The sequence below is a fragment of the Nelusetta ayraudi genome, unplaced genomic scaffold (genome assembly GCF_046127955.1).
Source record: "Nelusetta ayraudi isolate G7.1 ecotype Tasmania unplaced genomic scaffold, CSIRO-AGI_Nayr_v1 ptg000135l, whole genome shotgun sequence".
NCBI classification, from domain to species: Eukaryota; Metazoa; Chordata; class Actinopteri; order Tetraodontiformes; family Monacanthidae; genus Nelusetta; species Nelusetta ayraudi.
In genome coordinates this window covers 7,383,820-7,455,908 of record NW_027466185.1, presented here as the reverse complement: position 1 = coordinate 7,455,908, position 72,089 = coordinate 7,383,820, and the positions used below count along the sequence as shown (strand labels likewise).

Below are 72,089 nucleotides of genomic sequence, written 5' to 3'. Positions count from 1 at the left end.
GGCAACGTTTTACGAGCCGGAGAGCTGACCTACCACTGCACTCTCCCTCTTCCGGTGCACTCGCGCTCTAGTGAAATCTGTACATTCAGATTAGCGGCGCTCGGGCAGGAGGTATGGAGGCTTACCTCTGATCTCCGCTGCATTAATTCATCCAGGCAGCTGATGGAGTCAGTTTGCACAAAACATATGTATATATATATATATTTTCCTCTATTACTAATTTGTTTTGTTAAAGAATTTATTTTATATTTATTTTATTCTGTTATTAGGATTTGGGATTCAGAAACAGCTGCAATTAGTAACGAAACAATAAGAATATTGCTGAAGAACGAAAACCAAAAGTACCAAGTTGCACCGACGACTTATGTTGTACGTGACAAAAGTGAAGTGAAGCAGTTGCAGAAGTTCTGCTTGATCTCAGCACAGATTTCTCTGCTGTTGATGCACTTCATTATTCCTTCATTCATTCAATTACTAACACCCAATCGGTGGCAGTCATGCGGACTAAAAGGACTGTCAATGTGGATTCCAAACATTTTTTTTAATCTGCATTTCCCACAACAGGTTTTTATTCACGGTATTTAATTACAGTAATAAGACCGTCTGCCTTTTGTGGTTCTGGTAGTAATTGTTACTTTTTTGTCGTGTGCGGCACGAGCCTGTGCTGCGCCAATTAAATCGCCGGAAGCCTCGGGGACTTCCGCCGTCATTACTGCCGTTACTGTATTAGCCTCTGTAGGAGGTGCAGCAATTAACCACGGCGTTATCTTCTCCCATTCCATAATACCGAGCCGCACTAGTGTGGCTTATGTCGTTTTGTTGTTTTCGCTGAAGGCGTTTTCAAAAGGAATGAAAAATGAGCGCAGTACAGTAGCGCACAACGCTAGTACTCGTCGTAGCATGCAGTATATTACATTCACATGTAGGAACGTTCCTACATGTGAATGTAATATACTGCAGATTACGGTTAACCGTAATCTGCACAACGCCGCGAGCACGCAGCGTTGTGTTCTCTTTAGATGAAGATGTATAACGTCTTTACTCGTTTTGAGAGAGCGAAGACGGCTCACGCTGGGCGTTTCCGTCCGCCGCAAAAATTAATGAATAAAAACACCCTGCGTGCGTTCGTCCTAATCACGACCGAAAGCACGCAGTTCGAAGCACATGTGACAGGTGGAGGTTGGTTTTCTCTTTGTTCATTTTTTTTTTTCAAACAGATGCAGCAGGATGAGACGCTGGCAGACGTTGCTCCATTACGAGCAGCGTGGCGTTGGTTATATGAGTTGTGCATGTGTGCGCTCAACCGTATGTGTGCGCGTGCGCGTTTTCACAAAGTGCACGTGTGCCGCCTTTTTGTAAGAGTAAGTGCCTTCCCCGAGACCACATAGGCACATCTGTACTTCTCAGGGTGCCATAAGTCAGAGTAATCCCCTTTTACCGCTTGTGTGGCTGTGCTCCTCTGTCATCCTACATTACCCATAATTACCCACAAGGAAGAGACAGCACTTATCCCCTCGGGACAGATGTGCCTCGCATATACAGCGCGCAAACAAAACAGCAAAGTCCGGGCAGGGGAGGGGAGGGGGTGAGGGGAAGGGAGGTAGGAGGGGATCCATGAACACACAGCCGGTGTTTTTCATTAATTAGCTCCTCTTGAGATGCGGCTGATGTGGCACGGTGGGGGGAAAAAAAACAGCAAATTGATAAAGGCCCGCCGCCGTCCAACTTTAGCCGCCGCTGGTCGGCATGCTAATCCGAAGCTGGTTGTCATAACATTATTTAGTGTGCGATGCTAGCAAGTCGCAGCGTGGGGCAGAATTCTTTTTTGCAACGTATTTGCATCCTTTGAATCTCCGAGTGCTTCATCGCCAGGCGGTAGCGCGGGGATAAGAGCGAGCGACGCGCACTGCCAAGTGCTTGTTGCCGGCCTTTGGTTAACTAGCTCGCTCAGCGATGTGGTATTTGGCCAATTGGTTTACAATCACATTGCCCGTGCATGATCAGATCAAAGGATTTTGAAATTTGTAAGACTTGAATCTTTTTATTTTGTTGCTTGTTTGGGGTGTTTTGGGGGTTATTTTTCTAAAAGGCCACAATGAGTGGAAATTGGTTTTAAGTAGGACGAGAGAAGTTATAAAAATGCAAAAGAGGACACTTTAGGAATAAATCACAATGAAAAAAAGGTCTTTTTAGAGATGCTGATGTAAAAACATTTTTTTTTTACTCCACTTTTATTTATTTATGTATAAGACGCTTCAATCGGTTTAACTGTTGAAATGTGGCTGCATTGTAGGGTTCTGGAAATCATTTTGAATTTCATCATTTTCAAAACTCTGACATGAAAAGCTTGGAACCAGAAAAATCTGATTTTGAATGAGATCTCTTCATTTGATACTAATCAGGTAAGTTTACTAACAACATGAGTGCTGTATATCCACCCAAATTCATTTTCTATTTTTTCTATTGCAAGTGAAATAATAGCAGGGATTTTTCCATCCCGACATCATCTGAATTTCTTGTCTGAGTTTCTGAGTTTGAAGCTATTTTTCCTGCTGCGCCCTCGAGCGACTTTCAAATACCTGGCACCTGTTTCTCTTTCTCCACCAACATTCTGCCCTGCGGTGTTCAGGCACGCAAAATTCATGACGGAATCCAAACGGATCGGGCCGGTGTTTGATGCGACGGGCCTGTTTGACTTGGCCCGCGGTTTGTTTGGCTGCTGATAAATCAGGGAGCAAACGTGGCGGACGTCTGTACCAGTCGGTTCCAGCGAGGGTGGGGCTCCGCCCATGGACAGAGAGCTGGATGGGCGCGCGGTTCGTTAGCTTCCACTCAGAGGGTCCGTCAAATGGAAAGCGTTCACGTGCTTGGATGGCAACCGGCAACACGGACTCTTCTCCGCCGAGCCGATCTGGATTTTTCTTCTTTTTTTCAGATCTCTGGAAAGTCCGTCAAAAAGGCCCGATGGAGGCAGCAGCTCATTTTGGCCCATCAACTTGCCACATGGCGCCCGCCCCGTTCCGCCGCCTTTTGATGTGCGGTTCAAAGGTTCCGCTTTGCTGTCAGCGCCCGTCTTCGCGTGCATCGACCGCGATAAACTGCCGAATCCAAGAGCGAGGCGGAGCTCTCGACGCTTCCGCTTGGCCTGTTGCTGCTCTTCTTCTTCTTCTTCTTCTTCTTCTTCTTCTTCTTCGTCAGTGTGGTTGTAAAGAAAAAAACTCTTCTTCTTCTTCTTCTTCTTCTTCTTCTTCTTCTTCTTCTTCACACAATACCAAATAGGCCTATCAGAGCAGCAGACATCAGACAAGCAGGCGGCGGCGGAGCCCTCTGACGATCATAGGCCCTTTCGGAGAGGCTGTAAAATGGTCTGAGCGCTCAAGGTCTTGCGTGCGCGCACAGACAGACGGGTAAACAAACACAGAGAGATGGCAGAAGATGGATGGCCAGGTCAGGGTGGTATGGCTGTGCAACAGCTAAGGGAAGATAAGTGAGAGACAGACGAGCTTCGCCCCCTCTTCTTTTCTTTTCTTTTTTTTTTAACCAAGCAGCTGTTGTGAGCGAGGGTCTTCAGGAGGAAATGGTAGCATAGAGGATAAATGAAGGCAGGCGTTGAAGCAGGAGAGGTAATGAGGAAACATTGGCTCCCTGGGAAGCTAAGCTAGGCTAAGTGGTGTAGATGAGGTGCACCAACGTTTTATGGATATGGATCAGAACCGGGAAGGAGTGCATTAGAAGGATGTTAGCCATTGTTTGAAGGTAGAGGAAGACTGTGTCAGACTCCAGAGGAGGGATGGCAAACGTAGCAGTAGAAGGACGTTGAGGTGGGAAGCGGCCTCGGAGGAGGAGCCAAGAGATTTATAGATGGAGGACGTGAGGTCAGCTGGTGTGAGAGAAAATGATGTAGTGCATTAGAGGGTTAGATGGAGGCAGCTGATTGGTAGTGGTTACTATGAACGCGAAGACCGGAGCAAATCAGAAGCTTTTTTTCGCTGGTCACATTGACACCACGGCAGTCCAACAACTGGTGGAAACAGTTGGTAGCTTCTCCTCTTGTCGCCTTGAGAAAAACTTGTACATTTTTCATCTTGGTCTTCGTATTGGTCAGTCAATGTTCTGACCAACTGAGAACAACAGATTTAAAGTTAATGTTTACCCGATTCTAAAACCTTTATTTTGCATGCACGAATGGTTGCTGTTGTGCACCACCGGCACCAAACCATTGCCTCCGGGGTCATTTTGATCTCCTCCAGACTTTTGGAGTCTGGGCGCGGAAGAAAATAATTTTGCACGCTAGGCCACACACTTGGGGCTCCTTCACAACTCTGACTGGCTGGAGCTCGGTCTTCACAGACAGGTGGCAACTCTGTTCTGCAGCCTGTACCGTCCTCCACCCCGACGGAATACTGAACACGCCAACTAACTGCAGTGTTTTTTTGGTTGTTTTTTTCTCAACGTCTTTTGTAAGGCGCCCAGGCGGCATGCGCATCACCCCGGGGCCTTGGAAAAACACAGTGGCAGGATTTTCTCTCCTGGCGTATGCAACATTTTCTGTTTTGAAATGATTTTATTTTTCCCTGAACGCATTTCAATTTCAATATCTTCCCCCTTTGCTAAAGTCAGGCTACGGGCTAACGGAGGTGCTGACACCAGTTAAGGTGTAGTCATTGTGTTGGTGGCGCAAACCCGGCACTTTTTCTCTCTTTCTCTCTCTCTTTTCACTCTCCCGTAAGTGGAAGTGAAATTTTCGGAGTCAGCAGAAGAGTCAAAAAAAAAGAAAAAAATTGTTAACAAAACAGTGTGTTTACCGAACAGCTTTAAACACCCACACAGGTCAAAACTTAGCTTGAGGATTCCAAAAGAAACTGTATTTAGACCTTTATGACCTGCATACACACAGCCCACAGGTGCAAAATCTACCCATTAAATGCCGGCAAAACAGCCAAATAAACTCTCCCCTGGTTACTAACAAGCATAAAGTCAATCACAGCAAAAGTGTGAGCGTGGGATCAAGACTTAATTTGGTTCTAATTATCGCCCGAAAAAGAATTTTCTATTTATTTTTTTAATAAAGTTGCCTTACTGAGGTTTGTTTTGTTTTTCCAACCTTTGCCTTTCGTACGCTCTTTTTGTTCAACTCACACCAACCTCCAAGTGGAGCCAGTTTTTTTATTTATTTAATTTTTTTTTACCTGCTGAGCTCAGAGGTTGAGCGGAGAAAAAGCGAGATACACCCTTCAAGAAACACCACGGACCAAATCGGGGGAAGCGGTGATTGGAGCAGAAGTAGGTGGCAAATCTCTCCATCAGCTCCTTTATGTTGTGAGGAGGCGATGATTTGTGAACACGCCGGCCGTGGCGACGGAAGGCGCCAACGTTTTTGTGCAAGAAAAACCCTGCAAAACATCCACGTAGCGGGCGTTTCAAAAAAATAAATAGTGGGTTATGTTGTTGTGAAAGGCAAAGCTTTCAATTTCATCCCGCGGGATGTCCTGCGGGGCCCAGGATTTCATCATCCTGTGGGCAGCACAACCTGAGGAGTTCAGGGTTCATTGTGATTACGTACCACGCGAGAGATATTACATTATTGATCACCGCTGTATTTAAACACCGCCGCTCTTCTGGAGCCCAAACTCTATTGATTTTTCTGGGCGGCCGCTTTTGGACAAAGGCTGATGAATTCTATTGAACTCATTCACAAGGTGCGGCACTGAAATTTCTTCCTTTTAGCAGAAACATTCAATCTTTGTCCCCCCCCCACCCCTGTCTTACCACACAGGGGGCGGAAAAAAAATCCAACCAAGCCAGCCAAACATATTTTGCACCTGCCAAATGCCTTCCTTGCCTTGTGTGACAGAGATAATTATGCACATATAAAATTACATGGTCGGAATTTTATGGAGTTTCATTACGTGTCTGCCAAGACCACGACTAGCCAACCACTTGCAGGTGAACAGTGACGTCGGGAGATGTGTCGCTCGATCCCAGCCCATCCTTTACGTCACAATTGTACAGTGAAGTCGTCTCACACATTGAGCAGAAATGGTTACAACACAATCAAAAAAAAAAAAAACGTTTGTAATTCAAAATATTCTCTTAGCCATTCACGTAGGTGCCTTTTTTGTGGCCAAAGAATTGTTATTGTTATTATCTATCCATTAACTATTCCCTATCCCTTTAAATTCACATTATACATTTATGGGCCTTGCTAAAATCTGAATTGCAGCATTCTTCTTTCCCTTAATTGCCATTTCCCCAGGATTTTTTTTCCTCATTTCTTAATTTGAATTCATTTTTATGCAATCCACATCTGGATTTCATAAAATAAAAAATAAAAAAACATGAAAGAGAATCCTGCAACTTTTTTCTTTCTTTAGTCTCAAAAAGCAGAGGGAACATTAGAAAGAAAATGATAATTGCAAAACAAGCATGGCGCTTAAAGTGCGGCTGGTGACGCAATCTAATTAGTGGCAAAAGGCCCTGGGACCCCTAGTTAGTCATCTGAGAGGCCTGATAAAAGGCCCCCTCTCACCAAAGGACCCATTGCTCTTTGTCGTTTCCACGGAATTTCAGTACAAGCCGCTTTTAACGTTTGAGTTTCGGCATTAAACTCAAATTTGCCGGTGCTCCCCAGTTGTTACGGTCCCCCTGTTTGGGTCACTTAAATGTAAAATAGCGGCTATAAGGGGCGCCGCGGTGTTAAATGATAATACTTGCATCATCATTGACGCTGAAAAACTCACACTATAATCACCCGACAGTGAAGCAGCGGCGTAATGGGCTTTGCCGACTCTTAATTTGCACTAAAATGTTTCTTGGCTGTCTCGCGGGGCTCTTTTATTTTCCTCCGGGCGTCGTAATGGCTCGGCGCTATTGTGGCACCGAGTTTCTCTGGCGGAGATAAAATAGACGGAGGGATGTGAAGTTATCGCCGACCGTCAGGGAGGGTGACACATGAATGGACAATGGGAATGTCACAGTTTTGATTTAAACTAGATTAAATTGCCCTGCCAGTTAAGAGATGAGGGATCAGGAATGGGATGTGAATTATTTACTGGTTGTTTTTATCGCCTTCTGCCCGCCTGCCGGCTTTGCTCTCACTTCGAGGCGCCGTCGGCTCGCTGCCGGCCGATGCTCCTACCGCTTCGGCAGAGGCTCTTCCTTTGACTGCAAATCAACTGATCTGTCAGCATGGGGGCAAGTATGATTGGTTTAAGGGAGGGGTTCCTTGAATAAAATGCTTGAATAACCAGATTAATACGATATCCAGATCCTTTATTGAGCTGTTTGTCAAGAACTCTGTCTTTGTTTGTTCAATCTGAGAAGTTATCTGGAAGCTTTTTTTTTGCTGGGTTTATCGGATTTGAACTCAACCAGCCAGACTTTACAAGTGAAAGCCCTCACATTGGTGCAAGGTTTGAGAAAAGAAAAAAGAAGCCCTTAAATGATAACCAACCAAGACGCGAAAGGTTAGCAGTAGCACAGCTCACTACTGACCTCACTGAGTAAAATTTAAATTAAAAAAAATCATGGATGCTGATTATTAACATTCCAAGGAAAAAACAGTTGCATGGATACACAATTTAATTTCAGAAAAAACAATAACAAACAAAATGATGATTAAAGAAACATTCCAATTTCAGTTGTATGTTTATTCTGAGTAGTATGCCCTGACTTCACAAATGTGGTCATAGTAATCATGCAACCAAACCCATATTGGTCTTAATATTTTATCCATACTTTGAGTTTAAGTGATTCTTTACAATGAATTCATTTTGAGTTGATAGTTGGGTTGCGTGCCACCTTTTTTTCTCTCTTTGTCTTTCAGGAAAGTCACAGACTTCGCTGTCGTGAAGAAGAGCTCCGCACGCAGACCCGAGCTGCGAGCCTGTCCTGGAGCAACCCCGGCTAAAATCAATGCAACAAAAGGTCAGCACTATTCCAATCATAGCCGGCCCAGGCCTCTTCTTTGTTTGCTGCGCCGCGTCTCTGGAACAAAGCACAAACACTTATTCTTCTATTGTGGAAGCTTGTCGATGAGACTGGGGTCAAAGCACTGCCAGGGCTTGTGTATATGTTTATCGACTTTTTAACCAGTTATACAGGTGACCTGCGGTTGACCTGCCTCGCGCAACACAAATCCAGAATCTTCAAGGGAGCTTCATCCCATTTTGACGGGCTGCTGGATGCCCGTCAAATCCGAGCATGAGCTTCAACTTGATGATGGTCCAAGTTTTGGCTGGCGGTGATGGTGGCGGAGGTAAGAACATCTGCTCTGATGATCCACAGGTCCCAGAATTTCTATTTCTGCTCCTTGTCCCCTGTCCTCTCCCATCCTCTCGCATTACCCCCTTTAAACCTGCCGCTCCCCATGATGCAACTTCGCCTCTGAACCCGGCACGGCGCAGCGTGCCAATGGATGCACTGGGTGTCCGCCATCTGTGTGCGTGACCTGCCAACCGCAGCGGTGTCGGCACAGCATCAGTCTAGGCTGCGGCAGCCTCCGCCTGTGGAGGATGTTTATTGTTTTTCTTTGTTGAAATGCGGTTGAAAACGGTCTCAGTCCATTGGTGTTGGAAAATGTATTTGTTTTTTATCCCGATGACATGCCTCTTGACCTCTCTTCATTATTTAGGTGCCGTGGCATCGATTACGGCCTCATTCTCCTTCGGCTGACCTCATTAGCTTGAGCTGCGGGTCAACAGCAGCTTGGTTACCCAACATTCTATTTTCTGAGGTCTCATAGGAGTTATTTTGTTGTATTTGTTTATATGTTTCGTAAGCTGTTTTGTTTTTTGTTTTTTTAACTAAAGTAAAGTAAAGAAAAAAAAAAGTTTTGGATGATATTTTGACCAAAAAAACAACAAATAAAACACAAATACTTCAGTCTAACACATCCACAACCAAATGGCCCAATGAAATGGTGCACGTAATGTGTGTTTGTATGTTTATTCCATTGTAATGTTACAATGGAACAATGCAATAATAATATAAATAATAATAATAATAATAATAATAATAATAATGATGATAATAAAAAACAATACAGCATGATAGAAAAGTAACCTGGAAGACACAGAAATGCTTCAACTTTGATTCCAGACCAACTGTCTTTGCAATTCTCCAACACCTGTGCACGCTGCTATTTTAAGGCGCGTCGGAGAAATACGCGCTTTTGTGAAAGCGACTCGACCAGCGTTCATTCGTCCGTCTGTTGATGAAAGGTTTGCGGCTGCGCCTTTTGTCAGATGGCGGATCAGACGCAGACCTCATATCCTGCAGACTTTTTCAGCCTCTGCATGTTTTGTCCTCTTGCCTCTCAAGCTTGAAAAAAAAATGCAACAAAAAAAACAAAACACTGGACTCATATTCAGCGGCTCCCTGAACATGTTAGCTGAAGGGCTTGGCTGTTCCTCGGAGACTTATCGACAGCAGGCTGTGCTTAAAATACACATATATTTTTTGAAAATGCTCTTTCGGAGATAAAGAAAAAGACAGTGCACTGTGACTGGATCACTAAGATTCTGACTTCTTAGAAATCTCCTTCATCCGTCTTGCTAACCTCTAAAAGAAAGCAGCCTGAAAGTTTTTGTAGTGTCTTTGACCGTTTTTCGTCCTTTAAGATGGAAGATGAAGTTGAAAAGAGCTCCAAGTTGTTCTGCAAAAACCACAGAAGAACTGGGAGAAAAAAGGCGACTCTGAGGTGTAAACAACATAAAAGTAAGCACAGGGACCACCAGCCTACCAGAGTTTCACTTGATCCCCTTTCCCACTGGCCAAAAAACCTAATGTACACCCGCTATGAATCCGCATTTGGTGACAGTGGCAAAGGCAGACGTGCATCAACATTACATTTTTTACCTACTGCACGTGATGACGTTAAGCATTATGTGCACTAATTCATAATATGGTGCCAGTTGTGCATATATCATGTACCAAGTGGAGGCTGTGCAGCTTGCCGGCGGGGGTGAGACCCCACTGGGTTTGGTCAGTGGGAAAAGGGCCAAATGCCAGTTGATTGGGAGTCGACCCCCGTTCAAAAAACACAGTGTCAACCCCCTGAATTTCAGTGGGAAAGTGGCTTTGGCTCATGTCGCCAATCGCACCAACAGGAAACCTCAAGCCCAGCAGCAACAAATCGGATTGCTGTACTTACATACATGCAAGTTTCCTGCGAACTCCACCTGAGACTCGAAAAACGCTGCGTCCTCCGTGATGCCTCGCTTAATTAGAGCTGAACGAAGGCTCGTATCTCCTCATGTAATTCGCTGAACTTTAATAGTTTCTGGGAATTCAACCAGAGCGATCCCGACCTCCTGAACAACAACAACAACAACAAAACGTAAACAAAACAAGCAAACGTAATACGAAAACGCTGCAGGAATCATCATTAGTTACCCACACCGCACCGGCAATCTCATTAAACGTGTTTTATGCAAATCGCACCTGCTTCAAAGCACTGCGGGCTTTTTATGAAATAATAACTCTCCATTTCCCACTGACGTTTTTACATCGCTGCCAACGTTTAAGCGAGTTACTGCAGACGCGCGGCTCTGCCAGCCGGCGTCGGCGCAATTCAAAACTCATCTCCGAACAACTCCATCACCTCGTCTGCGTCCCGGCCCCCGTGATGAGGTACCTGGCCTTCCGGCTGTGTTATTCTATTATGGTGCAGCTCATGAAAAAAACAACTTCCTCTCTGCTCACCCGCCCCTCTCTCTCCCTTCCCAAAATAAGATTTCCATTGATTAAATGCCACCGTTGGCGGAGAGCATCATCGGATTTGACCAAAGTCTCTCCCGGCCTGCCGCTGCTCCAGATGCGTGGAGTTGCCAGAGTGAGTCCAGCAGTCCCGGAGATGAATGCGTAGAGATTGGGTGGAGGAATTGTGGGTCGGAGGAGTCGAGAATGGAGGAGAAATCGGAAGTGGAGGGGCTGACGGATTGGCGGCACAAGAGGTTTCTGCCTGATCTGTGGCATAATCATCCAGTGTGTCTCTGTCCGCCTGGGCTAAGACATCATTAAGGAGAACCTCGGGGTCGCCCGGGTTCACCGAGCAAGCCTCGCCTCAGCCCCGCGCTCCCCTCTGCGCCTTCCTGCCACTCAATTTGTATAATTCCGATTGCCGACACCCTGCCTGAGACGGCCCGTTTGACCTCCCGAAGTGAGGAGTCAAAAAAAAAAGTTGCATCTGAGTGAAACGGATGATTCACAGGCTTGGCCCCCGAGAGGGCGAACGGGATGGTGGACGCCGACAATGATTCCGGAAGATGGCTGCACTTTTGGGTTTTGTTTTTGTTTTTTTTGTCTTGGTATGCAGGAGGAGCGAGAGAGACGGCTGTGGCGGCAGGAGAGGAAATGAAATGAAATGAATGGAAAGTCAAAGTGTCGCCCTTCCCTGAGGTGATTTGTACAAGTGACCCCCGCCACCCCCAACCCCCACCAACCCGAGGACTGCGTCAGCCGCAGACGCTCTCTGCGGCATGCTAAGCGTCTTGACTGCATATATTCACTTCATCTGTCGTGATGAGGGTGCACTCTAAGGGATAGATGTGTGTGTGTGGGTGGGTGGGTTGAGGGGGCGGGGGGGGGGTTTGGGGGTTCAGAGGAGTGATTGCCCGGCGTGGGACTGAGGGACGGGAGCGGGTATTTTATTTTGTCAATTGGAGTGTGCAAATGGAAATGTCAGAGAGGCCGGAAAAACGAATGGATCTGATCGTGGAGATGCCACCTCTCCTGCCAAACGACTGATCAATTGCCATTGTCTCTCCCGGGCCACCATGCCTTTCTTTTCTTTTTATTCGTCTTTCTCTTTCGTTTCTTTTTTTCTCATTACCGTTGTTTTCTCCCGTCAGTTCCGCCGGCCAAGGATTTGGACGCTGAACTTTGAGCGGAGGAAATAAAGGAATTGATCGGAGGTGCATCGGTGCCTTCATCTGATACTTAGAAGTGTGGATGGGGGCAGGTGGGTCAGACACTGTAAAAAGCGATTTTTGGATTCAGGCTTAAGTCGGTTAGCAGAGTAAGCTCATACAAGGCAGTGCCGCTGCTGCCTTGGCCTGGGATCACAGCTAAAGAAACTTCCATTTATACTTGTTTATTTCCATTATGTGGCAGATGCACGCTGCTGATGAAGTTCCCTGGTGACAACTGCGGGGAGTCGTGATGGGGGGGAGTGGTCTCATTTCAATTTAGGGCGTTTACCCACTAGCCCTGTGCGGCTAGTGCCAGCCCTTCACGGTACGGGACAGCTCGGTTGAAAGGTATTTCCATAAGCCCGACTAGTACCTGAGCGTGGGCGGAGTCACGGTTGCAAGGCGAACCAAAGGTTTTTTTGTGCCTCCCGTGTCCCGGAAACCATAGGATTCACTTTTTGTATTAACCGTGGTTTCGTTTTGTTTTGTGCAAGACATTTTCATAGGGCTTAGAATGATTTGGTTTCATACTGTTGACTTGTATCAAAACACTGTCCTAGAAGAGAAAATGTAGACGCTGAAACGATCACCTGAGTCTCACAGTCGTTTATTATTGGACAAGAATATCCGCACAACTTAAGTCCACACAAAGCACAAAAAAGCAACAACTCTATTCGACCGGCGTTAACAAGCTAGCAGCGTTAAAATCGCTATAGGGAGTGAAACTTACGAAACTTGCGAGCCAAAATCGCCGCCTCTTAAGTTTCGCTGCCAGCGAACACAACACAAGCAGAGCACGGAGTTAGCGGTGGTGGCTAGCGGTTTATCGACACGATTCAACGGCTCTACTATGCAAATAGCCTTCAAACTAAAGTTGCTTGATGTTACAAAACACATTTACAGTCCTCATACATGTTTTCAAATAGTGTCATGGCCGACTATTCTCTCGTCGTCCACCGGCCGAGTCGAGCCCGTCTCACTCCCGTTGGCTACTGCGCCGGTGTTCCATCGCATCTGCATTAGGCTGAACAAACCTCCAACATTTTCTCTGTTCGTTCCACTCCGACTGTTGTAGTCCTTGGTGCTTCGGTAGTCGCTCTGCATTTTTTATTTATTCTCCAGACACTGTTTCACTGTACAGTGACGGCCACCGGCTGCGAAACCATGAAGGCTTTTCATTGCGTGTCGCTCCGTCCATCCAGCTCTCTCTTTGAGCTTTTTCTTCGGCTGAAGAAGAGAACAGAAACGTCTGTAGTTCTACGTTTGCCCATGGTACAGTTTCATAAGCTTTTCAGTTTTTAATACGTGAAACTGTAAAAATCCACACGCAGGGCATTTAGAAATGGCATTTTGGTTTTTCATGAAAGACTGCCTTTGGCTTTCGTCAAAACTCTTACCCAATCAATGCCCTGCACATTGCTATGTCACCCTTATGGTCTCAGCTCTGCTCGCTTTGAACCCTAATGGGGCAGGTACCAAAATCGTAACCCCTGGGAACATGCTGGCGCTCGTGGAAATGCCTGATTACCGACCCGTACTGTACCGAGATGTTACCGAGGGCGCCTAAGGAAAAAGGCCTTAAGTAAGCAACTTACTTAAGCCCCTAACCCCGGGGCATTTTCTTTTTTTGTTGTTTTGCACGCACGCATCAGTAACGCAAGTGACAGCTGTGCTTCGTTTAAATTTAGACCGACAATGATGCCACGCGCTCGCTTGGGAAGCAGTTTCTGTGTTTGCTTGATGAGCGCCGCAAAAGCCGGCATGGGGGATGAGAGGGGGGATTAAAAAAAATGCATTTGCACTATTGTATTTTCACACGGAGCCTAATTCTGCTCAGGGTCATCAATATTTCTGACACCTCGCCGCTTTGGAATAAATATAGAACGAGTGTCCCTTTGTTGCGCTCGGGGCGCGGCGCGTATCAGAGCGTCAACAAAACAATCTATTTGCTGGCTCACTCGGTCGGTTGACGAAAGTGACGGCCCGCGCTCCCTCGGGATGGGCTGTGGGCTTTCAGTATCATGAATCGTAAACAGTATCCAATTTGGATTGCTGGGAGGCCTTAACTGTTGGAGGGTGTGAGGGAAGGGGGGTCAAGAAATCAAACAGCTGGATGAGTATGAAGCAAATTCCCCATCAGAATTGAATTGTGCGACAGCCGCTTCTCCATGAAAGCACCAACCAAGATTAGACGGCTCTGGCCCCCCATTGTTGTCTTTGTTTCCACTGTTGCAGTGAGTCCCAGTACAGTCACATATTTGTCAGTGGTTGTCGAGGTAGGAGCATTTGTAGATATGTTTGACAAGGAATAATAAGCACAGTATGTAAGGTCTCATGGAATTGTGGACTGAAACATAAAAATGGTGATTAAAAAGGGAAACATGTGGTATTGTTGAGCTGTTGTTGAGAAAAACAAAGCTAATTAGGATAGGAAAGGATTTCACAGGGTCCTCAATCTGGTATTAGTAAGAGTTGTGTGATTTAAAATGTAATTTGAATGAAACATAGAAACTGTTACAACAATAATATGTACACATACAGTACATACATTTGTGATAACAACTCAGAAATTAGAAGTGGACTAAACAGATATCATATGTATCTTGCCAAACTTGTTTCAATGCTGTTGCCTTTCCAGTGCAGCAAATTGGTTTCTTTTACACCATAAAGCCCCTTGTCGTCTGTCAGATCTTTACAAAAAACAATTGCGGCCTCTCAGCCATGACAGGCAGGTCAAATAAAACAGTGCAGACACTTAACCAATTGTAACTCCTCACAGGTGAAGATCACCAACGGCTAAGGTTCTTGGTCTATTTATCCTACCGTACCATAGGTACAAATAGACCCCAGCCCTGAATTGAATGTAGAGCCTCATTACTGTGGGTTTTTTCCCCCCAAAAGCCTCCTGCTCCCAGAGTGGAACTGTTGTAGTTAAAAATGTGGACAAGTGGATGAGCAAAATCATTCTGCCATTGTTAGTAATGAAACTGGTATTGATTTACTTTGCTGCGTATCATTTTTTTTGCTGCTGTAGGCCACAGACCCGTCTGTTCCAGGGCCCCCTCACTCCTTTGATGGAATCCCTCTCATTAGCTCAGTTCCCGTTTCATTCAGATCAGGCGTCCGTGACCGCCTCTCACATTCCTTACCTTGACAATCCCTCGCCAGAGTCGCAAACGCCAACTCTGTGTTTGGTCTTTCAAAACCAGTGCCTCAAAGGCCGGCGAGGAGATATGTTTTTCTCGGTAGAGCAGGTGGTTCTCAGCTGCAAAGGAAAGGACAACGGAAAGAGACAGCAATAATAATAAATTCTTGGAGTCGAGGTGGCACGAACATCCTTTTCCGCTAATGGCTCGCGGGGCTCAAAGTGAGGAGCCGGGCCCTCGTTATCGCCCGTGTTGCCGCTGGACGTGTTTCAGAGGACCAAGGGAAGTGTTCTCTTCTGACAGCATTGAGACGGTGTGTACAAATGGCACAAATCTCCCAGTCGGCACAGAAACAGGAAGCTGCGGGGTTTTTTTGTCGCACTCCTCCAACCTTGGGCCTTCTTGTTGACCAACACTCCCTCTCTGGACTCAATCAATCCACTGGTAAGCCCGCTTTGGAAACTACGCAGCAGCTTTTTGCACCCCAGCGAGAGAAAAATGTTTCAACACGGCCTCCGAAAATGTGATAATTTGTTTTCGGGACAATAACGAATGGGATGATGATTCCACAGCCTGGTGCTAATTCCGGCATTAACGGGAGACGATTTAAAAGGGTGCTCCATTTCTTTGATTTCATTTACGCAGCAGCCCTCCATCGAATGTACGCCGCGTCCGCCGATGTTTCTTAATGTGGGGAGCAGATTGCCAGACTGTTAACTACCCCGCTTCTGCTCCGTTTCAGCCGCAAATAATCTCAATACATAATTAAGGAAAAGCTTGGTTATCATCAGTGCAGGGGGGTTGTGGTCCCAGCTGAGTGGCTGAATTTGTCTCAGCTGACGTTGCGAGACAAAGCCTTTATGTGCCAGATGGGTCACAAACAAATGGAGAAATACAAAATGTTCTGATGTGAATTGTTCGGCCGATGTCTCGGGAAATCAGATTTGCACGCCAAGTGCCTTGGAAGCCCTCACCAGCGAGTAAAGTAGAGGTAGAGATGAAGAGTTTCACCCTGTCACAGATGTACCTAAGGGTGTTCCTGCTAGTTTTATAGATGCTGGCACCTTATTTGAGAAGACAGAGCAGCAACAAGGTAACTGGCCTGTCTATTCGGATAGACTCTGCCGCTTGTTATCTGAAAAATCTTTCACACTAGTTTGCTTAATGACAAACCAAAAGTCCCTCTGCCGTTGTTATTGCTGTCGCTTTAGTGGTAGGCACTACGTTTGCTCCATCATTGCTGGAGGACTTGTTTGTTTGCAGTACGACCTGTGGAATAAGCGGGTAACCAGCCGCCATGAAAATATTCCTGCCCAATCAGCAAGTTGAAAAATATTTTCTCTGTGCGCGTTGTGCCGGGGATGTATAAGTACTTTCCACGGCGTGAAAGCCTTACACAAATTGAAAATGACGCAAGGAAAGAAAAGGGAATCCATCAATAAAAGCAACAGAGAGTAATGAAGATCACACACTATGCTTATTCTTATCCAGGGAAGCGTGTAATGAACTGAGGGAACGCGGCCGTTTTGTGGAAGATGCATGCTGTTTTTCCAGCACGCTGTAGGGGTGTTGGGTAATTTTTGTATTTTTTTATTTTTATTTTTTTAACGAACAACCTGAGCATTACCAGAAGACACAGGCAAACACTTCCAGCATTATCAGGGCTCGCGAGACAGACGGAAACTGATAATACACACCGCACCGTGCTCGGTCACGGACGCTCATTCCAAGCATACGGCAGAGACAAGCAGGGATACTTTATCTCCGCTGACGTGTTCCTCCCCCCTGAATGGCCCTCATAAGCCTCGACCCCCATCTAATCAAATCCATCGCTCTCCCCTCCCTGCCTCCGTCGTCGTCATTACATCAAAGAATATGGCCACGGCCGGGTGATGAAAGACGCGCCTCCTTCGCGCACACGGTGCAGGAAGATCTCCCGCTGCTCCGAAAAAACGGCCGTCCTATCCAAATGCATTTTCAGTTAAGTGACATTTTTGCATTTTTTCTTTTTCTAAGATGAACATTACCGTATTGCGAGAGGTTCCTTGTCCCCCCAAAAAAATGCAAAAAATGGCCCAATCCTTGCAGGAGAAAAATATTTTTAAAAAATCAGAGTGAGGGAAAAGATCATATCATTCATATTCATCGCCAGAATGCATGATTTCTTTTTTTCCCCATCATCTTTGGTGTGTGACGAGCCCCTCCGAAGCGCCATCAAGGCAGCGGAACAAGAATATGTGTCAATGTGGAAGCGCAGGGGGGGCCATGTGAATGTTTCTGCAATTCCAGTGAAAACCCAGCTTTAGCTAAATGCTGCCTCTGAGCAATTCACAACGAAAAATGCAACTTTTTGTTGATTGAAGCATTACCAAAGTGATCAATTGACTGATTTATAAATGTTCAGCCTGTTCCCCTGAGGAATATGTTCAAGCTGCTTCCGTATTTAAATAAAACAACAGAGGAAAGGCAATATTCAGATTATAATCATTAACTAGGTATAAACAGAAAGCGTCATGATTTTCATTCCCGTCAGTCACTCTGTGTTAACGTACACAGAGCAATCCAACCATTCCGACAGCCTGTTCTAATAACTCGGAAATCTACCTGCTCGAGCCAAGTGCTGAACAAAAAAATCAATTTAAAAGCACCAGCAAATGGACAACAATTGGTGTGAGGAAACATTTGCCAAGTACAGGACCGTTAAATGTGAATGCTGGCCCGTGGCGAGACTCACTGCGAGGAATCAGGCATTCGCACGTAAATACGGACGTTCACGAGCCCCCATCAAAGATTTCTACCTTGTAACCGAGCGTCGTTACTGCTTCAGAGCTTCTATCTGCCTAATGGAGTCTACAAGCAGCTCCATTTTTACTTTTTTTTTTTTTTTTTTTTACATTCTTGAGTGAATGAGGCTGCAGTTTTAAAAAAAAAAGAAGAAAAAACAGCATAGCTCCAGCTTCCGTTGCCACTGTAAACATAGGTGGCTCTTCCGCGATTATACAGCAGCGCTTTAATGCTCGCCGATGATGAATGTGGCCTGCCACAGATATCGATGGCCTCCGCGCCACTAATTATGCCGATGCCGCGTCCGTGCCGCGAGGGTGACAACACTTTGTAAAGCCAAACTGCGCGAACGGCCGTTCCTCTATGTCCCCCCCATGTTTGCTTGTTAGGCTCTGACTTTCTTTTTTTCTCTCTCTCGCTCCCAATATCAATCCATCACTAATGTGCGCACATGCATGCGAATAACTCATTAGTTTGCTCCTCTCGGCCATCGATTTGACCCTGGCGCAGGCTGCACTTCATGGAGGAAACGGCAGTGAGACAAAGGGAGGCACCGATCAATCGGCGGCCCGGGAAACCAATCACCTATTTTAAAATGGGACTGCCAATTAGTGGAAAAGCTCTCCGTGTAGAATTTTTTTTTTCTCTCCCCGTGGCCTACACAGGACCCCACATTCATCAATATGTTGGGTTACTTACAATGACAAACCCTTTATTTGTGCTACCACCTCCGTCAATGGACCGACTTCCTGTTTTACAACGGCAGCGTCTTCCGTCTTGTTCACTCAGTTGACCAATTTTCTGGCGGAGGCTCTAGACACAAGTTCTTTATTAGCAGCCCATCTTACAAGTCTGGAGTTTCATTGAGGGGCGAATGTGCTTGCGCTTTGACCTACTTACCAGTAAGATAAGATAAGATGAGCCTTTATTGTCCCGCAGCGGGAACATTTGCAAATTAATTTTGATGGGAGCTCTGGCCCTTACATTTTTTAACCCTCCCAGAGTTTCATGCTTTTTAAGTATGAAACAAAAAATGTTGATGTTGGTTTTTCATGATTGTGTCCGCGCAATGCAGAGAGCTACAGCAAGGAGGCATGCTACTGATATTTTGGGTAAAAACGTAGGAGTTTTAAGACCATTTGGACCAACGTTTGGAAGAAGACATGGAAAGGTTTTTCTTCTGTCCTTACTTGTTCCTGTAGTTCCCGGCAGTGTTGCCTACCCAGTGAGTGGAATTATTACCATCCTTGAAACAAAATAAACAAAATAACAACAACAAAAAAACTGGTAAATATGTCAGAAAATACTCCATCCACATAAGGTCGAGCAGTTAACTGCATTTTGGATGAACAATGCCTTTCAGGGTCTGTCTTAGGCACTTAGGGATATCAACATTCCCCTTCCCTGTACATTAAAGACTGTAGATGCACAAAAATGCGCTACGCACCTGATAGTGACTGTGAAATGCAGAGAATGCGTGCAGCATGAGTCGACCTCAAGAGTGAGTGATTGTCTTGGAGGCGGAGACGGGAAGAGGCCAGACGGAGCAGAAATTCACACACGCACACTCATTCAGATTCACACACGCACGCACACACTCGCATAAATGCCTTTTGACTGGTAGGCCTCAGACGAGCCATGCCAAATTGGCTGCGACACTCTGTCTCCACTTTTTAGCAAATAAACAGCGAGCGCGCATTCAACATAGCCACATGCCGGGCAAAAATTCAGACTCGGAATTCGTGTCGGCGTGCGTCGGAACAATTCACTTGTCGTGTGAGCTAACGTCAAGCTCTACACATCAAGAGGCTACAAGACACAAAACAAGCTAACGCAGTGCACGTTTTGCAAATGTCTCGGGAATAGTTGTTGCTGTTTTTTTGTTGTTTTTTTTCCTGAGGAAGCTTCTTAACTGGGACTGGATCTGACTTGGGACTGGAAAATCTATTTTTATTTCTCCCGTGCAATCACTCCCTTTGTTCCCGTGATTCATAGGTCATCCGGTTGGTCCTGCGATCGCCAGATGCAAAAGGCTCCCGCGAGCGAGCGAGTGAGCGGTGGCATAAATACCGAGTGCCCAGCAGCGGGATTGTAAATGCATGTTGACATTTCACTTTTCACTGGAAAAACGGTTGCCTGTAGCTACGGTGGCCGACTTACCACAGAAGTTTGCAACTTTAATATGCAGATCGTTTTAATATACGAAAGTGCCTGCGGCAGCTGGAGCTTTGTTTGCTCTGTTTTGTTTTTTTTTTGCAGCTTTTGCAGTGATGGAGGATGTTTTTATCTTATCTCAGGCAGAGGGGAAATTAAATATTTGATTGCAGCTTTGAAATGTGGGGGGAAGGGAGGAGAGGGGAAAACAATGTGAATAAATCCGACTTCTGCCTGAATAGGACTTTTTATGAATTCCTAGACGCGTCAAGTTAAATAGGAATTATTTAAATGGCGCATTGCCTCTCGCTCCAGAAGCAAGTCAGTGTGGAGTAAAGCCATATGCACGGTTGTTGTAATAGCAGGTCTAAATCAAACGAATGGGGGCCATAAAAGCCAAACACAATCCAAAATTTACCTTCCTCGTCATAATTTTTTTAAATGCCGACTTTACGCAAGGGAAATTACCAGCCAGGCAATTCTTAACAAGTGACTTGTTCAAGGTATCCCATATTAAAATCTGTTCGCACCTGTTGAGGAGATTCCTACCCCGCCTCAGTTGTCCAAAGTCTATCTGCTGTTAACGGCATACTTTGCCCTCTGTTTGCAACCTTCCTGCCAAAGCTGACACTTTGTTACGCTGACACATTTGGAAAGGGTGAGAGAAAGAGAGGCAGTTGTAGTTCTACAGAGAGCAGAACAAACCCCTTGGGAATGTTGTCAGCGACCTTGGAGAGGTATCAGACACCTTTGTGACACCACAACAAACTGTGGGACCTGGTAGAACAGATACACACTCTGTATGAGATTGTATTGGCAGGAGAAACTTTAGCAAAGCAAATTTTTGGCTTAAAAGTCGAAGTAATACCCGTGCAGAAACTCCTGCTGAAATGGGCGGACAATGATCCTCCTAAAAATTAAAATGAATATGTAGTACAATCTTTAAACCTCCGTAGACTGAGCACCCTTTAATATCTGCCTCAGACCAGATGGTGGGTTTTTTCTCTCCTCCTTTTTTTCTTAAATAGAACAAGGTTGGTTTAAATATTTGAAGATTCAGCGAGAAACATAATTTCTCCCCCTCCGCTGCGGATTAAATGGTGACAGCTCGCTGGTCCTTTTCATGTTGGAATTAAGTTTAATGCAGAGAGGGAGGGAGGGAGATAGTTCTCTTCTAATACTGGCTGCTATAAATGAACAAAATTCAGAAAGGGGAGGGGGGGGGGGGGACTGTAGTATAGTCGTCATTCCCACTCGGAGAACCTTCCGTCCTTCGTCTTTGAGGGTGAGGCAAAGTGGAGGGAACAGACTGTGGAAGTAAGTGAGACTGAGGCAGACGGAGGGAGAGATGAGTTTTTCCACGCAACGTTCAGCTGATTCACTCAAGTATGTAATCAAATCAGGAGTTGTGAGAAAAAAAAAGCTGAACAACGGGCCTAATATCCATGAGCTGCTTCAAACGGTAAAGGAGTATCGATTCAGTTCTGAGCTCATGCAGTGGTTCTTCTTTTGCCAGAATAACAGGTTTCTCAACACCTCGTTTGTTTACAGTTCGAATGACACATTTGCAATGGGTTCACGCTAACTAGCAGCTGGAGCATTCACAGCGCCAACCAACAGTACTGTTGATCGCATTCACGTTCCTTGCCCAATGAAGTAGTGATAGATCTGAGGGTGGGAAGCAACCACTCCAACCTCCTCCGGGAAACCACAGAAGACCTGGATGATGAAGCAACAATGAGTTTTAAAGAAACGCTTGTGCTGGCAAGATTAGTGCAGATGCTGCAGCAGTGGCAGTTTTGTTGGGAAAATAATGTAAAAGCAATGCTGGAACCTTTTCACGTCTGCAAGATATGCTTTCCCTTTTTTCCAAAGTGGTCTTAGTTCAACTAGCTGACAAATCCACATTACCATAATTGATATTATCTCCTCCCAAATTTTGTTTCCTCCACATTTTTCTTAGAATTTCTCCTCCCAGCACTTCCAAAAACTGCACGGACCTGAGCATCACCTGAGGAGCGCACCGCGTCATATTTTAACTCCCTGTGTCTGTGATAGATAGCACACCTCTAAAAGCCTCTGTCCATGGTGCTGAAGGCGGGCCTGATGTACGAGCAGCAGGCCTTGTTTGATAAATCCAACATGTCACTCGGCCCCTGACAGCCATTCATCACGCCGAGCTCTCTCATTTTAAATGTTCTGTGTGCCAGATAATTCGCTAAGACAAATAAAATGCCAGTCCCAAAGCTTTAGCGCCTCCTCCCCCCCGCCATGCACCGACTCTCCGGTACAGCGCTTTATCTCTCCGGAGCCCCTGTCTGAGAGTGAGCAGTAGTAGATGTAGCTGCACCAAGACTGTGTGTGGACCAAGTGAAGGACGAACTTGTTCTTAATGAGGCGGCTAATGAGGTTTGTTCTTTTGTTGCTTTTTTTTTTTCCTCAGGGGATCGGGACAACCGTAGAACAATTTAGCTGACGGCTTGCTGTTTTTTTTTTTCTCTCCTCTTTGGTTTAGGTCCATTTTGTACTTGGTCATTAAATGTCCAAATTTTCAGATCCTTTTTTACAATAGACATCAAGGGAACTTCCCTGAATAATTAATTATCCAGAAAGCTTTCTAGATATTGAGAAAACAGCAAACTCTAACCCTCCGTTTACAGTTTTTCGAGCATCTTACTAAAACTTACTGGTAGTTCAACTGTTAGCATGTTTGGAAGGGGATAATGACAAAGTGACCTTGTGTTTAATGCAACCTCCTGGCTGGAGATGTTTCCACTAACTCTGGAGAGCTAGCATTACCCTTTGTAATGTCATTACTCTGGGGGAGTTCATTGACAGACTGGAGGGACAAATTATTGTCGGAAAATGGTAGAAATGGACCAGTAGTAGAATTTAATTGGTGGAAATTAAAAAAGACCATTACGGCAAACATGAAGCGAAAGCAAAGCAGAAAAGCAGGCAAGTGTTTGTGTATGAAACAATGACATTTATTTTTTTTTCCTTAGCACTTTTCTTAATTAGTCGATTGTGCCCATAGATCACATATAGTACAGTTATTATAAAAATGGCTTTTTAACTTTACACTCAAAGCAACAACGAAATGTCTCCTTAAAATATGAATGCTAAAAATACTGAGAAAGTATTTCCACTAAAAGTACCGGAGGATAGCGTGTGGTTGCGCAATGATGATGATGAAATGGCCGCGTTTTGCTGTGTCGGACGTGTTTTTTTTTTTTCTTTTCTTTTTTTTATAATTTTGTTTTTCTTCGGTCTACCTCTCCTGCTCACCTTATATAGTTCTTGTTGTAGGCACTTACCAGGGGCATGACAGGCCGCGTCGTGAGGAGATACCACATCAATCACCTCAGCTTTAATCAACCTGCCACATATTTGTTTTAGTCCAACGACTTTCGGTTCCCAGTCACTGTCGCGATGGGCGCCACACAGCACAAACAGCCATTTGGCAAATGGCCTCTCTAGTCGCTCATTTTGCCGCTGAATTTCATTAAGCTTAATGTGACATTGTAATCAAAACTTGTCTCCTCCTCGCCTTAATTTAAAACCCATTTAAGCTGTTCAGATACAGAGGATTTGTCATTACATCAACATAATAGAATATATAACAATATTTCCATGAAAAATCAAGAATCCATTTTTAAATAGAAAAGGGGAGGGGGGTCGGGGCGCCGCCGGGTGGAGGGGTATATCTCATCAAAAGATTTTACACCATAGTCACTGTTTTTGTCTACTCTACTAAAACCGCCCTTCCCAATATAGACATGTGTTATTACTGTTTTGCTAACTCGTCTATGGAGGTTTTACAAAGCACAGACGGTATTGCTTGGGACCACACGGAACAGTTCCACAACTCTGAACACATTTAACAGTCAATTACAAGAGAGTTGACCACCACCGCTGTTGTCGTCCTCTTCCCTCTTGCCTTGCGTTCCCGTTTTGAATGGTCGTTGAGATATATCTTTTTGCAGTTAAAGGCCCGTCCCGATTCCTGGTTGTTAGCTTGGATTGATGTCGAAAAACGGATACAAAGCCACCACTTCAGCTAGGACTCAAGCTGGGAGACAATTGTACGGTAGTCTAGTATAAACCGTTTTTTTATTTTATGTTTTTTTTTCTTCAAATCCTAGTCCAGTAATAGTTTTGCCAGTGTCTCTGAACCAGGGGGGGTGCAGGCAATGGGTTTTTGCTTTGTGAAACAGTACTACAGATCCATTCAACCCCTGCCGATGGCCTTGTCCTTTTTGAAAGAGTTGGTGTGTGGAGCTCCACAAAGCTGCGCTTCTTAAAAGGCATTGTCAGATACATTTATGACTGTGGCTTTCACTTCCACTCCGCTCGGCAGTCCCTTCCCCGAAAGCCACAGCTTTGTAAAGAAGGGAGATTGCACAACGGTTGCTTCCGCCGGTGTCAGTGGGGCTTTGGATTCGCATTTTCTTATATCCCCATAAAGGTGATGGTTCCTCAGAGACACATAAATAAGTAGGCATGCCACTGAAATCACAGCCAAGAGCACACCAAAGACGGTGATTACTGCCGCGTCCCATTTTTCCGTGTCCTTGGCTGCCAGCTCTAATCCCTTTGTGGTGACATTGACGCACTTGGTGTCGCGGCTGTACTGGATGCTGCGAACATCCACACACACTTTGTAGCGTGTGGCGGGGCTGAGATGGCTGATGTTGTAGACCTGAACGTCAGAGGGGACCCGGGTGGTAAATGCTGTGGAGGGATGGCTCGCACCTGACTCGGTGAACCATTTAATATTGGGAGCCAGGGTGCCAGGGCCGGCTTTCCACGAAAGCAGGATGAAATTTGCCCCCACTGATTTTACCTTGACAGTTAGAGAGTCGTTTGCCAGTTGGGGAAAGTATCCATTTACCTCTACTGAAACAGATTTCAGATCTGCGCCGACCAGGTTGTGGGCAACGCATGTGTAAAGACCCGCCTCGTGCTCCGTAACGTCATAGATGTCAAAAGTTCCCTCTGGGTGCATGTAGAACTTGTCAGACACTGTATTAGGCAGGACCCTGGTACCTGACGGGGTGATCCAATAGATTTCCGGCTCTGGCTCGGCAAAGGCCCGACAGTGGAGCGACACTGAGCTCCCGTTCTTTACTTTAATATGCCCGGGCATGCTTTCGGGAGAAATGAGTGGCAGACAAATCTCCATCATCTCCCTGAAGTGGACCTGGCGGACGTGCTGGCCCTCATACTCCGGGGGCTCCACGCAGTACAGCGAATCGGGCTCCATGAAGCGTATATTGGTCTTGTTCATGTTCATCCAGCGGACAACGCAGTCGCAGCGGATGGGGTTGCTGTGCATGCTGACCTCTCTCAGATTGGGGAGTGACTCCACAGTGATCCTGTGGAGAGCGCTGAGAGCGTTGCCGTTAAGCATCAGGGTTTCCAGACGCGGTAGTTTGTAGAAGGCATTCGGATGGATATAGGAGAGCTTGGGGTTGTTGGTGGCTTCTATTTTGGTCAGCTCTGGGAGGTTATTGAGGGCAAAGCTGTCGATGGAAACCAAATCTGGCATGCTATTAATTCCCAGCTCTTTTAGGTGGAGCATATCCACAAAGTCCCCTCTCTGTATCCTTGTGATTGGGTTTTTATTAAGATCCAAAAACTTCAGATTTTTTGCATTTCTCAGGGCGGAGTGAGGCACCTCGGGGAAGGTGTTATCATAAAAAGAGATGCTCTCCAAGCAATCGAGACCGGCCAGTGCGTCGTCAGGAAGTTGGGACAGGTTCATTCTGGTGAGAACAAGGCTGCGGAGGTTGCTGAGAGGTCTGAAGTTCATGTCTTCGATGGAAACTACAGGGTTTTCGCCAATCATGAGGATCTCCAGGTTGGGCATTGGCTCAAACCACTCTCGCTTTATAACCTTCAGCTTGTTGGAATTGAGATGGAGCCTCACAAGATTGCCGAGCCCCTGGAAAGCTGCCGGGGAAATGGAGGAGATTAGGTTATGATTCATGTAGAGCTCCTGAAGGTTTGCGACCTCAGCAAGACACTGTTCGGGCAAGTCCCTTATCCAGTTTTCCTCCATGTGCAGGGACAGCAGTTGAGGAAGATTCCCCAGGTGGACGTCGCCGATAGAGGATAAGTTGTTTTGCGATAAATCAATCTCTGTGATGTTGGTCAGGTAATCCAAGGGCCGGTCAACCTTTGCGACGTTGTTCGTCTGCAGCAACAGTACTTGGGTGCCTGCCGGTAATTTTTCCGGCAGGCTAAAAAGTCCCAAGTCATTACAGTCAACCGTGTGGGCCTCCATGTACACTGAGCTGGGCGAAAACCACGGTCTAATCTCGCACACACACAGCTTGGGGCAATCAGGCCTCTCCTCTGTAGCCACAACAAAAGTGGCCATGGCCAAGCCGAGAAAAAGATCCACAAATGACACGTCCTTCATATTGGACCGATTCCCTCCAGTTAGAAATTGGTCCTTGTAGATTAAGTGGTCTGAGTTGTTAACTTCACAGATAATGAATCATTTGCCGCAGCTGCAGAGGGGACTGACTCACCGCCCCTCCCACCACCGCTGCGACCAGCTGCAACAGGGCCTCTAAGGGTTTTTTTTTCCCCTCTTTTTTTTTTGTCTTGCTGTGTAGTCGCCCTTGGATGTAATGACCAATCACTCAGCGCTGCTCACTTGTGTCAGGGTTTGGGCCGAGGTTACAGTCCAGCAGGCGGGAAAAGAGTGAGGAGGGAAGTAAAGGGGGAAAAAAGGAACTGGCTGGTTTATATCATACATTAACTATTTTAACCGCATCTGTAGGTATCCACAAGGTATCCGGCCGTGTCCACTGACGGTCATAGCTAGCTTCCAGAGTCCTCAGCCCAGTCCATTCCCACCTGTGTAGAAAGAACAAACACAACAGAAGAAAAAACTGTGAGAACAAAGTTAAATGGCCTGGTTTTTGTGTGTCATATTAAAGAAGGGTTTCGCTCATATCGAGATTTCTTGAACACGCAACGATGCATGCTGACATTTAAACAAGGCGCGCAGAGAAGCCGCGGATTTACATCTACTTGACGTTCAAGACTTCGCTCTGGACTTGCGAGATGTGACCCGATATTCAATCCCAGCTCGAGCAGTATGGTCCTTTTTATTGGTTAAAGAGAAGGCTTTATTACGAATCTTAAATGGCACACATCCTCGGGCTTAAGTATTAGCCATCAGGCTTAGCCGCTTAAAGACAGCGGAATATGTCAGTCACTATGGCAACAGCCGAATGGCAGCACAAACTGGAGTCTCACAGAGAGGCACGAAAAAAAAAACATGGAAGGGTTTCACACAGAGTCCGTTTGCTCGAGTAGGCAGCGGCCGTACGAATACAAAACACTCAATTTATATAATACAATGTGTATTGTGATGCTGTTTGAATGGTTATCGATACTTCAACAACCTGTTTTTGTATAAAATGCAACATATGAAACATGTATTATGGATTGTGTATTAATCACACAAGTTTGAATTTTAGACAAAATCTTTTTTTCTTCTTTTTTAATATTGCATTACTACATTTCTAATTACCGCAGTGGGAAACGAACAGAGCCTGGTGAAGCGCTGGAAATATTCATGCCTTAACTTTGAGACGCGCTGCCATAATTGTTGCGCATTAAGATGTAATTAATGTAATTCTCAGCCGAGAGTTGATGTTGAGGGCGTGAAGCTCGCGTCTGAACCCTTTTGTGAAGACGTTAGGGGCTCAAATTATCGTTCTGACAATTGCTTTCAGAACGCGAATGCAGAAAGACGAGTCGTAAATTTAGTGCGTTATGAAATAAATATGCGTGTGTCTGCGTGTGTGGATGGGTTGTATTGGGGGTAGATGGGGGGGTTGGTTTTCTCTTTGCACCATCCCTCTATGAATAAAACAAGAGATAAGAGCTGCACTGAATATTTTATTGTCGTCGTCCAGTTACCGACTTCTAATGGTGAACAAAGGTGGAAAAGCAAATATAAATTTAGCGTTTATCATCACAATTCCAGTAACAACTACGGCAAAGTGGCAAGTGGGACTTTTTTCAGTGCAGTTTACAATAAATATGGACGCCTCCTCCTCAATGCATATCTTTTTTCTTTTTCCTTTTTTGATCTTGTGTCACTTCCACAGTCACACGCTATTTCCGTTCTCATTGTCCGCCGTCGTCTGCTGAAACTTCAGACTTGATGTGGCTGAAGTGTAACATGCAATTTGTCAGCGTTGCCTCTCACCGAACAGATGGGTATGATGGCACTTGTGATATTCCGGGCCCTATAAGAGAGCTCAGCACATCACGGTGGGGGAAAGGAGGAGGAAAAAAAAAAGTTGAGAGACGGGGGATGAAATGGAAAGAATCAAGGGAAGGAGTGTGACAGCGGGGACAGAAAAGCGAGAACAGTCCGGGGAAGGGTGGGGGAGAGGGGCCGGATTCATTTCTTCTCTGGCTATTTCCACCTCAGTGGCCACGGGCGAGGCGCGGGTGAATCAAAAATAAATTAAAGTAAAACAAAGCTTCAGAAACACATTTTTTGAACAAAGTTACAAAGACGAAGTTTTATTCCGCAAGCCGATTCCGGTCCTGTTGGGTGAGGCAGCTGTGAAGCTGCAATGTGCTACGCTTATTTGCTTTACCGATGATGTCAACAGTGTCGCCGCAGAGTTGTCAGGGGCCACTGCATCCATTTTGTGCTTATTGTGTCCACTATCTACAACGCAGTGTGTTGGACAGTCGCTGCCCTGATTTTACGAGACTATCCTGATCAGTAAAACAAACGGACAGCCACCTTGAATAATGATGCTTCCAGCAACCACAACAACAACAAAAAATCCTTCTATCTTTGTGTCATGTCTATTTATTAGTAAACTAATTTAACTTTTTTTTAAAAATAATTTTGTCCTTTTTTGCGCTCACGTTGCACTAAACTTTGTTGTACTTATGCTAGGGTATGTCCACGCTAAAGATTCTGAAATTCCCTTGTTAAGAAATTCATTGAATAGTTATTCAACACTTTCAAAGCCCTTTATAAACAACTAACTACAACCCAGGAGTAGTATTTAGGATTTTTCTTTATTAAATCATCTTTTTTTTTTTTCTATGGTGTGCCTCGAAAGTCACGATTTATTTTCAATTTTGACTTCCCCTTCCAAATTAAGAAATTTTAATCAACAACAGATTAAATTACTAACTACCTCGCTAAAACCCCACAACTGTACTTGGAACTGATTAACTACCACTTGCCTGTTGCCTCCGCAGCCTGCCAAAGGGGCCTTAAGGCGTGTGTGTGAAAATAATACATAGGCCGTTTATCGACTCCCGAGGAACCAGTCCAATAAATTGCCTCATGTGAAGCCGATGGAGTCAATATCGGTTCCAGCTTAAGACCTTTAATTTGAAAGTAAACAGGACAGGATGCTGCAGACATCTGCGGCTCAACGCTGCCTGGACTCCGCCCAGGGCAGACAAACAAGCGCAGGACACCTGAGTCAGACAAAGCCTGACAAAGGTTAAAATGAGAGTGTGAAGTAGAAGGTTTTTTTTTTGCAGCTGTATTGATGTTTTTGTGTCCATTGTCCATTGGGAACCTGACAGTTTATTTGGAGCTTGACAGAAGCATTAGTTAGTGCCGAAGAAAAAAAAAAAAAAAAAATGAAAAGGCTTTGGCCCAGTTATGTAAATGAAGTTCATGTTTTGATCAATTCAACTCTCAAAAAACATTGAAAGGAAGGCAAAGAAACACAGCGGTGTAAACAGTGCTGCGCTGCTGCCCTGCCACATCAGCACCATTGGGAATCAGGAATTTAAGTGGGCTCGGAACCAGACAGCTGTTCTTCTACGTTACGAAGTCACGAGGATCTGCCTCCTCCTAAGGTAAACATGTTTACTCGGCTTGTATTGCAACGGAGACAGCGCGGTTCCTCTGTGCGGTTTGATTTCAGGCAGTGGTAGCGCTCGTCTTGTACGGTGACCCTCCTCACTAGTGCGTTACTGCCGCACCTCCAGGCGCAGCGCCCAAAATAACGCCACTTAGGGGAGGGTGAAAGCTGTCCGTTTTCATTCCGCGCAAATCCATTACTCGATATATTGTGTCTGGAATAACAATTTGAGCGCAAAGCTCCAGCCTCGACCGGGACAGCATCCCGAATGTAGACAGAGATTTACATTTTATTACCGCTCCTGGGTCATTTTCATTTTCTTTGCTGCTGTTTGTATTTGACTCCTGAAGCATGGACAGATATAATGTTGGGCACCTTTCACTGTCACACAAATGAAAAAAAGGAAAATGGCAAAAGTAGCTAAAATGTTGGCGTTTTGCAGTGCATTCAAGAGCTAACAAGAGTCCAGGTCCTCATCTGGGAGGCTTCTGCTGATATTTTAGCCAGTATGTAGCATCGGTGTCACTGTTTAGCGTCTTCAGTGGTATCGGGACTGGGCACACTTGACGCTTATGGGAAACCTATCTATTTATAATTGTAGACACACCGTAAATCAGTCTGTGTGTACACACATACACTCTTTGGTGTTCCTAATTAAGTCCCCTATTAAAGTTCTAGCTCAATGGCCAAGCTGCGCAACAAAAAACTGTTTGCGCCGGACACAATCAAAATGCGTTGTAGCGGTCGGCCCAAAAAAATTGAAAGCCCTCACGGCAACCGAGCCTCTGGTGGGGAATGCCGAGCGCACTGGCCGAATTACATTTTGTTATTGTGTTAAAGTACTGTACCAAGGCACATCATCCAAAGTGAAACCATCTTAATCATCCACGGGCAGTTAAACAGGTAAATTGGAAGCGTTTCGCTTGGTTCCGTGGAGCCTGATGAGGAGTAGGTGGAGGAGGAGGAGGAGTCTTTATTCTTCGGGGGAGGTGACTGCTTTGACTGTGGAGTCCACACACACACCACTTGTTCTATTAGTAATGGGTGCAGTCAAGCTACCAGTTTGCTGCAGCTCCCGCCTCACAAACACACACACACACACACACACGCGCGCATGGTCACACACCTACTGCTACAATGCGGTGCTAATTTCCCATCCAATCCGCCGCTCACTTGCCGGTAATTGATGTGGAAGCGGGCGGAGGCGGGGAACAACGGAGGAGGCGTTGGGGACGGAATGACTCGCCGGGGGAGAAACCTGTCGAAGGATCAGCGGCGCCGTATTAACCTCTGCTGACCGTGAGAGCGCCGCCACAGCCCGGAGCGCCGGGCCTCGATGAAACGCGCTCGCCGAGTGGAGGAATTAGTCGTAATTCTTGCGGAAAATTTGGACGGGTGGAGGCGGAGGGGCGAAGTCGGGGTTTGGTTTGGGGGACGAGCAAAATGTTGCGACGCGGTCGGCATTAGGCTGGAAACAAAGAGAAATGGGGTTAATACAGCTTAGGGCAAATGGAATTCAAAGACAGATGCTAGCAATCTGTGCTTCGGAAAAGCCTTTTGGAAATCTTGAGTGGGGAGATCCTCCCCCACGCCAGCGGCTTGTAATTCGACCCGGAGGCCTCGGAATAGGATCTACTGTATTCTAATGTCTAACTGCACCAGCGCATCAAGCCCCAGCTTTGACATTTGCCCGCGGAGCCGACGGGAGTCTTTCTTTCTTTCCTTTTTTTTTAATAGGTCAGGCTAAGGTGTTCACTCACGGAGCTAACATGACTTCCCATGTGTCAGAGGAATGAGGCAGGGGGGGTCTCCTAAGCAGCCCCATTACAGCAGCAGGCTGACAGTTTGGCCCTCGGGCTTTCCTCCACTCCGGCCAGTGTTAATCCTGGCGCTGAGCGTTACAACCAAACAGGCCCCAACTCTGCTTTGTTTCTGCGCCAAACACCACTGACGGCTCTTCCTGTTGCCAGTGGGTTGTGTCTTTGTGGCTGTCAAATCAGGTATGAAAAAAAAGGAACATTGTCATATCCAGTGTTCTTCTGCGTTATTGTTTTTTCTTTGACATTCTATAAAACTTTCCCCCAATTCTGTGTTAATTCTGCAACTTGATTCAGCACATGTGCACAGGCACTGTTGGCTCTGCATTTCTGAACTAGTCTGGAGTTTTTTGTTAGTTTTGTTTTTTTAGTCACTTCCATGTGTCTGACTCGTCCACGATGACAAGAGTCCAGAAATTGCAGGCTCCTATCGAAGAACCGCTGCTGATGTCGCCAGAAAAATCTCACATTTTCCTCCTTCTGTCTCCACTTCATTCCCCGTCGCTAATGTAAACTAATGACCACTTCTTTAAGCTGCTGCATGTCTCCAAGTGTTGAGAAGCCACTGAAATAAAAAAGTGGCACCGTATACCAAAACAAAAACCTACCTTGCTGCAAACCTAAGGAATGTCTGCCAAGGTTGTAGCCTTTATTATTGTTGCTGAGAGGGAACATGCGAGGGGTGAAAGAAACTTTAATATTTAATTTAGTAAATAATAGAAAAACCTGCGCGTGCAATCAATATATCCCGACAGGTGCTGGATCAAAGGCTGATGGCTGGTTTGTTACTGGCGTTCCTTCTTTAGGATGACGGCGTCGCTGCGTTCGCTGTTATGAACTGGTATGTCTGGGGTCCTTGTTAGTCAGATCTAACCCCTAATTAGTGTGACATCTGATATCAGACAGACAAGACTGGACTCTCTCCTCATTAAAAGGCAAGACGTCCGCAGCCTGTTGCTGTGGTTGCCATTTTCAAAATATACATTATTTTAACTTAATTGGGCCTTGAGGGTTTTCGCTTGAGAGAAAAACAGATTAATGGAATAGGCTGCAATGTAACCCAATATGATGTAAACGGGCCACGTATTGGTCTCATTAATTACCTGACCAACCAATCAGACAATCTTTGATTGCACCCTTCCAGTATAATTTGCAGTATGACCATTACCAAGAACCAAGTTACCCAAGTTCCCAGGCCATGCCAATATATACTGTATTTTTTAATGGACTGGCTGAAGATAATTTTATCTTGTGCAGGAAAGCTGCCACTTTCCTCTGGATTTTTCTCAAACTTGGACGGTTCTATGTTCAGCCAAGCCTCATCAAGGTGAAAAGCTTTTCCATTTGGATTTTGGCAGCACCTCCTGCTTCACATTCCCACTGGGGTCACCTCCATTATGCTAACACTGGGTCTGGTCCTGGACAGTAATGGCACAAATACAGTTTGATTAGAGACCAGTGAGATATGACCACTGTGAATTAATGAGTGTGCACAGTAGGGGCAGAAAGCTTTTGGTCTTTGCCGGCTCGGCAGCACTAATTCAAGCGAGCCTGACTTGAGTGGAGCGGGCAGCCAAAACTGTGCGGCCACAACTATTTGTTTTCCGCTGTTTGCCGAAATGAGTTATAAATCCTCCCTCCCTCTTAGCTTCCGCGGGGGCTCGGAACGCTTCCTAAGATGATTGCTTTGTTGCAGGTCGGGCGCTCTGCGATTCTCCTGTTCGGCATGGGTCACCCCTGCAGTTTATACGGAATAAAATCAGATCAAGTGAGACGCAGGTCCTGTGAAGGTCGGGGGACAGGGGGAAAGGGAGGGAATGTGGTGCAGAACACCTGAGAGGTCCGGCCGTGTTATGAGTCTGGATGTTGGTTTGGCGTGCATTGGCCCACAGGGAGATGATTAGGGAGGCCTGCACGGTTTAAGTAATAACAAGACTGTATCTGATGGGGGGACGCTACCCTCGCCGCGGTAAAACCGAGTGGAAGACATAAAGGTCAGACGTAAGTGGAAAGTAGGGCGCGACTGAATTGCCATCTCTTTCAAGACTGTAGACCGTACATCGTAGGAAAGGCTCGGTGGGAATTCGGATCCGAGGGTAATAAGCCTTGCAGGGATTCTTCCTTCCCGCCACGGATGATTCTGGCTCTTCCCTCATTGTCTCGTTTGCTTCATCTTTTTTAATGAACCCCGTTCTCTCCACATCGACCTCCTGAATACCTTTACAACCAGCATTACTCCCTATCTTTCACCACTCGCATCACGGTCAATGCAGGCATCGGCTGAGCGGGAATGAAGGTGCTTAATGTGGTTTTCCAGGCACAGTCAGGTTCCACTCTCTATTTCTCCACCTCTGGTGATGTTAGTCTAATTGCTGCTTCAATACTTGTCACAGCTGCCAAATCGGCGTAGCATCCGAATACCCCCACCCACCCACCCACCCAGCGCCTCTCCCTTGTGCCGATCCCGGTGAGGCTCTCTTTTGCGGCATCCTGCTTTGCTTCCTGTTTACCTTATGAAGCTCGGCTGTGATGCCTTCCAGCGGTGCCAAAGTCGGTCAAACTGTGCTGCACATCAATCACGCTGACGTCGAGCTTGACACAAACAATGATCCCCACTCAAACTTGGGTTAGGTTTGACTCTCTGCTCTAGGGTTGGGCAACACTGTCGTTATTCACAGAACCGGCTCTAAATACAAGGTCAAACTAGTGCCTTGTAAATTAGAGGAATGCAGCAAAGTAGGGGTGCTTAGTAAATCACCACAACAGAGGACATTATAGAAGGCACTGGGTTTTATTTAGGGCTGCAAACACCCCTGACGGTGTAGGATTGTGTTTCCATTTTCACAAGCAGCCATGGAAACTTGTCCAGGGTGTCACCCTGCCTTCGCCATATGACAGCCGGGAGATCCTCCAGCAGACCCCGTGACCCTGAGTCCAGTATTAAGCGGGTATTGAAAATGGATGGATGGATGGATGGAAAATTTGTCATCAACATGTGCAATACACATATTATTAAGAACTGCATGGTCGGCTCACTCACTACCGCCTACGTTAACAGCAACTAAAAGCAAAATGGTTTTATGAGAGCATAATCTAACACATTGTTGAATTTATCACAAGTCGTATCCAGCCATCCAATCATCTATTTTCTACCGTTGCTTCTCCAGCAAAGCTGGGGTGCTGGACTGTATCGCAGCTGCCTATGGGCGAAGGCAGGGGTCCCACCCTGGCCAAGTCGCCAGTTCCTCGCAGGGACAACGTAGAAAGACTAACAACCACTTGCACTCATGGCCAATTTCACCCTTTCAGCCTGGAGAGGGGCCACGCAAGGCACAGGGAGAACATGCGGAATCCACACAGAAAGGCCTCAGGCAGCCAATTGGGCCCCAAAATAGTCATTTTAGGAATGCCTGGACGGTGCCAAAACTGCCAATCAGTCGTTTCTTTCTAGTATTACTGCTCACAGCCTTGGCCAACAAAAAGAGCGACGCTGAGGGAGGGAGGCGGGACGCGTTATTTGGTAGCAACAAAGGCGGCCCAGTGGTGGTCTTGCAGCGCGGCCAAGATGCAAACAATCTCCCTCCAGACAGACATACAGGAGAAGTCCCCATGTGGGCGGCTGCCTCCAAAAGGCTTTATTGTCCCTCCTCCTGCCCTTCACCCCATTGATTTACTATTATGCTTTCTCTAAGGTAAAGGGAGAGTCCATTAAAGGGAGCCTGCTATTCAGCATGTATGCATAATGAAACCCCTGCTAACACGTTGTTGTTGTGTACAAGTGTGGGAGCGCCGGGGAAAGCCAACTGCGACTCAGACCAAGCAAAATGTCAATGCAAAATCGATGTTCCAAATTAATCGGAGGACCCCGGTTGCACGATGTTATGGCCCCTTCGTGGACAAGGCCTGCCCTTGGGCCAAGCGAGGGTCGACACCCACGCTGCCCTATTGATGTTTTCGCTGTACGCCCACCTGCGCTCGTGCATGCAAGTGGGCCTGGACGCAGGCGCGCACGTGAAAACCTGCGTCTGCGGGCAGTGCAACTTAGGCGCCGCCCGCAGAAGGAGCAAACACAGCCGGGCTAGGCGGCTCTCATTCGCATACCGCATGCATAAGTATGCAGTGCGCGCAGCTGGAGAGAGCACAGCCAGGTCCCCTTGTCTAATTCGCGTTGTGCTGCATCTATTAAAATAAAGCCAAGGTATCCGCTTCCAGGCTGGCGCTGATAAGGTCAAAAGGCTGCAGCGAGAATTCCGACGCTCATTTCTTCCAAACCCGCGACGTAATCGCAATCACTCTTTGACCAAAAAAAAAAAAAAAAGAAAAGGAAAAAAAAATCTGCATAATGTTTCATGTATCGCTGCGAGCCAAAATAAGAAAGGGGAGGTGTGATGTGGGGGCGGGGGGTGGCGGGGTACAGGACCCAGTAGCATATCCCTCAAAGTCAGAGGCAAATTGAATCTGCAGGTGCAAATGTGTCATGTGCGCTGCCTCTGAGATGCGCCGCTATCTAACTTTATATGAATAATATATGGCCGGTCAAGGGGCCACAAGCCTGCAGGGAATAAGCTCCTACGGCAGACGGAATCAATCATTATATGCCACTGAAATGCATTTATCTCCCGCTTGGACCTCGTTATTATGATTTCATGGGGTTTGATATGGGCTTTCTCTCCTTTCTCGCTCTCTTTCTCTTTGCTTTCTTTTTAATTCTCCCTCCGCAACTCATCCGCAGCATGGAACGGATGAAAGACACGGCGCTCTTTCAAAAGGTTGAAGGCCAACAGAGGCCCGCCCCCCTCCACCTCTCCTTGAGTTTGTGCATTTTCTGCTTTCTTCATCTTCTCATGTGTGCGTGCGTGCGTGCGCGCATTGCATCCGCGCGCCTCGGCTGCACCTTGCTCTCGGGACACGAGAGCCTGAGAGCTTTTCATTAGCGCGCCGATGGGCCTATACGTATCAATCAGGACGCGGAACAGATGGACAGCACAGCAGCGGCCCTCAGATGTCCTCCTCCTCCTCCTCCGTCTCCTGTTTAAAGGCGCAATGTGGGCATATGTCCCTATCATATCGCATCTCTGATGCAAACGAGATGACTAGCGCGCTAATTAGCACCCTGTTTGCTTTGTTTCCTCTCTTTCGTGTTAGCAGCACCCTGATATCAATCCATTGGACGTTGGTACTTGTTATTATTCTTATCTTTTGTTTGCCGTGAAGCTGTGTGAGTCCGGCCCCTGCCCGACACGTCCTGGCCAACCCGCTAAATACCAGATATGCAAATGCAACCGTAAATGTCACCGGCTCACAAAGTAGAGCGCCGCATCCTGTTCCGACCTTTGATACGTATAGCAGGACCGGCAAATGTCATGGCGGCCGCCGCTGCCGTCACATCACGTTCTGATCTCGGCTTCTGTTTCCTATCTTCTGCCCCCCCCCAAACCCCGATCCGATAAGTTTGCACTCGCGCAGACTTCGACACGAGACTCCGGGGTCCCTCTTCGCCCTCCGTTCTCCCGCTTGTTCCCTTTTCTTTCAAGGCGTGTTTGTTTGGGAACACGGCGCCACGAGACGAGGAGGCCCCCGTCGCTTGGCTGCACAGGCTGAGACCCTCCCCCCGCGGCCCCTCTCGTGAATAACGTTTACATGCATTACGCTCGGAAGCCTCCGCATGTCCCGATTCCTCCTCGCCGGTATTTATAGGGAGTAATTCGATTCTGGAACGGCGCTGACAGTAATAACGCAGCCTTGCTGAACTTCCTCCTTCCTGAAGCCGACACGTCATCTCACCTTGCGGGGAGCTAGACGCTGCCCTCTGCCTAAAGGGAAATTAATACCCCGACACCCACTGCCTATCATGCTCTCCCCTTCCCTCACCCCCGCTCCACCACCGCCTCCCCCCTTCAACCTCCAGCTTTTTCCCAGTTTCACACGCGGATCAATAGGCAATTCGCAAAGCCACTCGCTTTAAGCGTATGACTTAGTGCGGACATGTAATATCGATTTGTTTTGAACAAATGTGACCAAATTAATAAAGCAGCCCATTACTACTTTGCTTTACTGTTTTTTTCACCCTCCCTGCAAGTAGAGGGCAGCTGCATAGAAGCTAAATAGAATACAGACATGTTTGTATTTTTTTTAAGCCTAAAAGACTTGAAAGTCAAGGCTCCAGCAACACCAACGTTAAAACCTTTTGTAAATATGAGTGCGTGTACACGCAGAAGGCCCAGCGGCAACACATCCAGCGCCACAACAACCTGGGACAAGGTAGCAGGTAGCAGGTCGCAGGTAGCAGGTTGGAAGTCACCAGTGGGGGCGGCGGGGAGGGGGATCTTTCCAGGGCCACAGCGGCTCCCTGCGTGGCACCCCAGCGCGTTGTTCACGGCTAGCGGCAGTAGCAGCAGCAGCAGCTGCTGCTGCTGGGGGGGTGAGTCATTCGCACCGCGGAGGGCCAAAATCTATCACATCCAATCGGTGGGAGCAAGCGGCGAAACGCATTCTGCATTGGTGGGAGTCGGGGGGGGATCAACAGCAGACACACCGCGCTACCACCACCACCGCCACCACCACGTCTGTCTTCACGGGCAATTATCAGTTTATCTGCCGGCGAGGCATCGGCTGGGTGACACAGATTTTGGGGACAAGGGGAGGTGGAGGGGGTGAGGGGAGGGAGGGACGCTTGGATGCAGTCGAAGGACTAGCGGCGGGTCTCTTTCCAGCAGGCTTCTTCCTGGGTGTGTGGGTGTGCGCACACCAGCAGGTCGACGGAGGATGTGGCGCGCGTGGATGAGGAGGGTTAGAAAGCCAGAAATCACTCTTTTTTTCCTCCTACTGAACACGGCTGCTGCTGGTGCTGGTGATCCTTAAAGATCGAGGCCGGGAAATGCATGTGGCATCTTTGGGTTGCTGCGATTTTTATATATATTTTTTTGCAACAGGAAGGTTTAGAGGAGAAACGGGGGAAGAGGAAGGAAGCGGTTGGCCACCATTCTGTGTATTTCTTCGAGAAGGGTCTAGTGTGGGTGCGCGTGCGCTAAGCAGGACCTGGGACACGAAACTGTCAATCGGTCAATGCGCACGCACGCACACAATCACACACAGCCCTCGGATGAGGTGGAACGTTCATCACTATTATGATTATTATTATTTTGCCGTGCCTGCTGCCACTCCAGCAACAAATACCTCGGAGGCGCGCGCACCACCACCACCACCACCCGCAATAGTTGCGCAAAAAGCGACGTCAAAAGTGCGGGGGTTCGAGGGGGACCGCGAGCGGTTCCGCAATACGTGCCGTGCCCCCCGTCGCCGCAAGAAAAAAAAAAAAAAAAAAAAAAACTACGCAAGTGTGAAGGGTGCGCTGGGTGATCTTTGTGTCCTGGAAAGAATCGCAGAAATCGGGCGTTTCACATCAACTTGGAAGGAGGTGGCGGCGGCGGTGGCGAAGGATAAGGACGTTGCAGACGCAACTGTGCGATTTGCATCTCATCGCCAGAAAATAAAGAAATAAAAGAATGTATATGTGTATACAAATTGCAGGAGAAATCGCGATAAACTTACCGGATTTAACCATCGTAGCCCTCGAAGCAGAAGCCAGCGACGTCTATATTCCCATCAAGTGCGCCGTTTCCAGTGACGAGCGAGCCGCGGCGCGCAAGAGCCCAAAAGGGGGGCGAATGCCAGCCAACAATGTGTGGTCTCTCTTATTTTTGTTAACGCAGTTGACGACGAATCAGTTCTAGGAGTCTCTTCCCAGGCAGAACGAACGGCTTTTAAGATGGAGCGGGTTTACAAAAGAGAAAAAAGGCAGCAAAACGAAGCTCAGTCCGAAAGCAGGAGAAAGGAGGGAAAAGCCAGATGGAGATTCATGCGTTCCCGGTGCCCTTCCCTCTTCGTCTTCACCGCGGCGGCTCAGGGCGCATCTCTGCCGCTCGATCAAGTGTCAGGCGGACCACATAGACGCTGCTGCTGCTGCTGCCGACGCCGCCGTCTCCTCCTCCTCCTCAGCAGTCATTAATATCAGAGCGGAGCGCAGACTCTCCGGAGGACAGCCAATGGTGTCGGAGAGAGCGGCCGATGCGCCCGCAGCATCCCGGCGCCGGTTGGCTGAGGGCGCCCGTCACTCATCGGGGGAAGGAGGCGGGGGGAGCTCCCGTCCCGTCTCTTCTCCAGTTTGGAGGTGATGCACGCTGCAAAAAATGTCACATTAAAAAAAGGACCGGCGTCATTAAAAAAAAAAAAAAAAAAACTAAAATAAAATGCATTTTTTTTTTTTTTTTTTTGTCTGTTTTTCAAACATCTGCAATTAACCAGCAGGTGAAATTAATACTCCTTTTCTTTGTGTTTTAAGTCACGGTGTGTGCAAAACACAGTTTCGTATTTTAGCCGCTTGTGATGTCACAAAGGGCACTGACGCAAGAAGGGAGGGGAAATAGTGAGTGATTTGACTGCGGAAACTGCAGAACAGCTCTGAAAGAATACTATAGTACTATTAGTAGGAAGTATTTGTAGTATTATTTTAGTATTAATATTATTATTCTTTTATTTTTTTGCAGCATGCTGTAAACAGAACAGAAAAGGCTACAAATATATTTTGGGGAGGATGTATTGTGTTTTTCCTAGATCATTTATCCTGCATGGCTGCTCCACTGGGTCCAGGATAAAACATCTGAATATGAGTAAACATTAGGATTAATCTGTGCTGTAGAGTAGATTCCCCCCACGCCCACCCCCCGCCATGTATTGTTTTATTGCACTCAGTGTGTGTGTGTGTGTGTGTGTGTGTGTGTGTGTGCACCGTGCAGATGTGTCCCTGTAGGTCCAGTTCACAGCACGCTGTGTTGACATCCAGTGCACAGGGTTGTGTTTGGCTTTGCCAGACTCCACAAACACTGTTGGGCCTCAAAGTGCATCATATGAAAGCAGGCAGGCTTATTGATCGGTGTGCTCTCAGGTCAGGACTGTGGGAGGAAAAAACACCATGACCGGCTCATCACAAAAAAAAAAAAAAAAAAAAAAAAAAACGTTTAGGGGTGGCCTTTAGCCAAATGGCTGAGGATCAGCTGGGGGACACAAAGTATTCAGATCCTTTGGAGTAAGTTAGATGAAGAAATCATAAAAGAGTGCTCTTGTTTGGGAAGCCAAACTTCGCTCATCCAGCAATGCTATTGCAACTAGTCCCTGAAGAGTCACAATTGCAATTTAGGTGCTTTGAAATTCAGTTTAAATACGGAACATACTGAATTTGGGAGGCAGTGGCAGACATTTTTAATTTCTTTACATTGTCATCAATAAAAGACTAAAGTCGTATATAAGATCTGCATGTGTATCCCAATGGAACCACAATATGTATTGTTTTAGGTTGTTTGTTTGTTTTTTTTTTTATCACATTTCTAAATTAAATCCGATTTAAAAAATAAAATGGATCAAGTGGGGCACCACAAAACAGTGATTAGCGTGATTGATATGCTTTCTTGCCATCAGATGGCACTAAAATCTTACACAGCGAGCACTTAACTTGCGCATCAATTCTGAAATTCGCAATTTATGATCCAATGGGAGAAGAACCTGCTGTGCTTGGACTCCAGTTTATGTTGTGTACCTTTTAAAAAAAAACAGTTTCTTCATCAAATCCGTCGCGACAGAGCTGTTTAGCCTCTCATTCAAGTCTGCAAACCCTTCTCCTTGGCTGACGCCGCCTCTCCATCTGCAGCCGTTGGGCCTGAATCCTGGTTGGACGGCCGGGAGAAGGAACCTCTCTGGCTCTGGTGTTCACTTTGACACAGGCACTTTTTGCAGTGCAGTGGGAAAATGAGAAAGAAGGCACAGGCGTCAGGCAGGAAGGAGGGAGAGAGAGTGGAGAAAATGGATATCTGTACCTATTAGCTCCACAGCTCCGGTCTCACATCCCAGGAGGATTTCTAACACAATGTTCTACAAACTGATGTTCCTGGAGGTCGGACAGGGTTATCCGCAGCCTCGCGGAAGGAGACGTACCTCATCTGTCAGCCCAAAAAAAGGGGGTTCTGATAGAAGACGGTACAGCCGGGGGCTATTTTAACTCTACCTGTGTCTGATTACAGAGGCCTTTATTTGAAAAAAAATGAAATAAAATAAAAAACCCATCTGTGCAAGTCGATGCTCCCTCATCTGTTTTTCATCTATTTCGATTCATTCATTTCCATACATTATTTACATGAAACTGCCAAATCAGAATTGACAGCCAATTCACTTGGGGCCAACTGGACCGAACTGGACTGAACTTCATTTTAATTATTATTTTTAAATCAATTTATTCCTATTTTTACTAAAATTTGATGAAATACCCCACCGAAAGAAATCTTTATTTTGAAAGCTAACTTAAAGATAGGACTTTTGCGGCTAAAGTGAGGGCATTTTGACACTATTCAGGCGGCTCCTTTTAATTGGGTGCTGTGGTTGTTGTGCCCCGGGAGCCGCTCACTCCAACCCAGCTTATTATGCAACGGTTCAAATGCTTTCCATTTTTCTTCTCTGCTCCCTGTCGCTCCCTTTTCTTTTTGCTTATTCTGCATATTTCATGTTGTCCCCCCAACTCCGCATTGTGTTACAACGTGAACTCTGAAACAGCATTGCACTGGGACGGCTAGTGTTTGCATAACCTGAATTTTGTTAGACATTTCGCTGACATATGAGATGCTCTTTGAGATCTATCTATCTATCTATCTATCGTGCAAGCTTAAGTGTAAGTACTATCGTGAAAGAGTAAATTGTTTTTCTTAACTGTACATAAAAGTGTACAAATGTAGAATCCACAAGTGACAATGGGCAGCTCCCAAATGTTGATATGAACTCATTCTGAATCACCTGGATAAACCAAGAGAAATGAAGCTGAGCCCCTTCAGCCACATGAGTCAGTTACCTTGGGCGGAGGTTAACCAAAGTTGGCCGACGTAGACTTGATGAATTCAATACTGGTCTGCTACTCCAATGCTGAAGGTTGTTTGGTTTTTTTTAGTCATAGCATTCAGCTCTTTCATGCAATCCTTCTTTAAAATGAGGGAAGCCTCCAGTCTTTGTCTGGACTCACAATTGGCTGTGTCTTTGGCTATACAGGAAGTTAGGATCGGCGCAGGTGAGCTGGGTTCCCACCTTGGAGAGACATCTTCTCTGAATACTTCTGTGACAATCGGACGGTTAATACCAGTCAGACTAACCGGAGATACGCTGTGATGAGGGCGGCCGCCTCTTGCTTGATGGCACGATTGTCATTTTGATTGGCTCCGCCGCCAATCGAGGGATTGGGTTAACCTTGAGGTTCCTCGCGTTGGGTTTTTTGAGTCCCTCTGACAGTTTTTACATTCTAAAAAAACGATTTCAGATGAAAGAATGTCGACAATCCCCTCAGTGGTCCAAAATACAAAAGACCATTGGTATTTTTAAACCATTCGAACAAAGATGTACATCCAGTTTTATTTCAGCCAAATGCGTCTTTTCAAAAGCTTTTACACGTGTAAAATATCTGAAATGTGAAAAAACAAAACCAAAAAAAAAAACAGTGGGACTTATGTGAACAAAAACATAAAAAATAAAATAAAAAAAAATCTGGCAAGGACAGGACACGTGCACTTAAGAAACGCTCCGACACATTGAGCACACCGCTGCAACTGTTTTGTTCTATTCGAGTGTGAAATATCGGAGCGGACAGAGAAATGCAGAAACACTTAAGCACGCGGTTGTGTATCTAACTCCCGCGTGGCGCAAAAAAAACAAAAAACAACCTTGCGTAATATCCAGGGATACTCAAGCAAGAGTCTTCGGATGTTTTAAATCCGGTGCTTTGTACCTGAAAACCGTAGTTTGGCCTCCTTGTATCGTGACCTGATGAATTATGAGGGGAAATGTTTGTCTTTGTTTCTGCACTTGGAGGGACAAAACCGTAAAAGCATCCACTTTTTTTGGGGGGGGCTGCTTTGTACTGGAGCTGATTGTGCACTTTTTTTCCCGCTGCACACCTCCATAAGATTAGACCTCTAACTTGACCGCGGTGACTTCACACCTCATGAAGCCAGTCAAGGGTGCACTCAGAGCATCGTAAAAGGAAAAAGAAATCCACCCAGCACAGTCTGACGGTCAAGGAGGAAGAAAGATTTTGTCACAGACCTAAAAACTAAAAGAAATCCAAAAGAAAAGGAAGAGCAACGGAACGCCTCACCATGGAAAATATGCATCAAATTTAATGCGCTGGGAGATTATTTTTTGCTTTGCAAAAAGCTTCCTGTGGAAAAGAGGGAGAGAAAAAAAAGCCTGCAAAAAGCCAGTGGGCCTGAACACGGCACGTGTTCAGGCCCACTGTTGTTTATTGCGTCGCTGCTATTATTCCGCAGGCGTTTCATTGTGACATTTTCTGATGTGTTCCGCAGTGGAAAGGGAAATGAATAAATAAATAAAGGGCCGCAGAGGGCAGTGGAATTTATTGACTGAATTTCACAGTTATAAACGGCTCTTTTACAAGTGACATAAAGAAAATGATGTGTTGCGGGGGTGGCGGCACGGCACATCCGTGAACTTGTTCCGTGCATTAGCGGCAGCCGGGTCGCTTGTATTGAATACGGCTTCATTGGAACGGTCTGTATGCTGTCGCGTATGATAAACACGGAGCGCGGAAATAGAAGGTTAGCTTTGCTCCGTCTGGTTGGCGCACGTCATTGCAACACAACTGGATAATGACTTGCAACGCTGTTTTGCTCTTGCAGGAAGCATTGACAGTTTTTTTTTGTTTTGTTTAGTTTTTTAAACCAGCGGGTTACAATGTTAGCTTGCATGCGTTAGCCATAACGCAGCATCTTCTTCGTCAATAAGGAGTTTATCTGAGAATGTGAGGAGTTCATTGTTCGTTTGGAGGACAGTTATAGGTCTCGGATACCGTTCCGTGTGAACACTCGCATTTCTGATAATACAATTTTGTATAGAATCATCCAATTTGGAACACACCTGCCTAAGACTGTTTTAAATAAATGAATTTGGTTTTTGCATATAAAGGAAAGCATGAATATATGCATTTCCCGGGGATTGTTCGCAGCGTGAACAGCGCCGCATTTGCATGGAATTCGAGCGACGTTCACCATCTTTGTTTTGTTGTGTGTTTTGCTAAAATCGCCGACTTCCCATTCCGGCGCCGAGGACTGTCTATGGATCTCCTGAGGAATAATCATCTCCAGAGAAAAGCCTTATGCAAAGAGACCACTGTCGACGCTGCGCTGTGTTATTCAACAATCCACATTCCTCACCGAACCACCCCAAGGCTTTAATATCTTCACAGACCTCGGTGGGATGAAAAATACAGCCCGATGTTGCATGCTGGGAAAAAAAAGTAATTAAACATTTTTTTTTTAAATAAATAGATAAATATATATAAACACATACACATATTTTTATATGAAATATCCTGAATACACACACACACATATATATATATATACATATATGTTTTCAGTGATGTTCTCTCAGACCATTTCACTTGAGTGATTTGCCATTTCGGCCTTATCACTTCTCATGAATTTTTTTGACCAGATATAAAACATTTCCAGGTTTGCAAAAAAACATTTGGCAGGGGAGTTTGTTTTACCAGTTCGGTTCAATCAATAATGTTCTCCATTTTCTTAAAAGGCAATCATCAATCAGGTAATCGGTCATACAGTATGTCTGTCTACATACATATGTGTGTGTGTGTGTGTGTGTGTGTGTGTGTGTGTCTATATATATATATATATATATATATGTGTGTACATATACACACACATGTATATACATATATATATACAGTAAAACAAACTCCCCTGCCAAATGTTTTTTTGCAAACCTGGAAATGTTTTATACCTGGTCAGAAAATTTCATGAGAAGTGATAAGGCCGAAATGGCAAATCACTCAAGTGAAATGGTCTGAGAGAACATCTCTGAAAACTGACATGAAAAATAACTTTCAGACGTCCTAAACAGGAAAAATAAAAAGGTTCGGATAGAGAGCCGGTGGATGCAATATGGCGACGACTGATCTACATTTCGAACTATTGTTACTGCCACCAAATAGGTCATTTTTTATTTGAAACTCAAGTAACCGTGTTATATCATTAGAGAGCCGCTTCCATGATAATGAATGAAAAAGCAAATATAATAACATAAGCCTGTTTTTTTTTCTTTCCTTTTAAATTATAGCCGAAGGGGGTAAACACAAAGAAAGAAAAAATTAATTCCTTAACAAACTGCCCCCTCATGTTGTTTATCCAAAATCCTGAAGCGCGCAGGCCCGCATCGACCAATCGAGATGTCATCCTCAGCTCTGATCCGCCATCTATTCCTGGCTAATCACACCCACGACGATCCCGGTGACGTCAAGCATGAGCCCCGTGGGGGGTCTTCTTTAAATACTGGTTCAGGTCGGCGCTCGCCAGCGTCTCTCCGTCGCGGTGGCCGTTTCCGCCAAAGCCCCGAGACAGAAAGAACACAAAGACCTCCGTCAGCAGACACCTCGCCTCTTGAAAAAAAATTCTAATTACCCTCCGCTCTCTTGGTGTTTGGACAAAGAAGGGAGAAATCAGCCATGTCTTTGTTGTGGTCGTCCCCTGTGCTTTTGTTCCCTCTTAAAGGTTCAGTGTAAAATATTTGTCTTGATTTACTATTTTTATATTGGTGAAAGCTCAATATACTGCCCATAAATATATTTAAAAGTGTATAATCGCAGTACAATATATATATGTATATATATGTATATATATATATATATATATATATACATATATACATATATATTTATTTTATTTTATTTACAACCCAGACCATAGATATCTACAAAAGGCTAGATGTCTCACGGCGCAGAATCGAACGTCCGCACTGGCCACCATCCTTCCACAGTCAGGCAGTCACTGTCTGATGTATTGAATGTGAGGGAACGTGAGTGATCTGAACAAACATTAACACTCTGACCTCGCTGAAAACTTGACGGATTTGCACAGGGTTTGCTTTCTTACAAACGTTCATAACGTAGCAATAATTCTGGATAGTTGAACATGTTGAGAGTGCAGCTTTCTATTAGAAAAAAAACAAACAAACATAATGGTGCTAAGGCAGCCTATCTGCACAAGTTAATACGACTGAGACCACTAAGATCTTCATTTCTTAAGTTAAGTTAAGTTAAGCCAACAACTATTTCAGGACAAACTAGTATTTTGTTCACATACAATATTTGTGGTGTCGGTTGTAGTTATTCGCTGAGGTGCGTTTCCTATAACGTTGCAAACCAAGCTAATGCAACTTAGCCTACATCCATTGCTGCTGCATGAACGCAGTCTCATCAGTTCATGCAGCAGAGACACGGTGATCAATGAACTAGAGCTGCTGATATCTCATCCCCCACCTGTTTGATTCAGAGTCTAACGGTGACAAACTGAGATTACAGTCCGTCTTTTTTGTTGTTGTGATAAAATGGATTAGGATTGGTAGGTGCAAATAAAACAAGCAATTTGACATATGGAGAGACAGAATAGCTTTTCTTTTCAATATCATTTAACTTAATTCGCAAATGATTTACAATTGGATTGCTTTGCTACAGCATCATGCATTATGATTTCTACAGGAAATTGGTGACTGAAAAAATGCTGAACTTCTGTGCCACTTATGGGTGCAGCAATAGTCGCTGTCCACAAACAAAAGCTCGTAGGATCACATTTCATCTGTAAGATATTGTTGGAGCTGTTCGATTAATGTTACCATTTAGTGCTGGTTTGTTTTGTTTAGCATTTAGCATATACGTTTTTATTAAATATGGGTGTGTGCGTTTTTTTTTGCTATTTTCACATGAAAGCCTTTGGTTATAAATCATTAATAAGTATGCAGTATCATAACTATGCTTATAACCTTTATAACAAACCAAACCGCTCGAAATTCGGTTGAAAATAGAGCAATTTAGGGCTATTTAAAAGTACATGCACAATAAGAATACATAGTTATGAGTGAGAGAGGCGGAGCGAGGTGACTGTGGCAAGATGGCCGCCAGTGCGGACGTTCTATTCCATTGGACAGCAGCGCGGATAAGACATCTAGCCTTCTGTATATATCTATGACCCAGCCCACCTGAGAGCACATTCCATAATTAGAGTGATTGCTCACGGTCACCGTAGCTCCTTGGCAAGCTCAGGAGGGGGTAACCACGTGATTTCGCTGTTTCATCTTCAAAATCTCTAAATATTTCACACTTAATCTTAACATATTAGAAAAAACAGTGGCAGTTTAAAGGAACAATTTGGCACTTCCCATTTTGTAGAGAATTTTTCCACAAATGAATTAAAAACAACACGTAAAAATAATCCGCTACGATTTCAAACAGTATGCCGTCGATACTCGACCCGTTCGCCAACCAGGGGAAAGAAAGAAAATGACCCGACATCCCTGACTGGACAATCGCTGTGAATGTTGTTTCTGTCAAACATGCTAATGGACGTCCGCGGCGACTGGATGGACGAATGCCCTCGGTCGGGCGGGCGGGGGTTGCCGGGTGAGTCATTTTGCGGCGGCGGTACGCGATGACCTACTTCAGCGTTAAAAGACTGTCTGGCCTTTGCGCGGCGGTCCAATCTACCTTCTAATGATGACGGAGGGAGAGGGCGACAGGCAAAGACGGACGGAGCCCAGGACGCGTCACGTTTCCCCACGTCCGCGAAAAAAACAACCTAAAAACAAAAACACTTCGCTCTTCTCTGACGTTGCCCACGCACCTCCGGAAACCTCCTACACACGAACGCACAGCCTGCAGCATGATCTCGAAATAGAAGTTAAAGTGCATGAAACACAAAGAGCGCGAGTTTTTCATCAGGAAGTTGGAAGTTAAAAAACAAAACAATAATGCAACTTAAACGTCCACCCCGTGAAAAATTACAAAACAGTCACGCTTCCTTTGTGGTTTTCATCCAAAAAAAATAATAATTCTTTCGGGACTTTTCTGTCTCTTAAGATCTAATTTTGCAGCAACAGCAATTTGGTGTGGACATTATTGCTTTATTATTATTATTATTATTATTATTATTGTTATTATTATTGTTATTATTATTATTATTATTATTATTATTATTATTATTATTGTTATTATTATTATTATTATTATTGTTGAGATATGAAATGACTTTTCCAAGAAAGTAAAAGAAATTCACCCCATTGGCCACTTAAAACATCCTAAGTTCGAAATTATTTTCCGCTTTCCACCGCAGCGTGAATCGAAGGAGCAATGCATGATGGGTAGGATGGTAAGGTCACGTGAGCCAACGTGCTTTTGTTCCTCCTTTTGCTCACACGATGCCAGCGACGGCCTTCGTGCTCCTAAAAAAAAAAAAGAAAGATAAAATAAACGCACCTTTTGAGCGCCCAGTGGCTCAGCTTGTGTTGCGTTGGATTGAGCGTCAACATTTGTATTCCTCCTCCCACCCCCTCCACCAACAACCTCCCCCGCCACCCCGACCGTGCCGCGCTTCCCCCTAAGCCCCGTCTACGCTGCGGCAAAGTTTACGGCATAAAAGCCAACTTCTCGCCTTTTTTTTTCTCTCCTTTTCTTCCAACCGTGAGAGAGGTGAGGCAGAGGAATATCGCCCGAGGATGTTTCATATCCCCACAGCCCGTCTTCTCGCACACTCTCTCTGCACCCTCCTTTTATCTCTTATTCTTAATCAGTCATCTCCAACTCCCGCCCCCTCCCCGTAGCCCTCCACGATATCTCGCCGTATCTCCTGCCGCCCCCCCACTGCCTTCTCCACCCTTCCTGAGACTAGTCTTAATTCTTTGAACCCCCCCCCCCCCCTTGTGCACTCTCCCCAGCTATCTGTTTCAGTTTATTCTGTTGTTGTTGAGTTGTTGTTTTTTTGCATTTTTTTCTACCCTTCACACACCCTCCTTCCCTGACAAGAGTGCAAGCAGGTCTCAGTGGTTTCCCGGGCCTCCATGCACCCTGTCAAGCCGGTGAGCCTCCGGAGGTGGTGGGGGAGGTGGTGGAGGAGGAGGAGGCAGTGCTGTCACTGCGGACCGACTCTGGGGGAAGACGTGGCAAGAGCGGGTGAAAGTTACAGCGAGGGGACAGGAGGATGGGACGAGGGGAGGAAGGGGAGGTGACAAGTCCTTTCATTGGGGAGTTTTGTGAAGTGAGTAAAGCCCAGAGAACCAGGGAGACACAGGACGGGGATTTTTGGGGTTGTTTTTTGTTTTTTTTGCTTTTTTGAGGAGAAGCAGCTCGGGGACTTTTGGTGGAATTTTGCTGATGTTGGTTCAATCTTGCCCGACAGTTGGCTGCATAACTCTACCCCGTGATCGCTGAAGGACGCGGCGCTTTACACGATGCCGTCTCAAAAAGCAGGGGGCCATTGAATATGGGGGGTAGAAGAAGACAGCAGCACCCCCCTACTCAAAATGTGCAATGTTCTGTGGTTAAACAGTTTCAGCTATACAATGTAAATGTGGGGGGGGGGGGTGCGGCATTATTTGACATAAGCTGGAGGTTCTAGGCACCAAAAGCACATCGTAACAAATACACAAAAGCACTCATTCACAGGAAAGGGAAAAAAAAAACTTGCATTCTACGAGGGACCGAATGCAGAGTAGTGAAAAATGATTATTATTATATTATTATTTATTTCTGCGCTCACTTTAAAGCAAAACAAACCAGCTCCCTGCAGTTACTTCAGCGGTCCTCTAGTGTCAGGAGTCTGACTTTGCGTCCGCTCATGTCCGTGCTGGGCTAATGTTTAGCCCACAGGCACACACGATAAACTTATTTCCGGTACATTACTGGTTAATTCTGCCACGCTCTGGGGGCCGTAATGAGACGTTCGCTGAATTTAATCGAGAGTTCGCTCCGCCCCCTGCGTCTATCCTCGCCGTTTCTCTGAACTCTCCGGCTCCCCCGTCCCAACGCCAAATAAATAAGGCACCATCACTTCAAAGGGCTGATGATTTATTTTGAACCATCCCTCTTGGAAAGGGCGTTAGGCGGCCTGTTGATCATGGCTCTTGCCATTCTGTTTGATGTGCACACAAACGTTTTCTCCATAAGTAATCCCTGACTAGAATAAATAAATAAACAAATAAATAAATAAAGTAAAAAAAAAAAAATACAATGATTCATATTTGTCCCAAAGATGCTGCAAAAAAAGGTTAAAAGAAATTCAATGACTTTTATCGTCATTGAAAAAAGTAAAACCTACTTTTCTGTAGTCTGTATGTCCGTTAGTCAGTAATGGTTCTTGTAGTGTTTGGACAAATGAAACAGGATTCCTGCTCATGAAAAATAGGAGGACGACACTCGGGATCAGATTGAAATTGGTGATGTGGCTGGTATCAGTCAATCATAATCAGCCCGAAAGTGGAAAGTGAGATATGAACAACTCGTTGTGACTTCTCACGCAGATGAACAGAAATCCGGGAGCTGAAAGCCACAGTCCCAACAGAAAATTATTCATTTTTTTATTTTTTTCTTCTTAACTTGCTCCTGCGCATGTGTAGGTGGCTTCCAACTTTCTTCCCGATGAACCCTCTGAACTTTTTGTGTAACGCCGGAGCGTTAAACCCCTCCACTAAAAGGCTCGGATGAGATCCGCTCGCCTCCGGAGACGCTCGAAAGCACCTGAGCCCTCCGAACGCAGCTGTGCACAGAGGAAGAAAGCCATTCTGTTTTTTTTTTTCTTGTTACAACAGCGTGCACATTCCTCCTACGATATTCTCCTTTTTCTTTTGCCCTTCGAGTGGGGCGGTTGTTTATTTCAGAAATGTAATTTCCTGTGTAAGAGGACAGACCACTGATTAAAGATGACTAATTTGAAAGTGAAAAAAAAAAGTAAAATGTAGTCGGCCTCTGCTGAGCAACATCTGAGATGAGCGTGTAGATAAGCACGCTCCTCTGAAGTGTTTAACCAGCTCGACACTGGGCTGGGCGGCGGAACACGGGTCCGTCTGCTGCTTGAGTGCAAGGAGCTTGGCACGCGAAAGCGGTACCCGTCGGAGGAGGACGGAAATCGCGGTGCACGCTTCCACACGCTTGAGATTGTCGCCTGCAGTATGTTTGCTGGGGATAAGAGGATTTTATTCACTTCCCACTCGCTGGCTCACCTCTCCAAAAGGATAGCCACGAATAAAGCATCTTTACAGCAACCTATATAGGCTACACCGTGTTATGCAATGAACAAAACACCTGCGCAAGAAGTGCCTCTGCGATCCCCTCCTCCGAACAGACGATCGCTACATCTCTCGCTTCCTGTTTGCCTGCTGTGTCCCGCGCACACATGTGAGGCAGGCGGTGGCAGCGGCCGCCCGACTCTTCAATGGCTCCCCGAAATGCCTCTTGTTTCTCTGTTGCCTCATTATAATCCTTTGTGTGTCCTCCGTGAATGGCTGATGATGATTATGCAAATGTCTCCGTCGGAGAGCAGCATGGGTAATTATCACAGCAGAGATTGAGGCTTTTTGAAATTCTCTGACTGCCGAAGAGGAAACCACGGGCTCTTTGGTGTGCATGTGCGTGCTCACGAGAGTGTATTTTTGGGGGTTTCAGCAAGTTAGCGGGGCTATGAGATTGAGGCCACGGCGACGGCGACTGCCAAACGAGGCTTTGTCTGCTTTTTTGTTTTTCTTCTTCTTTTTCTTCTTTGTCATCAAGTTTAACTCGGTCGATGTTCAGAATTGTTCACCACCACGTTGAAAAGATCTGCGGGAATGAGTTTCGTCCTTACACGTGACCAACATGACTCGTCTAGTTTTCATGAGATGCACGCGGTTTGTGTGTCCAGTGTCGTCACAGGTCCAATCGCCAAATGTTGAAGCAAAGCATGGCAATCCAGGCTGATGAAACCAAAAAAAACAACAACTTTGTTTTAACAGCTTCTCAAATTTTAATACAGTGCCAACAACAGTGGTGCATGCTGTTCTCAGAAGAGATCACAAACTCAGAAAAACTCATTAAATTTATTGTTTTAGTGTTTAATCAATAAGGATGTTGTTCCCTTTGGTAGACGTGGGAAGAAAAAACAGATCAGTGTTTTTGTTTTTGTTTTTTTTTAAGTTTGTGATTCTTTCACATGAACTGCATCATGTTATGTCCCACATTCTTTAAATGTGTACATTTTGGTCAATTCAGACTTGCATGGCCTCTCCATGTCTGCCTTTTCTTCAAACCAATGCTGACAAAACTGAGCCACCCTTGATTAACATGGGAACAGACACATGTAGGGTTCTCTGCCTTCGCTCAGACACTAATGAGTGCTGCCAGGAGGTGCAGGCACCCCGGGGCGGGCAGGTGGTGGTCCTGGCAGCGGCATGGTTGCTGCGAGAGGTGTGAATTGTGTCAAAGGTTTACGCAGATAAAGTGCAAGAAACAGCCCGCGGTACTGAGGGAAACGGTGAAAGCACAGATTCCTGTGGAGAGGCCAGCTTCAAGAGCGCTGCTACCCAGGCTGCGTGGCCCTTTGACTTGGGTTGAAGGCAAAGAGAATACCGCCCGGGGTCAGTTAACCTCTAGAGCAGCACAAGCTGGGCTTTAAAGAGCGCGGTATTTCATCGGTGCTGATGAGATATAAGTTGTCTTGCAAGGGCACTTGCATGGAACGGGTCACATTGCAACGATGCGCGGATGGCATACCGAGGAATGGGGAGCGATCCTACCCATTTTCTTGGCCTCTGCAGAGACTTCACCTGCAAACAGAGAGAGGAAAAAGAAAGTTAGTATTTTCTCTGTGTTTCCAAGTGATCTATAGTCATTGTCTTGGAGAACAAAAGCATGTCATCCTCGAGCGACCCCAACATTTGCTGAAGAATCAAGTGGACCCCAGTACGTTGGACCGCCGGAGTTATTGAGGACAGGAACACAACATAAATCATCGGACTTAAAAGTTATTTTCCGCCTCTCAAAGACGTAAAAGATGGTTTTTGGGTTGTTGTTTTTTTGTCAGTTGAAGGCAGCAAACGGCCAGAGTTTTTGAAGCCGGCTGACACAGCACTGAAAAAGAAGGGGGGTGGCGGCAATGGGTGAGCCTTGCATCGATGTGACACACTCCATTCTCTTCTCCTGCATTTCTGATGCGATTAAGCCGGACTAGTTAATATAATAACGCAGCCGCGATGCACAGCATCGTGCCCTCGATCAATGCCAATAAAACATCACCTCGTTCACCTCTCCCGGCTGGCCGAAGCGAAAAAAATGCACAATTCGCCAAGTGTGGGTTTGCTCCTCCCCGGCCCACCCGTTAGAACGCCGAGAACCAACCAACCACCAGAACACACGAAGAACACAGGGGAGGAGCCTGATGGGCGAAGAGTGATGGCACGATTCATACAGAGTAAAAAGCCTTTAAGCCGGCTTTTTTTTCTGCCTGTCAATAACGTCTCTTCTGATTGCTCTGATCACAAAGGACGGCGCTTTCCGAGCGAAGGGGAGACGCATCGAAAAATGATTGCTCGTCTTGCCGAGGTCAGCTGAAGACGGGGGCCGTCATCGCGGCAACGAGAACAAAAGCGTTTTCTCCACGTTTTGGGACGAGCAAGCTGTCTGTCTTCCATCCGTTTGAGTGCAATGCAAATTGCTTCTTTGAACTGTTTTTTTTTTTTTTTCTTCCAACCGGCTAAGACAAGCGGCAGATGTCTGTTTCAACTATCTTTGGCATCAAACACATCACATTCCCAGATTCCCTTTGACATATTGCAAGGTTCTATGGCTTTGAAAGGTGGAAAACTTTTACACACAAAGCAAACCCATCTTGATCACCCAGTGCCGAAGCTTTCAATCTTTAAACCACTCGTCCTGAATGGAACCAACTTCGCCAGTCAGATTAAGCAGAAAATGTAGATCCGAATATCCGCCTAGATTGAGTCAAGGCTTGGGTTGTGAGGCTTCTCCTTTCTCAAACTCATTAATAGTATTACATTCAATAAAAAAGTAGTTGTAAGCCTGTTATTTCATTATCCTACTCTGCACAACAAGTGGGCCTACGTCCTGACAAGGCAAAGGATCTTCATCAATCATCCAAATTTATCTTGGGAACTTTAGCCGATCTTCTTCATGCATGGAGGCAAGTCAAGGAATTTACAATGTGCTGGACTTGATTCAAATTGGAGCTGTGACTCATACGACACGGGAACAAAACAAAACAAAACAAACGTCAATCAGAAAGAGCTATGTACGGAAGCAGCAGAGGCATGGAAACAGCCCTTGACTTCACTTACTGTGGGCGCTGCACGCAAAGAGATGAGAGGCAAAAGGTCTACGCCATGTCATTTCAGCAGTGTTGTTGAAAAGAAAAGGCAACAGAAAGCTGCAGTAAACCCACTAGGAGAATGCTACTGCCATACATTAAGTGATTAAAAAAAGGAAAGCCACACGACAAAGCAAATATCATGTCGCCTGAATTTTGGGTTTGAGCGTCGTCGGAAGCTGAAAATGACGATCTTTGCTTCACTTCACGCTCTCATACATCTCGTGGGTGTGAAAAGTCTCCCACTCCTCGAGGGAGGAGAGCAACAATGGCGGGACTACTCCCACACTGGCGGCGCCCTTTAAAGGAGGTTCTGTGCGCGGTACAAAGGCCAGCTCGAGAGGAACACTCTAGGAACTGTGACGCACAATGGGGCCACTAAAGAGGGGTTGCAGAGGAACAAGTGCATCAGTATTTGTCAAGTCTGAAAGGTGGGCCGCCACATGCCAGGTACCCAGAGTGCTGACAAGAGGCCGGTAAAGGGAGAGGAATAGGACAAAGTCCTATTGCTTATTGCTCCAGGGTGCAGAGCCCATTGTTAGACAGTCTGAGTTCAAGAGGAGCTATATGTGTGCACCGCTCACCGATTAAAAAGACACTGCTGCTGTTTTGCGGCCTGTTTGGTTGACTGAGGTCCGCTCCATTTACCGCACCATTGGCGGAATCAACGGGACACACGGTTAACGAGGAATGACTGCAACTTAATGTGTACTGCCTCAGTGAACACTCATTGGGTCATCCTGTTTATGCTTATTACCACGCATTAAGCTGCACATGTTATCAATTAGCAACTTGCTTTACCATTCTGGTTGTTGTTGTTTGCTAGCGTGATTGTTAAAGCTGTGCAGTTGCTGCATGCAAAATTTAGAAGCTAAATTCCAAGTTTAATCTGTCTATTTTCTTCCAATGACGCAATTTTGACAAGTGGTTTGGGGCTGCACTATGGTGTTGTGATTAGCACAACAATATGGGTGGGGCTTTGATTCCGACCAATGGCCTTTCTTTGTGGAGTTGCCGTGTTCTCCATGCACTTGTTTGTTTTTTTTCCTCTTCTGGTACATTAAGCTAATGAGGATCTCTGGTTTGGTTTTGGCCTCTCTGTGTTCACCCTGGGATACAACTGGTGATTTATCCAGGGTGTAACCAGACCTTCATCCAAAGACAGATATGCTCTTGCACCCACCTCCCATGCATCTTCTATTGGGCTTCTATCAACCCTGAGATCTTATCCTCCACTTAAGTTCATGGCCGTGGTAGAAAATGGATGGATGGTAGTAGGTGCAGGATTAGTCATGTATTCCAGAATTCAGACTCCCAACGGAACTTCCAATCAAAGTAAGAAACATAATCCCTCCGGGAAGTTCTTCCAGTCAACTTTCATAGCCTCCCTGAAAAGGAGGCCTTCATGCGGGACCCTCATCAAGTGACCAACCCTCAAAACCCAGAGATCAGCAAATCTATTCGGAACTCCGAACAGTTGTCAAGTTCTCCACTCCATCCCTGTAGCTGTACATCACTTGTCTAAATAAACCAAATCCAGGGTAACTGTCCTTTTGTCCACCAGCCAGAGTTCATAACCTTATGTGATGGTTGAAACTTGAATAGATTTAAACTGACTGCTTTGCCTTGTGACTTGGCTCCCTTGTTGTTGTAATTATAGTCTGCAAATAACTAGTCCCTTTTGTTTTCCTCATTTTCCAATGATTTGCAAAGAACATAAACCTAAACATATATGCCAATCATTCACACAGTTGCATAAATAGCGACATGAAAATTGGCAGCAAGGACTGAAACAATCACCATCCTGCTGGCTTCTCCACTAATTACTGATGGTTTTTTTCAAAACTTTCTCCCAAATAAGCCTTTTATTTTTCTCTGTCCAACAGCTGGAAACTGGGGAGATGGTGGCTGAAACTGTGGCCCAGCTAAATATGGGCTTTTCAGCCGGCTTAACTCTACAAATGGACCTCATTGTCTTGAGGAATTCGATTTTCTGCCATTCTGCGTGCGTGCGTGCGTGCCTTGTCCCTCACCAGGGCCGGGCTGCAGCCAATGCAGCCCTTATCAACAGCACTCAGGGTGTGAAACTGAGCAATTGAGTTCTGCCTCAGATCCTAAACTATGAAAAAGAGTGACAGGGAAGTGGACAGGACTGAGGGGAACAGGAACAGGCAGGGAGGAAAACAACTTTCTTGGAGGCTGTTGTTGTTGGCGTTGTCGTCTGTGTGCTCTGTTCCACTCACACTCGCGCGTCTCGGATGCACCTGTCTTTGTAAACGGAGGCGCACGAGAGGAGTATGAATCTGGCATACTGTGTAATCACACTTGAGTACTCGGTGTGTGAAATGTGCCAGAAGACCCATTGATGGCGCTCCCAGTGGGAAGGGTTTTATACGCTCTAATTTACCTCTGTTATCTTCTTGTGCTCGGAGCCAAAGCCCAAATATGGTTGTTTTTATCTGTGAGATAAAGGCCATCCTTCCTTTGCATATGTAAGGAACACAGCCTTGAGCGCGTGCGATCCTGCAAGGCACGGCCTCCTTTACAGCACGTGTCGTTGTTTTTTTCTTTTTTCTTCTTGTGCCACCCGCCATTATTCACTGTGTACAGTTTGCCGTCCTTGAGAGAAGAACGTGCATAAGAAATCGTTTTGTTGGCTGTGATTAAAATTTCATTCGGTCGTAATGGGCCGTTGAAGGGAAAATGTGTTCTTTCGTCCAAAACACTGAGAAAGGTCAGGAAAAGGAGGAAATTAAGCGGTCGCTGTCATGTCCTGGATCGGAAAAGGAATGTAACTCTTGCCTCTCAACAGCGTCTTTCACGCTGTGGAGACGCTCGACCTGCTGCACACCTTACGACAAACAGGAACGCCGTTTAAATGCGGGACTTGCGGAGAGGCTTATTGGTGGCAGTAGGGTTGGAGGTGCGACTTTTATGGTACCATAAAAGCAGAAGTAGAGGCAGCTGCCAGCACAGGCGGTGGCACAGCTTCATCCCCACCACTCTGGCTGCAGCAGAGCCCTCGGGCTTACCGCCGCATCTGCTGCGATTGGCAGTTGGATTCTTCTGAGTTCAGTGACGACTGTGTCATGAAACGCGTCCAATGAAGTTGGACGTTCAGGGCTCGAAGATCGCAAACCTTGAGTTGGCAGTTTAATTTGGCTCTCTTGCGTTTCGCCACTTAACCCTGAGAAATTCTTTGACCGCTTGGTTTGTTTTTCGTATCGTGGAAAAGACGTGACAGTATTCTGAAACCGCGGGATGTAGTGTTGTACGCGCACTCAAAAACTTGTGTTGACATTACGTGGCATGCATTCATATTTTTCTTTTGGACTCGACACCTTGCCTTAAATTTCAATTTCTGAGATTAATGAATTTGGCTGTTACGCATGTATGTTGCTGTGGCAGTGACCTCATCATGTGAGCTCGCAGGATGAGCTCACTTTGCGCAAGCGGCATTTCATGCATCAGGATACTTCCATCCAGTCTCCGGTGTCTCAAATAAATCTTGTCACAACAAGTCACAAATAGTGTATCTCTCTCTCTCTCTCTCTCTCTCTCTCTCACTCACTCACTCACTCACTCACTCTCTCTCTCTGTCATGCAAAGACAGCCAGGATTGAATAACTCTCGCTAAAAATAATGCCTCTGTCTTATTTTTGTCACTTCTCCCATCTTCAAGTGGCTGTCTTGCATCTCATTTGCCAATTAGGCACAAGAAGAGAAGCCTGTCACCGTTACCTCAAGGACACGAGGATGAAAAAAAAAAGTCAACAGTCATTCAGCTGACAATTCAGCTCTGCCACTTCCACAGGGACAAACGATAAGCCACCTCACCTGGAACTCCGTTCAGGTCAACCGGGTTCGGTGACGTTTCAAAACCTTCGCAGGACATCAGCTGCAGAAGGAAAAGGGTGTCACGGCTGAGTTTCACGCCGACGGGAGCGCGTCTCTGCACCGATAAACAAAAGGTTTCAAGCTCAAAGGCTCAAGTTGCCCAGGTTGTCTTTTGTGCCACTAGAGCCGTTAAGCCAGGCGTTGGTGCAGCCAGAGCCTCACGTCTTCGTCCAGAAGCAATCGTAATTCAAAGAGCAATAAAAAAAAAAAATGGGCAAAGAGTTATTCCGTTTGAGTTCTGGATCAATATTTAGCAACCATGCAGTCAAAATGATGAATTTTTCAATATATTTTGTTGTTTTAGCGCCATGCTCCTTTAATCCAGTAACGTGCTGGTGACTTATTGCTTCTTTGCCCGAGGAATAAAGCAAGGCAGCACAGTGGTACATGGGAAGATACAAATCATGACTCATGTTCTAACCTTGTTTGCAAAAATAGGGAAGTAAACGCTGCACGCGCGGCTGCGCAAAAGGGCAAAACGCATCCTGGGTTGATTAACATACGAACCAACAGTGTGTCACAACACAAAGGGTGTCTCCGCTTAATGCGTGCGCGCAACAATAGTCGCAAGTTTTAAAGCGCTTGGAGGCAAATATGCGCCAGCTCCCCTCCACGCCGGGCAGCTCGCAACCCACACGTGCGGACCCGTAATGATTTTTAGCGACGGGGAGTCCAAACTACCACGCGACGCCTCACAGTCGCGCTGCGGAAAATGGCGTCTCTTATTAAGCGGACGCGACAGGCACCGCATTGATACAGCCCGCGCTCTGCGGGGCTTGAATCATGGCTGTCAGTGTGCGAAAGTGCGGAAGGAGCCTTTTTTTCCCCCTACAGTATTCTTCTGGAGAGCATTTCTGCAAATATATGAGGGTGACTCGATGATATTGACGTGTGGCCAAATTACAGTGTGTGTGTGTGTGTGTGTGTGCGTGCGTGCATGTGTGTGAAGGATAGAGAAGTTGGCTGAGGCCTTTAACCGTTTTTCTCTTATGGGAATGAGCAAAGCCCTCAGTATCGTGTGCACACTTGCGCCCCTAAAAAGTGCATCTGCCGCATGAAAGACAGGAGCCGATGCCAACGTGAAGCCTTGTTTGTTGTTTGTGCATCATTTGAAAGTTTGCCAGGAAAAATGGAAACCCCCCCGGCCCCTACCACCACCCTTCTCCACAGAAGAAAATGCCCAACTGTTCAGTATTGCAGCACTTATTGCTGACAAGACGGTTGGCAGCTAAACATATATAAACTCAAGTATCTGATCCGTGAATCGACCACTCGATGTTCTGGTTGAGCGACGGTTTGAACTGGAACAGTGCCTCAGTCAGTCCTCGTCATTCTGCCGTTCTTGTTTTGACGCCGCGAGAACAAGATGTGAAGTAATAAAATGGTCACATCAAGATATTGATATTTTTGTCGTGGTAAACCTACCACTGTTGCTAGCTTTAGTTTCAATTTATCGTTTGAGGTGAAGGAACTGTCATTGCATGCCGTGACTGAAATGCCCTCCCAGCATGAAACACTGACGTTTTCCAAGCACGAATGTGCAAGTCACACATAGGAAAATAAGTCCATTTCAAGTAAGACTGCAAAAACTAAGATTGCAACAACGAATTGCGGGAGTTTTGGGACATTCAAATGTTGCTTGTGGTTGCTAAATTGGGATTACATGAACCAGCTCTCTTCCCGTAGACTATGAGAGCTGGGTATGCGCACTAACGACCGCACATCATAGGTTGCGCAATGGCGGCGTCCATCTCAGCATCATCAAGCACAGCTGACGCAACCTTGAAATGTAAACGTTACAGAACCAGTGGACTACAATGTTATGTTTTTAATGTAAAATAAAATAAGTAAACGATAATAATAATAAATAAAATAAAATTTAACTTAGAGATGTAAAATTTAGCCTGACATTTATTATCAGATTTACTCAGTCACAAGAAAGGTAAAGGTGCCATGGATGCCTATGTACAAAAGCAGCCGACATGCACTCCACAACAAGCCACTGCCTTCACCCAGTCAGTACTCAACATGATGGTGAAGGATATGAGGTCACTCAGCATGGTTGACGGTGAAGGGTTTCAACAAATGATTGAGAAGGACAACCATGAACACATCAAGAACCCACTTCCCCAAGTTGATGGAGGACAAATATGAGGAAACCTTTCTGAAGGTAAGTTTATAACACACACATACACGCACACAAATACTTGATTTAAGCAACTATCCATTTCATAACATAATTAAGAAGTAATGTTAAGATTGCTGATTAATACAAAATGTATAAATAAATTTGATGATAAGTTAATTTAGAACAATAAAATGTCTGCAATAATATAAGCAAATCTAAAACATATGTGTTTAATCTTTGTGTACTAACTAAAATCACCCCTCACTTCTAAGGTAAAGGAGATGTTAGAAGATGCTGATGTGTGGACCAGCCGTGCCACAGAGTCATACCTTGGAATTTCCTGACATTCCATAAACAAATGAAGACGCCTAACCTGGCCACCATGCCTCTGGAGGAGAAGCATACTGCTGACAACATAGTGACATGGATGGAGGAGGTGGCACACAAATTCAACATCCTGCCCAAAATTAAAGCTCTTTTTCACAATAACAGATGCAACATAGTAGCAGCTATGCACCTGCTGGAAAGGATGCATGGATGGGCCTCTGTCCACTGTGCTGGGTACGCACTCCAGCTCATAGTGAATAGTGCTCTCAAAGATACTAACATCAGCTGAACTCTCGGTGCTTCAAAAAGCATAGTGGAATACTTCCACATTAGTGAGCAAAAACTGAAGGCGAAACAACATCAGATGAACGCAAAAGATCACTGGCTGATCCGGGATGTTAGCACAAGATGGAACAGCACATACTACGTGATACAGAGACTCCTGGAACCTGGGCCAGTCACTGCAACTCTATCTGGTTCTGAAATACCAAAGGGAAAACAATAATTGGATTATTGTTGCCAGAGCAGTGGGTGCTGCTTGAAGAGTTGATGCTAGGACTGGAGCCTTTTGCAAGTGCTACAGTCTACCATAGAGGGCAGGAGTACAAAACCTCTTTGTGTCTCCCACAGGTGGTCAAAGGGCTGCAACAGTCCATGCAGAAAAGCTGCTTTAAGACGGGCTCAGGAAAAGCCTTTCCGTCCACTGCAACAAAAAAAAAAAGGAATAACTGAAAGATGTGGGACTCTGAACACCATCTCAGAGAAAGAGAACTAGGATAATTCAGAAGAGGAAAGCCAGGAGGAGAACAAGATCCATTTGGTGATGAATGAAGTTCAGCAGGGCCACCAATAGGTAAAAAGGAAGACCCTTGTGGTGAATTTGTCAGGCTGCAGCAGTGAAGTGTGAATGTTGAAGGAATCCTCATTGACACCGACTTGATTGTATAAGAACAGGTTTATTACAAAGAAGTCAGGTATCAATCAGGAAACCGGTCGGCCTGAGGAGGTCGTATGTCCAGATGCGCACAAGCTCTCACAATCTCCCAGCCTCATCAGAACAGTTCGAACATCACCTTCTTATACACACAGGTCTCGTCATCATGCACATTTCCTTATAAGGAGGACAAAGAGTTAAACGTGAAACAGGAGACAAAGGGATGGAAAAGTTACAGAACAGAGTTGGAATTGTTGTCTAAACGCTCTTCCTAGGGAGTTGAGATGAAACCATCCCGGGGAAGTAGCCTGATACAGAAACTGCGCTAATGAGAGGTCTGTTTGTCTTATCAGGCAAGACGCCTGTAGGAGTAGAACCAAAGCTTCAGACACTACCACTCTCAAATGGTGGGGAGAAAATGAGAAGAGTTTTCCCACAGTGCTTGGCACGATCTGTTCTGTGCATTCCTGCAACATCCACCCCGGCAGAACGAGTCTTCTCTGCACCAGGAAATAACTGCTCTCAGAAGAGAGCCAGCCTCATACCAGAACATGTGGAGGTGCTAGCGTTCCTCACTTTGAATAAAATATAATGAATATGACAACAACGTAGCCTACTAATAGCCTACCTCATGTTGCAAGTTGTAACATAGTTGTATGTGTCTGTGTAGAAGACCACAAAGAGAATGTTGTGCAGTGTTCACTGTTCACAGAATGCACACGTCTTCTGAGTTTGCGTTTCGCTGCTACATTCTTGGTTTAAAGAAGGGTAAAAGGTAATATTTTGCTTCTAATTACTAAACTAAAGTGTGTTTACATAAATTGCTCCAATGACAAATTCAGCACTTTGTCTGTCTAGAGAGGTTTTTTTATGTTACATTTTAGCAGCAGTGAAGCACCCTTATTTAAGTCAAGTCAGTTAGTCAGACTAACAGTACATTGCCTGCTTTGTTTAAGGAAAAAAAGTTTTATTTTCAGCATTTATTTGAACGCCTCGTTTATGTAGCGTTCTTACAGTTACGCAGAGTCAAGAAAGCTGTAATGAAATATTATTTCCGAAGGAAAAATTATTTTTTTATTGTCTTTATTGTTGATTAGAAAATAGCAAAAAAAAAAGTGCCATTATCCGATTAATCTATTGATCGTTGAAATAATTGCCCGATTAATCGATTCTGACAATAATCATTAGTTGCAGCTCTAATTTCAACAAAGATGAAACTTGAAACACCGCTCTCTTGCAAAGGCCTGTTGGACCATTTATTAAAAAATCTCCACTCGTGGACTGAGGACGAACTCCTGTCGGCGTTGGGAGAAAATGAGTTGCGGCGCAAAGTCATCACTGCCGGTGCCATTTCAAACCGGAGTGTAATTGAGGTCAGGTGGCTTGCTTCCCGGCCTTGTTCCTCAGTCAGGTCCTAACAGCCCCCCCCCCCCTGGTTATTTCTCTAGTAAAATCTCTGTCATTAAAAAGAAACCCGTACGGCGACGACGTCTATAATCCTGCCCCTGTTAACGCTTCTGTTCCCCTTGCCCTCCGTAATAGCTCAAAAACATCTATTTAGGCAGATGGGATTGGATTTATTAAAAGGGTGTATTTCCTTGAATACAACCTCATCTTATCTCGGGCTAAAGCACTTTTGATTACAGACTTCGGTGACAGTCTTGCCAGAGCGCCTCGTGCCCCGCGGCTGACCTGGAACCTATTGATACACTAAGCTCGCCCTGAATGGCGCTCGTTTCTGTCGGTCATCGGCGAACCTTAATTAAAAACGTGTTGAACGTGGGCGCGTGCCATCACCTCCACACCCGCATTAGCAGCTCAGGAGTGAGGGCGACCTCTGAAAAATTGACTGTAAAGGGAAAAGTGGAAAAAAAAAATGAAAGCATCAACTTCTAGTGTGATGAATCCTGCCTGAGAATGAGTACACAAGTAAATGCTGCATCGCGGGGTCGTTCAAATTTCACATCTGAAATCTCAGTCATCCATTTTGACAACCTCCAGTGTGTAGCGTCTTTTTTTTCTTCTTTAAATAGCACTTAATTTTAATGGGTTCTTTAAGCAATCAGCTTTGTTTGAGTGAGACACAACTCCACCAAGCTGCTCTTAATTTTAACAGATTCCAAGAGCACTTAGCTTTGTTGGAGTGAGACAAACCGAGGGTGAAGACATTATGAACATGCTGCAAATAATGCCAAAAGATATTAGCATATGTATCCATAAGCATTTTTATCACATTTAGACAGGCCTTCCCATCTACTTGATCTTGACAGGATTTGGCAAGAAATGTATTAAACATCATTGTCGAATACGGCTTGCCGCAGTGCGGTGGCATGCTGCAAATACGCTAACAGAAGCGTGAACTAGCAATATGAAAAAGAAAATTGATATATTAATCGACAAAAGTTCAGTCCAAGCATATCCAAAGTTTTCTTTCTTGCTTTCTTTCTTTCTATCCGCCAGATCAATGCATAAGATAAATCCGTAGCAGACGTTCCGTCCGTCTGGCATGGCCGGGTTAGCAGGACGGCCCTACATGCATTTATTGAGTAAGCACTCCAGATTTATTTCCTCTACATTAAATGGCTGGCTCGGAGGCTGACCTTTCCTTCCAAATAAACCGGTTGCGCAGAGAAGCGAAGGATAATTTTTGGGGTCAGACAGCATGCACATAAAAGCCCCGGCTATGCCCAGAGTCATTGTTTACTGCGCTGGAAAGAGTCACTTCCGATTTTGCGAGGAGGCTGTAAGGCTAGGGGCGACTCGGAAGCAAGACGAATGAAGGGAGACCTCGGCACGGTGCGCAAGGGCAGGGCGAAAATGGACATGGCGATTTTTTAAAAGAACACTGATTTCATTATCGCCCCTCCTCCAAACGCTGATAACAGCCCGGAACAATAGCGCAGCTCGCCGCAATAACACACTTTCCCAATCTGAATCCGCGGGGTCGCCCCCTATTGCTCGGTCACACCATGCTCATATTTTGACGGCGATGCTTTAATTTGTTTGTCTCGCGCGCGGGGGCCAACTCCTTGACCTTGTGGAGGGAGATTAATGAAGAGCTTTAGTGGCAATGAAGGCTATCAAGCACTGTGCTCGCCTTGTCTAATAGCGCAAGAGTCTTACATAGCCAATTATGTCGTTTGCATTCCGCTTGTGAGCACAGTTCTGTCCGGGGGAGTCCATTCGGCTGCGGTGCAAAAGAAACACTGACGTCGGAGTGAATAATTCACTCCTTTTGTCACGTTACTTTCACACATGTTTAGCACGATGAGGGTTTTTTTGTTTTAGTTGTTTTTTTGGTCAAGAGCCAGCCTGCAGTCGCCACTCCAGTGACTTGAATAAGACATTGACACGTGACCTGATGGAGTTTAGCACTCCTTTAAAAAGAACAGAGAAAAAAAAAGCCTCCACCTGGGCCTCTTTGCATTTGAACACATTGTCGCCAGCCTTCGCAGCCTTTTTTTGTACAAGTGGAATTGTGAGCCATTACGGCTCTTTGCTGGAATTATTGTCAACCATCTACCACGCATTGCTCTGTCATTGTCATCTAGGGTCCAGAGAGGGTTTTTTTTGTTTTCCCTTTTTCTCATTGCATCACTCTTGGCAAACCACGGAATGAAATTCTGCTGTCTTGCCATGTGAAGACTTGGGAAAGTTACTGCGATCAGTGGTCGCGTAGCAGAAAGCTGACGGTTAAATGTTGTAGCACTTCCATTGGCAGCCGTCACTGTAGCTGTCCACTTAGGTTGGCTTATTTAATACAAAGTTGTAATCATGATGCTGAGCGCATTTCCAGTCAATTTCGACAACAGAGAAGCATTCGCTTCATCAGGAAGTGCCAGACTTTCCTCCGCCTGGTCCAATAAAAAGCACTCCTGATTTAATTGCACTCGGCGGTGCTCATTGTTCTCACATCAGAGTGCTCTGTTTTTTTCTATTTCATTTGTGACATGCATGTGCTACAGCCTGTCATTATATTCCTGGCATAATTTACCACCGTTACACCCGTGGGGCTCACATGCCTTACATGAGCAATGAATCATTTAGTGTTTGGGGTTCTAACAAGAGCGTCCAGAAAAGGGCAGCGCTTTGTGAGGAAGGGTAAGAAACTGAGGTGATTGCTGAGATTCTAGATAAACGGGTATGGCTGCTTATCAAGGACATGTCATCAAAAGTGCACAAACCTTCAAAATAAATAAATAACCCAGCAGATTTTAGCCCCACTTTCTTAAGAAAATAAAAATTAAAAAAAACTTCATGAAATGCTTGGTGGCGAGCTGTATTCGTATTTGACAATATCTTTAACATGAAATTGAGCCCCTCCTCCCCCACCACGAAGAAAAGTCGATCTTTCGCTTCTTTTGCTTGCTCATAACTCTGACTTTTGATGTATCTCTGAGAACAAAAAACTGACCAAAAAAAAAACAAGCACACACCAAACATAAAAAAAACCTATACTCATTGTCTATGCAAGCTCCATATAGACTGACTCATTGTTTTCTTTGCAATAATGCGTGGGACTTCATTTCTTACTGTAACTGATAACACGTGCAGGAAAAGGATTCAAGTAGAAAGGACACCAATGAAATCGAAGCTTGTTGTTCCATGAGTGCAGTCTCCGTTCGGTCTCAACGACACAAAGCTCAGTCCAGTAGGCCAGCGATCCCCAAACCCCAGGTCGTGGACCGGTTACAGGTCTGTGGTACTGGGCCTCACAGAAAGAATGATTAACTTCTGTTAAATGAATTCCCTTTTATTTATTATCTGAGTCTGAAAATTTTTATTTTGAAAAATTACCTGATTCTCTCCATTACATCCATCTACGGCTCAACTCTTGACACATATCAAGGCGCTTGTCTCAGTCATGTGATAATGTTACCACTAGATTAAACCCTCGAGCCAGCTAGCTAGCGAGCAATATGAGTGAAAACAAACATCTTTGGAAGGAGGAAAAGGCCCAGTGAAGAGCCCACGACTCACGATTATTATTATTATATTTAGAAAATACGACAGTTTTCATGCCGGTCCATAAAAATACTGTCTCATTAAACCGGGCCAAGGTGCAAAAACGGTGGGGCACCACTGCAGTACACTTCCAAGATGCCCAAAATGTTTCAAATTTCGTCCCCCCCCCAACCTCTATTTCACGCACTTTACAAAGAAGAACAGGGGAATTGCATTGAGAATCCAGCCATTCACTTCATCTTCTCCTTTCGAAAGTAGACATAAAAAATAAATGACCTACTCAACGCCACAGAAGCAAAAAAAAAAAAACGATAACATACGAAAAACAAATAGCACTGGAGCAGGTCGAGTCTAGCAGCACAATCAGGCAGGCATGACTCCCAGCTTTTGAAGTGCTTCCACTGAGTAATGAAGCTGTCGTGGACCCAAACTGTGTTGCTCTCTCGGTTAAATCAAACATTTTCCCTTTCTCCTTGCTAGCAAGGTAAATGTTTGCGAAATAAAGAGAAGGACTAAAACGTACAAGCTTCTGCCTTCAAATATACAATGTCGGAGGGAATTTGTTTGCCATTTTAAAGTGCAGCTAATAGGGAATTGCAGTTTTAGAAATAATATTTTGAGACTTTTGAAACGCAAAATATCTGCGCCCTGACTTGGGTCCTAAATTGTAACACTTGGATGTCGGTTGAAATCCGCAGCATCTCTGGGTATAAATCTTAGAAATTCACTTTCAACTCCGCCACATACAGTATTTCAGAGCTGTGTCACAACAGTAAAAGCGGCTTATGTTCAGATGGCAGAAACCTCAGGCAGATCCACACTTGAAATAAATGCTGCATTTCCCAGATTTCCTGTTTGTCCCACAAATGGGCCAATCACCTTTGGGGGCAACCTTGACATTTAGTTGAGAAACAAACTGAATCTACAAAAAGAAGAAGTACAGTTTGAACTGCACAGCCTGAAGTAAACACAAAGGTGCTTGGTTACAGTTTTGCAGGGTCTTGCTGGCCATGTAACATTATTATTATTATTATTATTATTATTATTATTATTATTATTATTTTCTTTTGCATATAATCTATGGATTATCTGGATACACTACTAAGAAATTGTCAATGTGAGTTCAGGTTTCTTTGTTCGACCAGGCTAGTTCAATTCCTGTACTAAAACAAAATGTCATATCAGTCACGTCTGCTGCTTGGAGTGGGCATACAGCATTATATAACTGTCTTTATATAACAGACTATGCGCACAACAGTCACAACAGCATTAACAGGATCTCATTACAGTTGTTAGAACTGCTCGGAGCCCAGAATTCATCAAGAAAGACAGTGTTGTCTGGGTGTGGGGGTTGGGAAGGCTTGGTTACGCAGCGTCCAAGTAATGAGGAAGGGGAGCAACAACAACAACAAAAAAAATCCACTGGGATTTTCTAATTCCGCCAGCCTGTGATTAATCCCGTCAGTAAACAAAAGCAGAGGTCATCGTGTTTTGGAGAACTCCAATTAGAGGGTGATCAGTGCTAATCAGACAAGCTGCTCGCCGGGCATCCTGGTGAATTCGGCAGCAAAGGGTCCTCCTGCGACTGCTCTGCCCTCCGCATTGAGAAGAGCCGACCCGCGCTCTCTGATCCCGCGTTGTGGGAGTGGGAGGCACAAGAAAGAAAGACGGCTAATTAGCGGCGCCACTCATTAGTGGCTGCGTGTGATGTGCGCCTGGGTGGGCTGGTGGGATATGAGAGTGGCGACAAGTGTGCTCAGGTCACACACGTGTGTGTGTGTGTGTGTGTGTGTGTGTGTGTGTGTGTGTGTGTGTGTGCGCTCAGGTTATATCTCGGTTGGACCATTTAGTTTTGCCAAGCTGGGAAAGTCAAGAGTCATTTGCTTTGATATCACCGGCGGGGAGCCGTAGATGCAAATTAACAGTGACTTGCTGTTTTCTTCCACTGTCCACTCTTGAATTATTAAACCCGTCTTTTGTATGTGACGCCAGCGTTCAAGGTTAAGAGGGCCGGCTAGATCGGAACATTTCCCAATTTATTGGACGCTTCGCGGTTGCAGCCACAAAAGAGGAGAAGGAATCAATTTTTTACACCCTGTTTTTTTTATTTTTTATTTAATCACCGCTTGGGCTGTGTTCTGTTATCGCTGTAAGACACTGACTTACATAAGAGTATAAGTGGACAATACAAACTACTTTAAATTTATGCTGCGATTTTGGAGATTGGGAGAGTGGTGCATTAATGCATTTTTTGCTGACATTTAGCAAATCAATACCACTCTTCTCCCTTGACGTAACTCTGGCCAAAGGCAACAGAGTTTGCTTCTTTGGCACTCTGGTCCCAGTGCTGGGTATTGCAACGAACAGACAAGGCCTGTCATTGCAGGGGTCCTTCTCATTCATGTCTTAAATGCTTTGCTTGCATTTGTCCTTTGCCATTTGGATTTTTTTCTCGAATATTCTGCTGATAGAAAGAGAGAGAGATATCATAGAAAGTGACAAAACTTGAATAGTTTGAGCAAACCTTTTTTTTTTCTTTGCAATCAATCAGCCCAGTCTGACATGCTATTGCTAATATCGCAATATATGGCAAAATGCTACCTATTAGTGCAAGGGGTGGCCTTCACTGCGAATCAAATTATTGGCAAAACCAATTAGAAATTTTTAAACTTACACTGTCTTGAGTAGAAGTCTTTGTTTATGTGTCATCGTACTATCTCTGAAGGAAGTTATTGAAAAAAAATAGAACAGGTTGAAAATCGGCAGGTTTAGCATGATGGATGAGCTGGATTTCAGAGTTGGAGCAAGGTTGAATTTTATTGCAAACTTTCTGTTCCTCCTACAATTGAGGTTTGATGCAAACCGAAGATATTTGTAAACTGCAGGTCTCAGTTCGCGCTGAATGCACAGATGTGGTATCGACCCGCATATTTAGTTTCTTCAGGACAAATGACTAAGTGCAGTTTCCAAAACGCTGAACAATTCCCTTTTGACGAAAAAAAAAATTTGGTGTTCCTGGATGCCTGAGGCTTCCTCCTCCCCACCCCTCTCTTCCCTCTCCTCTGTCTGTAGCTCAGCGTGATGTGTCTGCAGGGAGCCCTAATCAAATAAGTATCCGGCCACTGCAGCTGCCATTTCAGCCATTTTTTCGGCAGAATACACAGAGATGCTCGTTGGGTTCCCTTCTGGCCCATCAAACCGAGCGCTGGTGTCAGACTTAACTCATCACTATTACCTGTCTCAGCGTCGGAGGCATTTATAGGCCAAGGAGTGCGGCACAATAATGAGTTTGTGTTTATTGCTAGCGTGTTGCCAGTAGAAATGGCAGATCCTCAGTGATTTGCGAGTTTAATTCCTCCACCTGGCCCCTCTGACGGCCTATTGCCTAGCCCCCCTACGCCACACTGCACGTAAATGACATGTTAATGGCTCGCACGAAAGATAATGCCCTTCGTGGGCAGCCATTTGTTTGGGCCATTCATACCTCAAGGTTATTTGTGAATTACACATCTGAGCGTGTGCAGCGATTGCTCAACAAAAATCAATAAGCACTTTTAAGTTGTTTGAGGTTTGCCCTCTGTCAGGAATATAAAAAAATACAGGGATTTTGTTTTGTCCCAGGGCTGTGGGAAGGTTCCTGATCGATTCCTGGACACGTCGAAGCCTCTTTCTGCAGCTGTGTTGTTTTTATCCTGACCAGTGTGCAGCTCAGTAGCGTAACAACAAGATGGAATTTTAATGGTGTTTAATGATAAAACTCTTGCAGGTCATCCTCAGGTCTTATTTACATCCCAAAGCTAATTTAATTCTGTTCCCTGGCTGTCGTTAAATGAGATTTTTGGGAAACATAATGCAGGAGGTTCAATTCACCGACACGACTCGACGTGTTGGTGAGTTTTTCTTTTCCTCCTCCACTCCCGTGGCATCTGTGCCAAAAAAGAAAAAAATTCAACGCCAAAAAAAGAAGTCCCATCACCTCCGTTAGAACAGCTCCCCGCTTAGGATCTCGTTAAGCTATTTGGAGTTGCGTTACGGTGGAATTTGAAGGCGGTCCGCAGGGACAGACTCGCTCGCTGAGGGAAGAAAGGAAGCCTTATATCCTTCTTAATTAAAACATGATTTACACTTAGTCCTCGCCATGAAGTTGCCTTTGATGCTTCTTTTGTCAATTAAAACTAAGTCCTAGAGGAGATTACATTGCACTCATTACAAGCAGGTCATTCTCAAGGACAGTCAAGTCCTGGGCTCTCAAGTAAGGCTGCTGGCTGGGTTGGCACAAGGACACGCAAAGGGGAACTCAAAAAATGAATAAGATTACAGAGTTCGGTGTTACACAACTCGCGTATCCCCGTCTCCGGTCTCTCGAGAGACTCTCAGAGCCCCTCCTTTCCAACCCCGCTCCGTCATCTTGTCTCCAGTGTCGTCAACCACATCCGCGTACACACAAAATTTCACACCACGTCTGCCTCTGCGTCCTTGCCTCCCTTTCGTATAATGCGCAACGGTGCTCATGAGCAGAATTCTGGGCTGCACTCCTTCCGATGAACTCACGCTCCATTTACGCTCCACCAACGAAACACCAGTGCAGCACTTGTGCACTTCGAAAAAATACTAGCCCGAAAGAAGAGGGTGGCATGAATATTTCAGAGGGATACTCCTTTTAGTGACTTGAAGTCATTTAACAAAAAAAAAAATCTGGAACCATTGGTGTAAATGGTTTAACTGATGGGACAAGGTGTATACCCTGTTCACTGCAGACATGAAAACAACAACAACTTTGGATTCCAGGCTTTTGGATAGCACAAACTACTCATCCAACCAGCACTGCGCGGTATGCAAAACTCCCTGCCGCACCAGAGCACCTCGACAAAACCAGTGCCCTTGCTGGACGATGGGTTTCCGAC

The 72,089-nt window shown here is 45.5% G+C and overlaps 1 protein-coding gene across 1 annotated transcript; it reads right to left on the bottom strand.

Annotated features, from left to right (window-relative positions):
* Nucleotides 1–22,961: 22,961 nt before the first annotated feature.
* On the bottom strand, nucleotides 22,962–39,670 carry lrrn3b (leucine rich repeat neuronal 3b). Its single transcript, XM_076011549.1, has 2 exons — nucleotides 39,243–39,670; nucleotides 22,962–26,866 (listed from the first exon to the last, which is right to left on the bottom strand). Exon 2 carries the CDS (start codon nucleotides 26,421–26,423, stop codon nucleotides 24,297–24,299), a length of 2,127 nt encoding a protein of 708 aa, XP_075867664.1. The 5' UTR covers nucleotides 26,424–26,866; nucleotides 39,243–39,670; the 3' UTR covers nucleotides 22,962–24,296.
* Nucleotides 39,671–72,089: the final 32,419 nt, after the last annotated feature.

What these genes read in the sequence shown, in the direction of transcription:
- lrrn3b (XM_076011549.1), bottom strand. Translation starts at nt 26,423, where the DNA reads ATGAAGGACGTGTCATTTGTGGATCTTTTTCTCGGCTTGGCCATGGCC.